General features: G+C 36.0%; 2 protein-coding genes and 2 long non-coding RNA genes across 4 annotated transcripts; 1 reads left to right on the forward strand and 3 right to left on the reverse strand.

Moving 5' to 3' along the window:
• Window positions 1-11,415: 11,415 nt before the first annotated feature.
• LOC127082647 (uncharacterized) lies at window positions 11,416-12,957 on the forward strand. The gene is made up of 2 exons (XR_007788195.1): window positions 11,416-11,883; window positions 12,515-12,957. It is a non-coding gene; the product is annotated as an uncharacterized LOC127082647 (long non-coding RNA).
• Window positions 12,958-13,734: 777 nt separating this feature from the next.
• LOC127082650 (uncharacterized) lies at window positions 13,735-15,254 on the reverse strand. Its single transcript, XR_007788196.1, has 7 exons — window positions 15,157-15,254; window positions 14,929-15,069; window positions 14,697-14,838; window positions 14,537-14,622; window positions 14,326-14,407; window positions 14,117-14,216; window positions 13,735-13,952 (listed from the first exon to the last, which is right to left on the reverse strand). It is a non-coding gene; the product is annotated as an uncharacterized LOC127082650 (long non-coding RNA).
• Window positions 15,255-15,811: 557 nt separating this feature from the next.
• On the reverse strand, window positions 15,812-18,271 carry LOC127079628 (zinc finger BED domain-containing protein RICESLEEPER 2-like). The gene is made up of 3 exons (XM_051020010.1): window positions 17,952-18,271; window positions 17,565-17,801; window positions 15,812-17,160 (listed from the first exon to the last, which is right to left on the reverse strand). Exons 2-3 carry the CDS (start codon window positions 17,635-17,637, stop codon window positions 15,812-15,814), a joined length of 1,422 nt encoding a protein of 473 aa, XP_050875967.1. The 5' UTR covers window positions 17,638-17,801; window positions 17,952-18,271.
• Window positions 18,272-27,246: 8,975 nt separating this feature from the next.
• Window positions 27,247-29,665, reverse strand: LOC127082656 (scarecrow-like protein 1). The gene is made up of 2 exons (XM_051022882.1): window positions 29,328-29,665; window positions 27,247-28,945 (listed from the first exon to the last, which is right to left on the reverse strand). Exon 2 carries the CDS (start codon window positions 28,929-28,931, stop codon window positions 27,375-27,377), a length of 1,557 nt encoding a protein of 518 aa, XP_050878839.1. The 5' UTR covers window positions 28,932-28,945; window positions 29,328-29,665; the 3' UTR covers window positions 27,247-27,374.
• Between the last annotated feature and the right edge of the window lie 42,424 nt (window positions 29,666-72,089).

Consider the following 72,089-nt stretch of genomic DNA (forward strand, 5'->3'; position numbering starts at 1 on the left):
CTTGTTGCTCCTTATGATGAAATGTTGCTCTGAAGTAGAAGACTTGACAATTATTTGATTTGAATTGTACTAAAGTTTATGAACAAAGGCAAGCACTTTGAATAGATAGGCTTACGCCCCGTACACAAATGTACTCTAGACAAGGGTAGGAGAAACTCCATCTCATAATTCTTTGTCACTTAAGGCTCATGGCACACAACTTGAATAAAGTTTGACAAGTGTTGACACACCTTTGTTGTGCTTGAACTAAAGTCCACTCTATCTGCAATATGAATGTCTTGTACTGACTTGAAGTCTTGAACTCTTGATCTTGAATCTTGATGTCTTGATGTCTTGAGGTCCAATACAACTTAAACACAAGGAACTTTTCCTATCAAGTGATCAAGGGTCTTTTGATCACTTGAACAGGCTTGGGGAATTGAGCACAGTGCAAAGGATTTGGTTGATCAAAGTAAAATTTGATCAACATAACCAATGAGAAAACGATTAGTTGAATTATGTACAACCTAATGAATGGATTAATCAGTCCAACTAAATCAACTAATTCTAAGAAAAACCCTAAACTAAGGGAGCAAGCAATGGTTATGGTAGCAAAAGATTACATGTTCAATGGTACTTAAAGTAAATAAGAAATGAATTAAATCATGGACAATTAAATGAAGATTTATCTCATGATTATGGTGAAAGGAACGACATACACAAGGCAAGCAACAAACCAATTGAAATGACATTTTCCATTTACAAGATAACCATAAATCAAATGGACAATTAAATGGAATTAAACCTATGGATCAAAAATCAATCTAAACATGGATTATGGATCAAATTAACCAAAGGCAATCAAAACGAATTATGAACTCAAATCACACTTTACCTTAACCTAAACATGTGGAGGAGATTGGCGATCCAAAACGCAGCGGAAATTAAAAATTTCTCCTTTAGTGATCCTTACGAATGGGCATGATCAGTGATAGAATAGTTACCTCTTGTGACGATTGAAACCTTTGATGCAGATCTACGGAGCGATCACGAACGTTGAACGATGACAACGCCTCTACTCAGTCCACACGAACGGATTCCTTCAATCTCAGTGCTAGCTGCTACGAATGAAGGCTTTGAGTGAGTGAGTGAGAGAGAGAGAGAGAGAGAGAGAGAGAGAGAGAGAGAGAGAGAGAGAGAGAGAGAGAGAGAGAGAGAGAGAGAGAAAGAGAGAGAGAGAGAGAGAGAGAGAGAAAACGAAAATGCAACCGCAATGAATGCTTCTGCACAAGGGTTCTATTTATAGAACCACTTGTGTGGGCTTCAAGTTAAAAAGCCCACTTAAGTGTATGTGACCCATATCTTATAATATGCCCAAAATCACTTAAGTGCGTGGTACATTACCATATTTCGTATTCTACTCAAGTACATCGTACCTTACGATGTTCTACAATTCACTTAAGTGCACCGTATCTTACGGTGTTCCTTAGTTACTCTATCTCTCACCAATCTGTCGTTCGTGTGTGACCCTGTAGGTTTTCGCGGCATTGGAAATTATATTAAATCACGTATTTAACATAATAAACAGTGAGCGGTATCTAGCAACACATCACTGCTACCTAAGACACAAAAATGTCATATGATCTGACAAATCCTTCTGTGATAATACTTATGCGTATAATTACCCTTTTGCCCTTATGTCTATATTGAACACAAGACATAGATCGCGTTATCCTTGTCCAGTTCAATATTGGGCCCATAGACATTTATCCTGTTATGCAGGATGGGCAAATTCCATCTAGGTCACTCATGTTCCTCAGCATGCTTCGTGGAATACTCATTAACTGTCTTTATGGTTATCCAGTTACAGACAGCGTTTGATCAACAATAAAGCACTCGACTCTACATCTAGGGTCCATAGTGGTTTCAGGTCGAAGGGTGTTATACACCATTATCACCATGAGAATAACTTATGACACTTTGTATAACATTCTATATAGTATTCTCATAGCGGGTCAATCCAATATAAACATTACTCTTAATATTCATACCTATGTTTAAGACTTGATAACTCCTTGTCCATGATCCATGAGATGTGATCATTAGTCTATATACATAATAATCTTAATGCTTTAATGTTATCCCACTTCACAATAAAGCTCGACTACAGATACTTTAAGAATAATGTCCTTATGTTTAATGTGATCTCATGATCAAGTCACACTTGATACATTAAACGGACTAGCTATTCTAGGGACTTTATTAAACAAACATAATAAAGAAAAAGCCTTTTATTATTAATAAATAATTCGATACAAGTACCAAAAGTATTGGCCTCTAGGGCTTACACCAACAATCTCCCACTAGCACTAGAGCCAATCAGGCATACCCCTAATGCCCATAGATATAGTATGGCCATCATGCTTCTGCTACGCAAGAGGCTTTGTCAGTGGGTCAGCAATATTGTCAAGTGTAGGTACTCTGTATATTTTCACGTCTCCTCTATCTATTATCTCTCAAATGAGGTGATAACGCCTAAGTATGTGTTTGGATCGTTGGTGAGATCTAGGCTCCTTAGCTTGTGCGATAGCACCATTGTTATCACAATAGAGACCAATGGGATCCACAATGCTAGGAACTATGCCAAGTTCACTAATGAACTTTTTGATCCAAACAAATTCCTTTGTTGCACTTGAGGCAGCAATATACTCGACCTCGGTTGTAGAATCAGCAACTGTATCTTGCTTTGAACTTTTCCAGCTCACAGCGCCACCGTTTAAGCAAAACACATAACCAGATTGCGATCTAAAGTCATCCTTATCTGTCTGGAAGCTAGCATCAGTGTATCCAATTACATCCAGCTCTTCTTGACCTCCATATATCAAGAATGAGTCCTTAGTCCTTCTCAAATACTTAAGGATTTTCTGATTCCTCATATATAGGCTGCTTCACCTATGTCCTTCATAGAAAAGCATTTCCTCAACCAAGACTTTACTTGTTGTAGGGTAGGGATATCGTTTCCAATATGTGGTATGTCATCTACATATAATACCAGGAAAAGGATCATGCTCCCACTAACCTTCTTATAGACACAAGGCTCATCTTCGTTCTTGATGAATCCATATTGTTTTACTGTTTCATCAAAACGAAGATTCCAACTTTTGGAAGCTTGCTTCAATCCATAGATTGATCTTTGTAACTTACATATCTTTTGGGATTCTTCTGGTATGTAAAATCCTTCAGGCTGTGTCATGTACACATCCTCAAGAAGATTCCCATTAAGGAAAGCAGTTTTGACATCCATCTGCCATATTTCATAATCATGATATGCAGCGATAGCAAGTAAAATCCGAACAGATTTAAGCATTGCAACTAGTGAAAAGGTTTCATCATAGTCAACCCCATGAATTTGTTTATATCCTTTTGCAACCAGTCTTGCCTTATAGGTATGTACCTTACCATCCATGTCAATCTTCTTTTTGAAGACCCACTTGCATCCTATAGGGTTAACTCCTACAGGAGGCTCTACCGAGGTCCAAACTTGGTTTGTGTACATGGAATCTATTTCAGATTTCATGGCTTCTAGCCACTTCTCAGACTCGGGACCAGTTATGGCCTCTTGGTAGGTCACAGGCTCATCTTGATCCATGAGTAATATATCACCTTGATCAGTTATGAGATATCCATATCTCTCAGGTAGGTGATGTATCCTACTTGACCTACGCTGGTCTTGTTCTGCTTGAGCAGGTTGCTCTTCCACAACTACTTGTGTTTCCTGCTCTAATTCCTCCATAGGTGTATCAATGCTTTGTGATTCTTGAATTTCTTCAAGCTCTACTTTTTTCCCACTGATTCCTTTGGAAATAAAATCCTTTTCTAGGAAAACTACAGTTCGAGCGACAAACACTTTGCCCTCAGAAGGATTGTCGAAGTAATACCCTCTTGTTTCTTTAGGATACCCCACAAATAAGCATTTGTCAGATTTGGGCTCAAGCTTAGTTGAAATTTGTCGTTTCACATAAACTTCACAACCCCAAATCTTCATGTAAGACATATGTGGTTTCTTACCATTCCATATTTCATATGGTGTCTTCTCAACCCTTTTGGATGTAACACGGTTAAATGTGTAAGTTGTTGTCTATAGTGCATGTCCCCAAAAGGAGTTTAGAAGATCGGCGTGACTCATCATGGATCGGACCATGTCTAACAGGGTTCGATTTCTTCTCTCAGATACACCATTTCATTGGGGTGTTCCAGGAGGAGTAAGTTGGGAAAGGATCCCACACTCTTTCAGATGGTCATCAAACTCTATGCTTAAATACTCACCACCTCGATCTGATCGAAGAGTTTTAATATTCTTACCCAGTTGGTTTTGTACTTCATTCTTGAATTCCTTGAACTTTTCAAAGGACTCTGATTTGTGTTTCATTAAATACACATAACCATATCTACTGAAATCATCAGTGAATGTGATGAAGTACTGAAAACCTCCTCTGGCTGGTATGTTCAGTGGTCCACATACATCAGTATGTATGAGGCCCAAAAGATCATTCGCTCTTTCACCTTTTCCTGTGAATGGCGACTTTGTCATCTTTCCAATTAAACAAGATCTGCATGTCTCATATGATTCATAATCAAAAGAGTCCAAGAGTCCATCTTTATGGAGTTTGGAAATGCGTTTCTCATTTATGTGGCCTAATCGACAATGCCAAAGGTAAGTTGGATTTAACTCGTTAGGTTTCATCCTTTTAGTATTAATCTTATAAATAGGCATTTCGAGATCAATGACATATAGTCCATTGCTCATTTGTGCAGTAGCATAGAATATATCATTCAAATATATTGAGCAACAATTGTTCTTTATTATAAATGAAAAACCAAACTTGTCCAAACAATAAATGGAAATAATATTCCTACTAATTGCAGGTGCATAATAACAGTTCTCTAACTGAATTATTAAACCACTAGGTAAAGTCAATACATAAGTTCCAACGGCTAAAGCAACAACCTTTGCTCCATTTCCAACTCGTAGGTCAACTTCACCTTTTGCCAAATCTCTACTCCTTTTTAGCCCCTACACATTTGTACAAATGTGAGAACCGCATCCAGTATCTAAAACCCATGATGTAGAAGTAGATAAATTTATTTCAATAACAAAAATACCTGAAGTTGAAGTCTCTACTCCATTCTCCGTATCTTCCAGGTACTTTGGGCAGTTTCTCTTCCAGTGTCCGATCTTACCGCAATGGAAGCAGGTGCCTGCATTTTCTATGCCTCCACTAAGCTTCAAAGCAGCAACAGTGGGTCTGGGTTTGCCAACTTCCTTGCCTTTCCCTTTATCACCCTGCTTGGTGAGTCTTTTGTTCTATCTATTTCCATTTCCGATCATCAGAATGGACTTCCCTTTTGACTTCAGATTCTGCTCAGCAGTTCTTAACATGGCTAGTAGTTCAGGAAGAGATTTGTCCATATCATTCATATTGAAATTTAGGACAAATTGACTGAATCTATCTGGCAATGATTGCAAGATCAAATCAGTCACAAGTTCCTCTCCGAGGGGAAAACCCAACCTTTCAAGGTTTTCCACATACCCAATCATCTTGAGCACATGGGGACCTACAGGGGCTCCCTCAGCTAACTTGCCTTGAAAAAGGTCTTTTGAAACTTCAAACCTTTCATGCCTTGTTTGCTCTTGATAGAGCATCTTCAGGTGTTCGATCATATCGAACGCTGACATGTTCTCATGTTGCTTTTGCAATTCTGAGTTCATGGTAGCTAGCATGAGATAAGCAGTTTCATTGGCATCATCGACATGCTTATTATAAGCATCTCTTTCTGCCTTAGGTGCAGAACTAGGAGGTTCCTCTTCAGGAACAGGTTTCTCCAAGACATACAACTTTTTATCATGTTTGAGGACAATCCTCAGGTTTCGGTGCCAATCCAGAAAATTTGTCCCAGACAATTTTTCCTTGTCAAGGATTGATCGCAAAATGTTGCTAGAGGTGTTTATTGTCATGGTAATCTACATGAAATTAATGAAAATATAAGTATCCATAACATATTTAATTAGGCCTTTAATTAAATATGCTCCCACTATTTTACTCAAAACAAATGACCCTCATCATTTGATTCGGAAAATCCCGTTGGAAGATTTTCTAGTGGGTCGAGATCCACATTTCACTTTGTTCTAAGTCCGCGTAGGCGGATTACACAAAACTAGGTTATTTAGGTAGGAACTCCTTCCAATTGTATCTAATACAACTCTTGAAAATTTCAGTTGGGTGAATAACTCCTTATTCCAATCCATCATATGGATCATTTCCAACTTTTGCTTCTAAACATATATAATCTTATTATAATTTGTTTAGTTAAGTTTGACCCATTGTTTTAGCAGTTGGATATTACAATTATCCCATCGCACCTTACTAATATAGAAGATGCACCTCGCGTAGGCGAAACCTACATTATCCGATACTAGTCTTGATGAGTGCTAAAACTTGGAAAGCATAAACTTAATATTTAATTTGAGGGAATTGCAATTGTTCTGATCTCACCAGCTTATTTATCATATAAATCGTCTCTCACATGCATCAACATATATTCACATGCATCAACATACATTCACATGCATCAACATACTTAATGAAACAGTTATGGCCCCTAGCGCAATTGTTCTCCAAAGCCAATGAGAGAACCTAAGCTAACCTAATAACGATCTAAGCTTCTCCAAGCAAGATCTTCAAGGTTGTCCTCCTTTGATATTGAATTCTTCTCTTTCTTCATAACATTACATTACATTACAGAAGAAACTCGTTTTACATACGAGGGATTGAGATGAGAAAAGAAGTTACATTAAGAGATTAAAAGGAGAGGCACGACACGCAGGTCGTATTTAAAAACCCAAAACAAAATAAAGGAAAACTAAGGCCATAACTGATCACCACAAGGCAATAATAATAAACACATTATTATTATTAATTTTAATTCTTTAATTAATTAAAACCAAATTAAATTTCGGCGGTCGATCACACTACGTAGAGTTAGCCGGGGGTCCGCTGCCTGGTCAGCGGACAGTGGTTCCGCTGACCGATCAGCGGACGGGGGTCAAGGGGGCAGCTCCCCTTGCGGGGTTGTAGGCGCAGCGCCCCTGTCCGAAATTTTAATGAATAATTCATTTGAAATCGGCGTCGTTTTGCATCAACACAACTCTTCCGCAGTCACAAAACAGAAACCCCGAGAATTCTGACTCTGTGAATGTGACGACCGTCACAAGTATGTTACGACCGTCACGTCCATCTTGTTACGACCGTCACAGGCCCATGACGAACGTCACACGGCCAAAATAACAGAAACGCCTAGAATTCTGGATTTGTGAATGTGACGACCGTCACAAAGCATGTTACGACCGTCACGTCCAGCTTGTAACGATCGTCACAGGTCCATGACGATCGTCACGCGGCCAGAAAACCAACGCTTTGAAACAGTCAACAGACGTGTTCCAACAAGCCCTCAATTCACAACTCCTCGACGGCACAACCCTTGCACCGTCACTAACCCTAATGGACCAATTTCAGACCGCTAAACACACCTCGATTGTTGATTCAGTATGATTGATCAATAGGTCATTGCTTCACCATACTAATGTCGGATTCCGAAGCAAATGACCATTGATCGCTCAAAGGAAAACAACCATTTAGTGTTTGAATGAACGAAACAGAAACAATATATCATATATACCGTACTTTGCATTAGAATTACTTATATCATATATAAGTTGATCGGTCTCAATTGCGTAACCTATGGACGATCGATGTATCGCTGCTTCACCATACTAATGTCGGTTCCGAAGCATAGTCAACATCAATCATCCAAATTATACACACATGATGCCAAATTTAATTACTCGTTTATTCTTTGATTCATTCTGTCTTTTAATCATATTAATACAGAAAATAAACAGCTATCTGATGCATGGTTTCGTAAGTGGCTCTGATACCACTGGAGGAGATTGGCGATCCAAAATGCAGTGGAAATTAAAAATTTCTCCTTTAGTGATCCTTACGAATGAGCATGATCAGTGATAGAATAGTTACCTCTTGTGACGATTGAAACCTTTGATGCAGATCTACGGAGCGATCACGAACGTTGAACGATGACAACGCCTCTACTCAGTCCACACGAACGAATTCCTTCAATCTCAGTGCTAGCTGCTACGAATGAAGGCTTTGAGTGTGTGTGTGTGTGTGTGTGTGTGTGTGTGTGTGTGAGAGAGAGAGAGAGAGAGAGAGAGAGAGAGAGAGAGAGAGAGAGAGAGAGAGAGAGAGAGAGAGAGAGAGAGAGAACGAAAATTGAAATTCTGGTATAGTCAGAGTTCAGATGTTCTACACGAAGTCATGACATCTGATCCAACAATGTTACTAATACAGCAAGACAGTTATAAGCATTAAAACCCAGTACTCATACACACTCAGTCACAGATGTCAAGACATCTGCTAATATACCACCATGGAAAGAAGAACATCCAGTTTTTATCCATCTAGTGCAAAGACACAGTAGAGATCAAATATAACACTTATGTTTATTGATCCTGCCCAGTTATCAGCATGATGTCTCAACATTAATTTGAACATCACCTGTTCCAACATTACAGAAGGATGAACTGTAACAGACCAACCAGTCTATCAGTAACAGCAGTCAATAATGAATGTCATAACATTCTGTTTTGCACCCAGACTGCAGGCTATGTGTCAAGTCTGTTATTCTCTTCATAAACAGACTAGAACCAGACTGAGTTATAACAGACAAAATAAAGTGTGCAGAAGGTAAAAACACCAGTAATTGTTAACCCAGTTCGGTACAACATTACCTACTCTGGGGGCATACCAAGCCAGGAAGAAGATCCACTATTAGCAGTATTAATTCAGAGTTAAACTCCCCCGTTTACAACTCTTCACTTAATCCCTACCCAATGCAATCTATACCTAGGCACTCCTAGATAGAAACCTCCAGTTTCCATTCCTATCATTACAAATACCATGTAATGCTTAGACAACTTGAACATGCTTCATAGCTTCGTTCAAGAACATAACAACTCTTGCCTACAGGCTTTGAGTTACAAATAATCTCATGCTTTCAAGCACTGAGAAACGCTTGGTAACCTTCCCACAGGTTGGGAGGTTTACCTCACACATACCCCTAATTTTTACATTGTTTGAGGCTTACAAAACCTAGGTTACAAACTGCTATTTATAACCTAACTACCCAACTGGATTTGGGCCTTCAGAAATCGCAGCAAATCTTTCCTTTGCTGTTACAGAGCTGGCAGAATTCTTCTGCTACAATCAAGGTCTTCAATCTTTTATTTCCTAAAAGATCTCCATATTTGGAAGCTGTATTTTCACCAAATATATTCACCAAATCTTCTGATTGAATCTTCAAGATCTTCACATAGGAGTTAGGATATTCACCAGATCTCCTAATTGATCACAAACCAAACCAGAATTAACTGATTCAATTATATACACATGTGAGATGTCACAGTCCCGATGTCGTGACATCTTACATGACATGTTGGTCCAGATGTTGAACTTCTTCAACCCAACATATTAAAACAACAGAGGTGATTACCTTATTTATTTTACAAAATTAATGCCAATCTTAAGGTACTAACAAAAATGCAACCGCAATGAATGCTTCTGCACAAGGGTTCTATTTATAGAACCACTTGTGTGGGCTTCAAGCTAAAAAACCCACTTAAGTGTATGTGGCCCATATCTTATAATATGCCCAAAATCACTTAAGCGCGTGGTACATTACCATATTTCGTGTTCTACTCAAGTACATCGTACCTTACGATGTTCTACAATTCACTTAAGTGCACCGTACCTTACGGTGTTCCTTAGTTACTCCATCTCTCATCAATCTGTCCTTTGTGTGTGACCCTGTAGGTTTTCGCGGCATTGACAATTATATTAAATCACGTATTTAACATAATAAACAGTGAGCCGTATCTAGCAAAACATCACTGCTACCCAAGACACGAAAATGTCATGTGATCTGACAAATCCTTCTGTGATAATACTTATGTGTATAATTACCCTTTTGCCCTTATGTCTATATTGAACACAAGGCATAAACCGTGTCATCCTTGTCCAATTCAATATTGGGCCCATAGACATTTATCCTGTTATGCAGGATGGGCAAATTCCATCTAGGTCACTCATGTCCCTCAGCATGCTTCGTGGAGTACCCATCAACTGTCTTTATGGTTATCCAGCTACGGACAACGTTTGATCAGCAATAAAGCACTCGACTCTACATCTAGGGTCCATAGTGGTTTCAGGTCGAAGGGTGGTATACACCATTATCACCACGAGAATAACTTATGACACTTTGCATAATATTCTATATAGTATTCTCATAACGGGTCAATCCAGTATAAATATTACTCTTAATATTCATACTTATGTTTAAGACTTGATAACTCCTTATCCATGATCCATGAGATGTGATCATCAGTCTATATACATAATAGTCTTAATGCTTTAATGTTATCCCACTTCACAATAAAGCTCGACTACAGATACTTTAAGAATAACGTCCTTATGTTTAATGTGATCTCATGATCAAGTCACACTTGATAACTCCTTATCCATGATCCATGGGATGTGATCATCAGTCTATATACATAATAGTCTTAATGCTTTAATGTTATCCCACTTCACAATAAAGCTCGACTACAGATACTTTAAGAATAATGTCCTTATGTTTAATGTGATCTCATGATCAAGTCATACTTGATACATTAAACGGACTAGCTATTCTAGGGACTTTATTAAACAAACATAATAAAGAAAAAGTCTTTTATTATTAATAAATAATTCGATACAAGTACCAAAAGTATTGGCCTCTAGGGCTTATACCAACAACATGTTCATGAAAATTAGCTAAATCACATAGAAATGGACCACACTCAATCAATTAGATTAATCAACAAAGTAGTGGTCATGATCAAATACTACATCAAATGAATTAAAAGCAATCTTACCAAAATTCCTAATGAATTTTAATAACCAAGTATAAAATATATCAAATTTCATGGTGAAAAAACATGTCAAGAAAAACTGGAAAAAATGGTGAAGATTAGTACAAAAGATCAAGCCAAAATCATGGAATATGTCAAATAAAATTGCACAAAATCCAGGGTGCAGAAGTGAAAATATGGGTGCAATCAGTGGACTGGCGCATGGTCCAAAAGTAAAAAAGCCCAATCAAATGTCCATACACTGCTTGGGGTGAACTAGTGAAAACATGGTGAAATCAGTACAAATGGCCTAAGCCCAAGCAATAAGGCCCACACGGAATTGCATTGCAAATGGATAAGGCCAAAACTGAGTGGCAGTGAGTCAACAGTGACATGGATATTGATGAATCAGATTAATGAATCTTAAAGAAAACAAGCACGTGGATCACATGGCAAAGAAACTAAGAACAAAGTACAAATCCGTTCCCCTTTCTTCTCTGAGTCCAGTCCTCCCTTCGTCGTGCCGGAGGCCTCTTCGACGGTGGAGCCACCACAAAACAACAATTAAAGAATACCACTCCACCCAGTTTTAGGCACTGAGTCTAAATCTACCAATGAAATTCCTTAATTCACTTGAGCTATGCAAATCAAAGGGAAACATGAAGAACCCTAACATTCTCAAAGATAAATTAAATGGCACATGCTCACAGATTCGAGCTCAAACATTAGGGCTATTGATGCTAAGAATTCACTTTACACATTGGTAACCACATCATGAAAAATAGAAGAGTAAGAAGATTTACCTCCGAAACGGACGTTTGTTCCGGCGAAGATTGCAACGGAGAAGACGGAGGACCAGCGGAAAATCACTTAAAAAACAGGTAATTCACGATCCTATCTTCTTCTTCGATATTCACTTTTTCTTCCAAACTTCTTATGTGAATCGAGATTGAACCGTGAGTGATGAAACAAAGTCTTAGCTCACTCTTATTGAAGCTTCGAGGTGAAGCTTCAATGGAGTTCTGAGATAGAGCTTTGAGTGAGAGTGAGAGAGAGAGTATTGAGATTGAGAGAATGCAAAGTGAAATTCTGGTAATGAACATGATCTCAAATGAGTGAAGGATAAATTGATTTATAGCACTTTATTTTCTGTTATGAGATGCAACCCAAATTGCATTGAAATTCACTTGAAATTAAAAGTCAGCTGCAAAATGAGAAATTCTATTTTGAGTTAGTTATGAGATTCAATTCAGTTAGTTGGTTAGGTTATGATTCTGTGTGGTTGTATTTGTGTGGTTGACCGTGGAGTTCAAAATTGCAGGGGGTTGTTAATAGTAGGTTTGTGAATCGTGAATTTGAATTGTTTGGCTTATTGGTTTTGCAGGTTAAACAATGAAATAAAACAGAAATAGGAAGGCCTCCTTAAATTATATGTGTTAATTGGTTTATTGATTCTTGAGTTGTTAATTGGAATTGGATTTTGAATGTTACTTGGGATTTGTTTTTTTGCAGGGCCATGGTCAATTGGATAAGTACAAGGCAATGTTAGGTTATGTGGACTGCTATGCATTTGGAATTGGCTTGGCTTGCGTTTGGAAATGGCTTGAAGAGTGGAAATTGGTGGATGCTATGTTTGAATCAAAGGAGGCTCATGAAACTTGAATTCTTGGAATGGATTTGCTTGGTCATGGGATGAGCTCAAGCCTGCTTCCTAGGGATGGATTTGTGCATGGGCTGACTTGGGATTCGAGCTTTGGAATGCATTGGACTGGTTTTGGAGTCTTGGAATGCTTGTAATTTCATTGTTGTACTCTTGTCATTAGAATTCAAATTGTATGAAACTTTGAATGAATGTATGGAATTGTGTTAAAGTATGTATTGGAATGTTATAATTGTAATGTGATTTCGAATGTATGGAATTATTATTGTATGAAATGTGAATATTGATGGTTAAATGTAATTTTGATTTAAAATGGTTTATGTTTGGAATTGGAAATTTGTATGAAATGGTTTTGAACTTGGCCTAATGACTTAGAATGAATGGAATTTTGGAAATGAATGTATGGATATTGGCTTAAAAATCAAAAAGGGTGTAGGTCCAATTGTTAGTCTGTCTGGTGGTCTAAACAAGAAATGGACCCGGTCTATGACCTGGTTCCTTGGTCCAAAAGGTGGTTAGTTTGTTGGTCTGGCCTAGAAATGGACCACAAAATGGACCAAGTCTCTAGGGTATGAACAAAAATAAGGGAAACATGCATTTGGTGATGAAACATGGTAAAATGAATAGAAACATGTCTTAGGGGGTCAAGGTAGGGGTGGACAAACGGTCGGGTCCGGTCGGTTTCGGGTCCAAAAACCCAAACCAAGATAAACCGTGGATGAAGAAAATAGACCCAATTTTGGTTAATTTAATATCGGTTAAATTCGGTTTTGGTTTGACGGTTTGACGGGTATCTCGGTTGGATTTATACGGGTTGTGCCTATTTAAAATTGCAGCCCAACTACAAGAAAGTTAACTTTTCTTTTAATATTTTAAAATAATTTATTTTCACATAAAATTGACTAGTCAGATTTTTCTATATCTATAACATCATTCATCACAAAGTCATTGAATATAGGATATCATTATATAAAATCAAATCCATATATCAAGCTCAAGGCTATTAATAAATATATTATCAATCACATGTCTAATTATCTTAACATTTAACATTATAACAACACTATTAATATAGACACAACACATCTAAAGTTATAATTACAATCATCCATAGTGAGTATCAAAGAAGTTTAAAACCATCCAACAAGCAACATGATCAATAATTCATCCAACAAGAAGGACAAATATTGTGATTGTAGTTCTTGAGATAAAGATATAGATAAACCATTATGCATTGTTGAATTGGCATATTTGTTGAATTGGGGTATGTTGAATCTGCATATGCTGAACCTAACAATTTAATACAATAAGGGAAACATGAATAACATTAACACTGATTGTTGCAAAGTACAACCAAAAATAAAGGAACAGCCAAAATATTGATGCAGTGGTTTTTGACATAACATTCTTTTAATTCTTATTTCAATTGATTGTTTAATAGAGGAAATAAATACCTTGATATCAACGGAACCTATTGTTTGTACACCAATTAAATCTATTGAGCATTCACTTTCCCATGGTTCAACTCAGCAATGCCTATTCTAGAGCTTGACCCTATAAAGAGGAAAGAGCATGGGAAAATTATAAGGTTCCATTCTTGATAAATCATCATTTAACAATTACATGAAAATTAAATGAAACAATATTTAATTATAACAAGTACCTCAATCACAACTACATGGAAATTTAATGTTGCTTGGAACCGTTACTTACTGTTATAGAGTTTTGTGGCTTTCAATTCACAACTACATGGAAATTAAATGAAACAATATTTTAAAACTACAGGAAAATGTATTAAATGAATTAAGTCAGTTTTGATAAATCATCTATTCACAACCACATGGACAAATCAATTTTGTTATAAAATAAAGTACCTCTTTGACAAATGAGCAGTCTCATAGTAAGCAAGCCAAACATTTGAAAACAAAATGCCAAATTCCAACAAGCAAAACATCTTAATCTGAAATGAATTTGAATAGATTATAAGTATAATGAATGTTAAATTAAAACTGATATATAGTAATTAAACATTACCTAATTTCATTGAAGCTTGAGTGAGTGCCAAGATTCATCACAGAAAATTTGACCTCCCAAAAAAGGCTTACAAAATATAATTATGTGTTGTGCCAAGATGTACAAGTCATATATGACTCCAAAATATCAAAATGATTTCAAACTGTGGAAAAATAAATAAAAGCAGAATTAGTATAATATAAATTAAGTATAAAAAAGTAGAAATAATTATGCAAAATAGTCATTATCTTACAAAATTAGAAGCATCATATTTCTCAATCACAACCTATTGGTTGTGTTTGAGTAGAACCTACAGCAGCACCAGTAGCACCTCCAACTGCTGCTCCAGCTCCAGCAGCCCCAATATTTGCGGTTATGAAGCATTGTTGAAATTCTGAAACAATAAAAATGAAAATGTTATAGTTAATGGAAACCAACAAAAATATATAAATAAATAAATATTGAGCAAGAATTTTGGTACCTGATATGATTTCCTCAGTTATCCCAAACTCTTCTATGTAATTGATGTCTTTGAAATATGTACGAGCTGGCTTCAACCAGTTCTGAGTACGTATCAGCCCTTCAGCCACTGCTGGACTCAAAGAGCTCCTATAACATTCTAAAACTCTCCCCCCGGTGCTAAATGCACTCTCCGAAGCTACGGTTGATACAGGGGTGGCCAAAATTTCTTTCACCATTGCTGCTAGGATTGGGTAACGAGGTTTATTTTGTTTCCACCAAGTTAGAATGGATGATTTGTCATTATCATTTGTACAAGGATCATTCAAGTACCTCTCAAGTTCATTTTTTTTATCAATGGTATCTTTATCCTTCAAATGTTGCTTAAATGCATCAGCCCTTAGAAAATGTGAAGAATTTCTAGGTTGAGCATCAACAACAGATTGATTATCTGATGGACCGGATGACCGAATGGTCACATTAGTTTGGTCATGGGCAGATTTGTACCAGGTGTACAATTTAAACAAATTATCCTTGACATTTTTGGCCATTTTCATAGATTTTTCGGTCCCTTCCCCGTGAACTTGATCAAAAGACCACTCAATATATCTAAACTTATAATGAGGGTCAAAAATCACTCCAAAATAAAGAAATTGATTGATGTTCTTTTCCTCTCCCTAATATTTATCGTACTTACGCTTCATCTCATGTCCTACTGAGGCTAAATCAGAGTTCAAGTTCATAGATGCTTCTTGAAGCTCACCAAAAACAGATGATAATTGGTGGTAAGCAGTGTGCAATGACACTTGTTGAGATGAAGAAAATACCTTGGTGGCTTCATAGAAAATTTTCAAAAATTTCACAAAGGCCCTAGCCTTTTCCCAATCAGTATAGCAAGGAGGACCATGACGTCCAAACCATTCCACATACCCTACATCTTCTCCTTCTAATTTTTCAAATGCTGTTTGGAACTTCTCAGCAGCATCCAACATCATGTATGTCGAGTTCCACCTCGTGGAAACATCGAGACATAGATGTTTCCTACAAGTAATCCTAGAAAATTCAACACACTCTTTGAATTTCAATGCCCTTTGTGGTGAAGATCTCACAAATCTCACAGCATTACGAATGCTTGACACAGATGAATCTTGTTCTTTCAATCCATCATTAACAATTAAATTCAAAATATGTGCGCAGCAGCGCATATGAAAAAAATCAGCTTCACCCATTAATCCATTCTTGATATGAACCCTTTTCTTTAAATATGCTACAGCTACATCGTTGGACGATGCGTTGTCAACAGTGATTGTAGACACATTTCTAAGACCCCATTCCCTCAATACATCCTCAAGTTTTCTACCAATGGTCTCCCCTTTGTGATTAGGAACTAAACTAAAGCTAATGATTCTTTTTTGGTAGTTCCAATCATTGTCAACAAAGTGAGCTGTAACTGTTATATAGCTAAGGTTTTGAATGGAAGTCCAACAATCTGTAGTAAGTGCTACCCTGCTGCAATCAGACCTAAAATAAGCTTTCAATCGCAACTTCTCATCTAGATACAACTGAAAACAATCCCTAGCAACTGTCCTCCTAGATGGGATAGTCAAAAGTGGTTCTAATTGATTACATAAGAATATAAAACCCTCACCATCAACTACTCTAAATGGGTGTTCATCAAGGATAACAAACAGAGTTATTGCCTTTCTACAAGCTTCTTTATCAAACTTTGGGCTAACAGAAATCAAGCCACCACTACCAAAAGCAAGGTTGGTTTGTTTCAGGTCATTTTCTAGGTAAGGATTTTTGTAACAAATTTTGGAGTGGGCGAGCATGTTAGACGTTCCGTGTGATTTAGGATCACATCTATATCGTTTATGGCAATGCTTACAGGCAGCAGTTCGTTCCACAACATCAGTTAATTCGATAAAATGGTCCCAACATGAAGATTTTTTCTTGGGACCATCCGCATTAGGCCTCCTTCTCTTTCTACTATGGTCAATAGGAGGGATAAGAGCCTCAGTTGCAGCTGCAAACGATTAATAAAGCATACAAAAATACACTTAGTAAAACAAAAACATTTACATAAAAAAGAACACTAGTTAATAAATTATTTATTTTTCACATACTGTATCTACTAATGAGCATGAAAGAAACACTAGTAATAAGTAGTATTAGATTATTAAAAGGAATACTAGTTATATATTTGTTTGTTCACATACTGTACAAACACAAAATCAGGTTAAAAGGAATACTAGTAGTTTTAAAATATTGTATTAGATTATTAAAAGGAATACTGTATTATATATTTGTTAATTCATATCAGGTTTTTCAAAACACAAAATAAAATTAACATTTGAAAACTTCTAATAGCCTAACCAATATTTCACATTCAAACAACATAGGCAAAAAATAGAGTTAATTAACACTTACTGTCTTGTTGTTCTTGCTCCATAATTTCCAACCCAACTGGTGGTACTTCTCTACTACTATCTCCTTGCTCCATCTTTCCAATTTCCAGTCCATATAATAAAACATGTCAAAACAAAATCCAACAAAATAATTAATACAAATAAATCAAGAATCAGAGAGATAACATTAGCTATTAAATCAAGAATCAAACAGAAAAGTAACATTACCTGATTAGAGTTTTTTAGAAGAATCAGAGATCTAACATGTCAAAACAAATAAATAATGTTAGTTTATAACTTTGAAACATTAAAACTCAAATATTCATATGAAAACTCATGAACAAAGTAAAACCCTAAATATATAGAAGAAACAAAAGACTGAAAAAATAGAAGAAGAAAACGAAAATACCTTAAAGAAGATGATGAAGAAGAGTTCAGTGAACAATATACACGGTTTAGAAGAAGGATCTATGCCATATTAAGGTTTTTGCAGCGGCGACGGTGGATTAGGGTTTGAGAAGATGAACAGTTCTTGAAGAGAAAGTGAGAGAGCGTGAGATGAGAAAAGTGAGGAAATGTGTGTTTTGCTGAGTCTGAATGGAAAAAGGCTAGGGCCTTTGTGAAATTGCCAGCATGTAAAATTGTGAATTAAACCGGTTCGGTTCGGTTTTAAATGGTTCATATATATAGGTCCGAACCGGTCCAATGCTACCCATATTAAACTGTTTGGACCAACCGATTAAACCGTTTAACCGACCCAGCCCAATCCCTTTTCATTTTTTTTTCCGGTTATGCCGGTTCCGGATCGGGCTTGGACCGTTTGTCCAGCCCTAGGTCAAGGGAGGGTCAATTGACTTTGGTCAACTGGTTGACCAAAAAGTCAACGTTCACCAAAAGTCAACTATAAAAGATCTGGCCAATTTTGTGCTTTTGTATGTACACGAACACCTTTGTAATGTAATGGACAATATGTGAATAAAAATGACACTTGAATTGATTGTAATGAACATGAATGAAATTGTCTAAAAAGACCGTGGACTGGATTAAATGGACTAGTGGACATGGCCATCCAATGAACCAAACATAAGCAACAAAACCTAACAAACTTGAATGTGTCATGAATGAGGACTTGATTGAACTTGAATTGACCAAAGACCAAAGATTAATGACCAAGGCAACACCATATGGATGGAAACAATGACCTTGATCCAGATGAAATCTTATGCACAAAGGCAAGTTTAAGAGTTGATGATGCATGACAAGATGTATGACAAGAACCTCCTCAAATGAGATAGGGTTTTAGTCAATTCCATGATCAAAAGTCAACCTCAAATGCACATAAGTACTAAGCATCCCTGATTAGGGTTTCATGATGCACAAACCCTAATCAAGGTCTTCAAACCAAGCATAAAGCTCCGTAATTAATATACCAACACATGAGCCCATAATTAGAGTTTAGATGATAAAATAAATGCCCAAAAGTCAATAGCAAAATCCCAAAGGAACAAAGCCAAGAATAAGGATCTTGCAGCATAGATGAATGCCAAGTTGTGATCTCCTTGAATCCATGTCCCAAAGATCAAGTCATTAGGGTTTCACCATAATTATTCCATATGAAGAGCCATGTCATATCTCTAGAGCTTGATCCATAGGAAATCCTAGCTTTGCAAGCCACAAGATTTGAATCTATGATGATTATTAGCAAGTCTTAACATAAATAAAATGATGCACATGAATGAGTACAGATGAGCCTCAAATCATAGGTTGTATAAAAAATGAAAAAGGGAGAGCAAATTTTGGGGTATGACATTAGCCAGTTAGTCACCGCTACAAAAATATCGTCACCACACATGCCCTAAAAGTTTCGATAATACGCCAGATTAAATCCATTCGGACCTGGCGACTTACTCAGGTGCATATGAATCCGTGTTTCATACAACTCTTCTTTGGTAATAGGTTCTAGCAGTTTGTCATTATCCTCACTTGATACTCGTTGATGTATGAGAGAGAGCACATGTTCATATACTCCTTATTTTTCTTCAAATAATTGGCTAAAGTATTCCTTTGCTACCTCACAAAGACCTGCATGTTCTTTCACTTCCACTTTTCATTAATCAACTTGTCAATCTTCTTGAATTTCCTTCTAGCCGTAGCATACATATGAAAGAATTTTGTATTTAGGCCACCCTCCCTAAGTCAATGCATTTTAGCATGTTGTTTCCAAATATTTTCCTCCTGAATAAGTGGCTTAGAATGTTTCTGTCGTGCCTCCAAGAAATGATCAACATTATCAGGTTCATTACGACTACTGTATCTTTCCATCTCTTCCATGCAATCTTTCACCTCCTCTTTAAATTTCATGTGTTTCCACCTACTCCATCTTTTAAGCTCCTCCGCATAACATATTATTCGGTCAGTAATATCTAGATCTCTTTTCAGTGTCCATCCTGAAGTCGTTACCTCATCAATGTCCTCTTCTTGCAGCCAACTATTTTCAAATTCGAATGAATATTTATAACAACATCTATGGATAGAATCTCTTTTAAAAATAAAAAAATAAACTTGTTATAAAACTAAATAAAAAAATATAGAGATCAAAGAGAGGAAGGGAAGATAGAAAGTAATATTATATTATTTTCTTCAAAAATACACTTTACATTGCAATGTGGATCTTATTTATAAGACCTAAGGGAGATGAAAAATCACAACTATTAATAGGGAATAGGAAGATGAAAAGAAGAATAAGGATGGACACACACTTTTGTCTTTATCCATAGCACTCCCCCTTAGATGTCGAGGATATCTCTCGTTAAAACCTTACTAAAAAAACCCAGTGGGAAAAAAATTTAGTGAAGGAAAAAAAGTACAATATCCTTTCATTTCTCCCCCTCAGCTGAACGATCATTTCTTCGATGAAGACCAATCTTTTGTACTAGTTAATTAAAAATTCTACTTGGGAGTGACTTTGTAAAAAGGTCTACAAGATTATCACATGAGTAGATTTGTTGGATGCTTATATCATCACTCTTTTGAATATCATGAGTAAAAAAAGAACTTTGGAGAATGTGTTTTGTCCGGTCTCCTTTAATGTAACCATCTTTCAATTTAGCAATGCATGCAGTATTATATTCATATATGGTCGTTGTATTTAATTTTTCATAAGATAAACCACAAATATTTTGTATGTGTTGAATTAAGGATCTCAACCAAACGCATTCTCGACTTGCCTCATGTAATGCAAAAAGTTCTGTATGATTAGATAATGTTGCTACTATGGTTTGTTTCACCGATCTCCATGAAATAGTTGTACCCCCACATGTAAACAATTAACATGTTTCTGATCTACCATTATGAGGATCTGACAAGTAACTTGCATATGCATAACCTGTTAATTTGAATATGGATACTTTGGTATAAAATAAACCCATTTCTATTGTACCTCTAAGGTAACAAAGTATATGTTTGACTATGTTCTAATGTCTTCGTGTAGGTGAAGAATTGTATCTTGCTAATAGATTGACAACAAATGATATATCAGGACGTGTATAATTAGCAAGGTACATTAGTGCTCCAATTGCACTGAGATATGGTACTTCAGGACCAAGCAATTCTTCATCCTTTTCTCGAGATCTGAAAGGATCCTTTTCCATATATAATGAGCTAACAACCACCGGAGTAGACAACAGGTGACATTTGTCCATATAGAAGCGTTTTAACACCTTTTTTATATAGCCTTCTTGATGTACAAATATTCATTTGTCCAAATGTTCAATTTGCAAACCTAGTCATAATTTTGTCTTTCCTAGGTCCTTCATTTCAAACTCTTTCTTTAAACAATTCATAGCTTTTGGAAGCTCTTCAGGAGTTCCAATAATATTTATGTCATCCATATAGACAACTATTATTGCAAATTTCTTTCGTGACCTTTTTATAAAAATACAAGGGCAAATTAAGTTATTTGTGTATCCCTCTCTAAGCAAATATTCACTGAGACAATTATACCACATTCGTCCCGATTGTTTCAGACCATAGAGAGACTTGTTCAATCTTATGGAGTAGCTTTCTCGAGATTCAGAGTTGTGTGCATCTGGTATATTGAACCCTTAAGGGAGTTTCATGTAAATTTCACTATCAAGTGAACCATACAGATAAGCTGTTACAACATCCATCATGTCCAAAATTAACCCTTCATGTGCTACAAGGCTTATTAGATATCGAAAAGTGCTTGCATCCATTACAGGTGAATATGTCTCATCAAAATCAATTACAGGTCTTTGCGAAAATGCTTGAGTGACAAGTCGAGCTTTGTATCTCACAATTTCATTTTTTTTTCATTTCTTTTTCATATGAAAACCCATTTGTATCCAACTGGCTTCACACCTTGAGGTGTTCGGACTACAGATCAAAAAACTTGTCTTTTGTAGAGCGAGTTTAATTCTGCTTCAACTGCATCTTTCTATTTTGGCCAGTCCTCACTTTGTCTACAAATTTTAATAGACATTGGTTTCTGATCCTCTTTGCCATTTATCTCATTTAGCGCTATATTGTATGCAAAAACATCATCAATGTCGACATAACTTATCGAGATCTCTTTATTTTCATGAGTTTCAGGTACCTGATCAATCTCTTCTAGAGATGGAATGTTTATTATGTCTGAAGTTTCTTTTAGATTTTCTATATCCTCACTTTGACCATCTTTATTCTTATCTCCCTTTCTTGTTCGAGGATTTTTATCTTTGAAACCGATTGGTCTGCCACGCTTCAGACGTGGTTGAGACTCATTTGATTGTCCAACAGGGATACCAATTTTTATTGGAGAATTTGTAACTAGTATATATGATTTAGTAACACCTTTTAGATCAGTGAATGCATTTGGTAATTGATTTGCTAAGTTTTACAACTGAATTATCTTTTGAACTTCTAGTTCACATTATTTTGTTTGAGGATCAAGATGAGATAATGATAATTCATTCCAACTGATCTCTTTTTCCAGCTTCTTATTCTCTCCTCCTAATGTTGGAAAATTTGATTCATCAAAATGGCAATCAACAAAACAAGCAGTGAATAAATCTCCTGTTGTTGGTTCAAGGTACTTTACAATAGATGGAGATTCATATCCAACATATATTCCCATTCTCCATTGAGGACCCATCTTATTGCGTCGTGGTAGAGAAATTGGAACATACACCGCACATCCAAAAATTCTTAGATGGGAAATATTAGGTTATTTACTCAAAAAAATAATTGTAAAAGGGAAGAGGTGTGGTAACTCGTTGACTTGATGCAAATCAATGTTGCAACATGCAAAATTGCATGTCCCCAGGCAAAAACTGGAAGTTTGCATCTCATAATAAGTGATTCTGCAAGTTCAAGATGTATTAGTGATGTTGCAATTAATTTTATTCGTTTAATAAATGATTCTGCAAGTTCATTTTGTATATGAACATGTGTTACTGGGTGTTCTATGCCAATTCCAATAGACATACAATACTCATTAAATGCTTGAGATGAAAATTCTGCAGCATTATCAAAACGTAGTTTCTTGACAAGATAATCGGGGAAATGAGCTCTTATTCAAATCAGTTGAGTTAGCAATCTCGCAACGCATGGTTGCGAGTTCACAACAAACAAACACGTGACCATCTAGTTGATGCATAAATTAAAACCATAAAATATCTAAATGGTCCACATGATGGGTGTATTGACTCATAAATATCACCATGTATACGCTCTAAAAAACTGATAGATTCATTTCCAATTTTTGTTGATGATGGTCGAATTATCAACTTCCCTTGCAAGAAATAGTTGCATGAGAACTTATTTGATTGGATAATTTCCCTACTCATTAATTGATGACCGCATGAATTTTCAATTATTTTTCGCATCATTATATAACCAGAATGACCCAACCGGTCATGCCAAATTAGAAATTTATCATTATTTGTAAATTTATGGTTTACAGTTGTATGTGTTTCAGTTGTACTAATATAAGTGTAGTATAAGCTAGATGATAAAGCCGATAGCTTTCCCATTACAAATTTTTTGTCCGGATTGTGTTTTGTAATACAAAGATATTCAATTCCTCCATCATCTCTTATTTCAATATGGTATCCATTTAGGCAGATATCTTTGAAACTTTATAAATTTCTATGAGACTTGGGGGAATATAATGCATTATCAATGTGAAATATTGTTTCTCCATGTAACAACATGTTGGCTCTTTTGGAGCCTTCAAATATTTTTAAAGTGCCAAATATAGTACTGGCATCAGTCTTTTGACTCACTAAATATAAAAATATCTTTTATTTTTTAGAATTGTGTGGATTGTTGCACTGCCAGCAAGACACATATCTTCATTGCTGGTGCTAGTGTCCATATTCATTCTAAAAGCAATAATAATTTTTAACAATAAATTATAAACACACTTTAAAAACACAAGTCATTTGAACAATAAATTAAGTAAATAAACAAGTAGAAAACACACTTTATCATTACTAGAAAATAAATTCAAAACATCCACAAACACTTATTTAATAACTAAAAAGGAGATTTCCATAAATTTTATTTCTTGACACTTCCATCTCCAATAAGGTGATCAATTTTTCCATCTAGATCAACAAATAATTCACCAATATCTAAATGGGTAACATCCATATTATCGTAATCTGGATCATCATCTTCATTAGCAAAGTGAGTCTCAATCCTTGCCCTTTTATTTTTCAGTAATTTTTGATAAAGATCAATAAGGTGTTTTGGAGTACGACAAGTGCGGGCCCAATAACCTTTTCCTCCACAACGGTAACAAGTATTTTCATTAGTTTTGCTACTCCGACCCTCTTTTTTATTCTTTTCAACATTTTTCCACTTCTGGTGGAAATATGTGTTCTTATGATTACCATTGCGACCACGATCAAAACCAAGACCATGAGCATAATTACTACCACGACCACAGTTTTTTCCATAGTGATCGTGCCTTGTCACATTCACTTCTGGGAATGAAGTTGTACCAGCAGGACGAGCCTCGTGATTTTTCATCAATAGTTCATTATTTTGCTCAGCCACAAGAAAATAAGATATTATGTCAGAATATTTATTAAATCTTTTTTCTTGATATTGTTGCTGCAGGAGCACATTAGATGCATAAAAGTGGAAAATATTTTTCTAACATATCTTCATCGGTTACTTTTTCTCCATATAGTGTCAGCTTAGAAGTTATTCTAAACATTGCAGAATTATAATCACTTACACTTTTAAAATCCTACAAACGTAAATGCATCAAATCACATCGAGCTTTTGATAGGATAATCGATTTTTGATGATCATGTCTATCTTTCAATTATTTTCACAGGACATGTGGGTCAGTTAGGGTAAGATATTCATTTTTAAAATCCTCATAAAGGTGACGAACGAAGGAATATCATTGCTTTTGCCTTTTGTTGATCAGATGATTTATTTCCTTCTTTAATAGTGTTGTCATGACCTTCTGCGTTTAAATGAATTTTAGTGTCTAGAGTCCATGTCAAATAGTTCTTTCCCGAAATATCAAGAGCCCCAAAATCCAATTTCATAAAATTTGACATACTTAACTTTACCAAAAAAAAAAAGATAAAATATTAAGTATTAAATATTATAATAAGATAATTATCATAAAGACAATATTAAATATTAATATTTAAAATAACACTTTTGTAAATTCTAATATTTAAAATAACACAATATCAAATTGGATTGTTATGTTAGTCCTAAAATTATCTACTTAAAAAATATCAAATTAGTGACAAAATACATCTTACATTTTTTTTAATTGTTATAAAATCTAAATTGCTAACTTGATCAAAATCATGAAATAATAATATTTCAAATAATTTTCAATCTCTTGACAAAATAATAAATATAAGGATTAATAAATTTCGGTATTTTAAAAATAACAACTAATAATTTAGAGTATTTACTTTAACAAAAAAAAAAATTCTCAACTTCCTTCCTTACGAAAAAAACAAAATTTTTCTTGCTTCATCCTAAATGAAAAATAGCAAATAGAAGTGTTATAAGTTCTTCAAGAACTATACAATGTTATTTTGTTATCCTTCAGAGATGTTATACTTTATAAGTCATTCAAGAATTATATAAATGATTTGTTTATAAATAATGATCTAAAAATTATAATCATCTTTCTGAGATGGGTTAAACTTATTTGTGTCATTCTTCTTGAATGACAATCTTTTGACAATTTTTAAAAATTACAAAAAATCATCAATAATAATATACTTTTTTGATGTTAAATAAATTATATCACATAATCAATTATTTTTTTTCTTCTTATTTTCATAATTCTAAACAAATGATGGTTCAAGATTAATTCGAGATGGAAGCGAAAGAATTATACCTTAGAGTTTCGTGTTAATAACATGTTATAAAACTAAATAAAATAATATAAAGATCAAAGATACGAAGAGAAAAGAGAAACTAATATTATATTATCTTCTTCAAAAATATAATTTATATTACAATATGAATCTTATTTATAGAACCTAAAGAGAAGAAAAATCATAACTATTAATAGAGAATACGAAGATGTAAAGAAAAATCAAGATGAATAATCATTTTTATCTTTATTCATAACAATTTTTTTATAAAATATTGAAAATAAATTAAATAATTTCTATAAAAAAATATCAAATACACTCTGAAAGCATTTGTTATCTTTCTCCACCTCCTCCTCTCCTATCTTTCAGATTAAATTGAAAAAAGTATCTCTTCTTTAAATTAACATTTTCAATCTATTTTAATAATTAATATTTGGACATAAAAACGATCCCTAGTCCCATTACACCTCAAAGGACTGTAATTTGTGACCACTCAACAAGAAAAAGGTGGCATAAAAATGATGGAATATATATATATATATATATATATATATATATATATATATATATATATATATATATATATATATATATATATATATATATATATATATATATATATATATATAAAATAGAAGTTTATCAATCTGCTTAGCTTTAGTTAGCCATGACAATTATATAATGCCACATTAAATTTTAATTAATTGTTAGCTTGTCACTGGGTTTGTATGTACTTAGCAACATGCTGATTCATGCCGTTTTGATCTTTCTTTATACCTTTTTAATTTTATCAGGTTACAAATAAAAAATTATTTCCCTACTATTACATTAAATAAAATGAATCACAAAGTCATACCTATCCCCATAAGTTCAAAGGAAAAATTATGTTTCTAGTAGTGAATGTTTGATTTAGTTTTTGGAAGTGGTAAAAATTATATTTTAGAAGTAAATTTGATTTTCGAATAATTTTAAAATATTTGATTTTCTAAAATAGAATTGATTTATTTAATTTAGATGAAAATTTCGGATTTATTAGACATGCAAATTTAGTTAATCATTTTCAACGGGCAGAACCAAAGTATCTTACCTATTATTTTATTTTGGTCCCTCCGTCTCATCCCTTTTTCTTTATAAGTTCGGGTCTAAATGTGAGGCACATGACTTTTAGCCACTTTTAATCTTTATCCGTATTTGCGGACAGAGACAAATTTTTCTGATCCACCCTCTCTACTTTGTCCGTTCTGCCCCGTTTTTTTCGTGCACCGACATGGCAGTTTTTCCAGCGGTATGTTTTATAACTTTTTTATGTTCCCTTGTCTTCCTAGTTAGGTTAAGCACTTGAATGAAATGAAAGTTCATTATTAGCTACACATTACAATACAAAGATCAGAATGAGTGTCCATAACTATTAAACAAGGAAGAAAAACACTACACCAAATACTAGAACAATCATGTTTATGTCTTGGTCATCTCCATGCAGAAGCCACAATCAAGTTTTTGTCTTCCCAACCAAAATGAAGTGCACCCTTTTCCTCCTTTATCTTGTACCTATCACAGTACACCTTAACTAGTTTTCGGATTTCGTCGCTCGCGTTTGTGCTCATCGGAGATGAACTAAACCCCGCCATTGTCATCCTAGCTCTCCATTTCCCCGCGACTTCATACCGTTCTATCCGATCCTCGCCTTCACACGCAACCGTATTAACAATGTCTCTAGCTAAGCATTGCCTCTCAACATTCATCCTATCTTGACTCTCTCTAGGAAGAGTAACATCAAGTGACTCAAAAACAGCAGAGTAGTAATTATAAGCTTCGACGAACCTCTGCAAGAAAGGCGCGGTATTGGTGTTTACGTCTTGCTCCACCACCGTTACAATCTTGGGATTCAAGCTCTTCACCAAGCGAAGAAGTTGGTCTCGTTCGTTTACCGTTGACACGCTCTCGTCAGGCATGTGATGAAGCTGGAATGCAAAGTTCACGACAAGAGCTTCTCCACGATGACAGTTGAGCATCGACGAGGTGACAATGGATGCCTTTGATGCGACTGCTCGAAATTCAAATGACAAACCAAGTGCTTCTGCTAGTTTTTTGAGCCTTTGTCCTATGATATTTAGTCCTCCAACAGATCGTTGCACGGATTCAGGATCATCGATCCCGGTTAATCGAACATGTGATGGCTTACGAGATCTCAAAGCAAGTGTTTGAATAAGGTTTATGTACTGACTTCCTTGATTGATGTCGAAATCTATGATATGAATCTTCATTTCATCTTTAACAGCTTCTGTAATCGCATTGTTTGCAGCAATAAACCCGAATTTAAAGCACGGACAAATCTCAAAGAGTATCTGCATCGCGGCTAATCGGTCCGAAGAAGGAGGTTCCTTGCATTTCAAGGCTCTATATATACTTTTACCCGATTCAGCGAGACGAGCTGCAAGTCCCTCCACCATATAGGCTGCAATTCTTTGAGAAGGCTCTCCTTGAATCGACACCATCTGTCGAAGATTGTTTATCATCGATGATGCTTCCTTGTCATTTCCTTCTGAAATTGCAGTAGCACATTCATATAGCAGTTGCTTGGGGTTCCTAGAGATTTTTCGTATTTCTTTAGCAATGCTACCAATGCTAGTAACGTTGGAATCTGAAGACGAATACTCCTTTGGCGAGTCATGTTCATCGAGAAGCAGCATATTCTGAACCGGATCATGATCCGCCCAATCGATTTCCAAGCATCGAGAGTTTTCATATTCCTCTTCCGCCTCAATGTCACTATCCTCAAGTAATGCTCTCTCCAATGCTTCTAGTTTCGATCTCATTACACGGTCCACTTCAACTGAATCCCCGCTTCGATTTTCCATCATCAAACAACTATCAAAGGGGTTATTAGCAACCACTGAAGCACCATCTGGATGAATTGAACTTGTAGAAATGTCGGAGCTAGACAGTTCTATGAGTTCTTCCGTTTGTGAGTCACGGAAGTACTTCTCGTAACTCTTGATCGAGTAAGTATCTGTCATATACATGCTTCTATGCTTATCTGAATAAAAACATGAGGACAAATGAGGGTAATATCAATTATGAAATTAAGCAGTCTCAATATGAGATTTATATAGTTTAATCATCATGAATCATCGGGGTAATAATCGATTATGATCTTCTGTCTGCAGTTATAGAACAAATAACAAATAAATCAAAATTGATCAATGTTTTTTCAGACAATCAATGGTTCGCTTGTTAGGTGGAAGAATATCCTAGCCACAATATCCATTATTGTCTGAAATTCCAACTCAAAAGATGAGTACATAGATCAAAGTGATAAAAACAAAACACCCTTTGAAAAATTAACAACTTGCTTAGAATTTTAACAAATCTCTATTACAATCACACGCATCATACTATATAAGTAACATGTATAGTACCTTTTATCAGAAGAATGGATTCAAGCAGTTAAAGATCAATAATCAAAGAAAGTGCATCATGATCTGCTGGAGAACAGATCAAAGATCATAGAAGTCCTTCTACCCTATGATTTTGTCGACAAGAGAGAGAGGGAGAGATAGAGAGATGAGGAAGAATGAACTTTTGAAGGAGAAGAAAGGTTAATTAGCATTGGATTTTTAGAAGAGGCATAAGCACTTGTTGATGTGTGTTTTTCTAGATTAAAAAATGGGGTGATAGAGAGTTGAAGTTGGTACTAAAGTAACAAGTAAGATCAAAGAAAATAGCCGAATACTACTAGCAAGTGGCTACTTTCAGAATCAATATATAATAAGCATAGCCAAGTAAAATGTATAGTTATTTAGATACTTGACTTTAAAACTCAATTATTGGGAATAATACTATAACAACACAGTTGATAGAAATTCAAAAATCTAGTTATATATAATTTTGATTTGTAATTTATATTATTAATAGAGTGATGCTCTCAATTTCGAATAAAGAAATATTTTTTTAAAAATCAATTATTTTAATTTTCAATATATTAAATAAACATTTTTTTTAAAGAAATTTACTTTTAAAATTTTCAAAAAAATTTCTTAAGACACTCATTAGCATTTCTCTTATTATTATTTTAGAAAGGAAAAAATATTATATAAATAATGAAAACAAAAAAGGACGGGGAAGATAAAACCTAACCCATCAAAAAGTAGCAAAATTTATAGCTGGACATGTCTAGCATATCCCTCATTTAAAAAAAAGAAGCACAAATAACAAGTGAATCACACTAAGTGTCATAATCAACAAAAACATGCATTGTATAATTTATCTACACATGCATTTTCCTTTTTGAAAATGTGAGATATCTTGAATCTAGATGAACTTATAGTTTGTAAAGTGTTGTTCTTTTGATTAACTACTTCCGATAAAACAAGGTGGATAGTACAAGATGCTAATTGTGAAGATGCATCATGTGGGACCAGATGTTCAAGTTTGAGGTGCAACATTTTGCCTCAGTCTGTTAGCTAGATTGCGTGAGTAAATCTAAGCATGATTGTGTCTGTTTATAAAAATATTTGTTCTATCCAATTTTCTCCTAAAGTGATTGACAGAAAGATTTGTTTGTAAGCAACTTGTTAAGCAATATGTTCAACACATATTATGTGACATCTTGGCGTACAAATTGTGTTCTAATTATCTTCAGATTTGTTTTGGTGTTAATTTTTTCAGAAGATATAGAAGTTTGCTTTTGGAAGAAGCTTGGTAATCCAAATCAACTTGAAAAATATTTTATTCAAATAAGAAAATTTGATTTGATTGAATTTGCTTTGAAGAAAAAAATTTATTTGAATATGCCTTGAAGGAAGATTTGTTTCAGATTTAATATGTAAAAGTATTGATTGAAGATTCATTCTAGGAAGAGATTTATTCTAAATCTTTTACTTGAGAAGTTGGAATTATATTTTATATCAAACAAAGATTTTATTTGAGTTGTTCAAGATTCAGAATTTTGTTACGTGGACAAATGTCATGCCAAATATTCTAGCATGTGTGCAACATCTGACATTTATCAACATGCTATGACTGTTGTTGTTTTGAGCAAAAATTCTGGTTGTGTTTCAATATGATTTGTTGCTATCTTTTAGCAGTGTTGTTGTTCCTTATAGATTTATTGCATTATGTAAAACAACATGGAATATGTTTTGGTGAAGAAAGGATACATGTGGGATCAGATGTTCCAGCATGTGTGCAACATCTTGTCCTTGTCTGCAGGCCAATATTGTTGTTGTTTTGAGCGTAATTTATGGTTGGGTTTCAATCTGATTTGTTGTTATCTTTTAGCAATGCATTAGTTATATTTGTTTGGAAGATTAAAAGATCAAATCAAACCAGTTAGAGATTTAAATTTGAATTCAAACAAATCAAATCTTTTATTGGAAGTTTTTTTTTAACATATCAAAACAAATCTTCTACATATCTGAGCATGGTCTCATATCTTATGCCCATTGGAGAAAAGCCCAGAAGATTGCATTGCTATTTAAGGAGACTCAGACCTAACATTTGAAGGGTGTGCAAATATTGAAGATCTTTGTCTTAGGGTTTCTATTTTGAGTCTTTTGTTTATGTTGTTGTTTATGCACCACTCTAGCGCTTACATTCATATCCAAAGACATAGAGTTTAGTTTGTTAGTTTAGTTGTAATTCAACATTCAATATTCTGATTATCGTACACTAGGGTTAGCAAAAAATATAGCTGGACATGTCCAACCTATCCCTCATTTTTTTTAAAAGCACAAATAACAAGTGAATCACACTAAGTGTCATAATCAACAAAAATCATGCATTGCATAATTGATCTGCACATGCATTTTTCTTTTTGAAAATGTGAGATATCTTGAATCTACATGAACTTATAGTTTGTAAAATATTGTTCTTTTGATTAGCTACTTCTGATAAAACAACGTGAATAGTACAAGATGCTAATTGTGAAGATGCATCATGTGGGGCCAGATGTTCAAGCTTGAGGTGCAACATATGGCCTTAGCCTGTTATCTGGATTGCATGAGTAAATCTAAGCATGATTGTGTTGGTTTCTAAGAATATTTGTTCAATCCAATTTTCTCCTAAACTGTTTGATAGAAAGATTTGGTTGTAAGCAATTTGTTAAGCAAGATGTTCAACACATATTGTGTGACATCTTGGCGTACAAATTGAGTTATGATTATCTTCAAATTTGTTTTGATGTTAATTTCTTCAGAAGATGCAGAAGTTTGCTTTTGGAAGAAGCTTGGTAATCCAAATCAATTTGAAAAATATTTTATTCAAATAAGAAGATTTGATTTGATTGAATTTGCTTTGAAGAAAAAGATTTATTTGAATATTGCCTTGAAGGAAGATTTGTTTCAGATTTAATATGTAAAGGTATTGATTGAAGATTCATTCCATGAAGAGATTTATTCTAAATCTTTTACTTGAGAAGTTGGAATTATGTTTTATATCAAGCAAAGATTTTATTTGAGTTGTTCAAGATTCAAAATTTTGTCACGTGGATAGATGTCATGCCAAATATTCTAGCATGTGTGCAACATCTGACATTTATCAGCAGGCCATGACTGTTGTTATTCTGAGCGAAAATTCTTGTTGTGTTTCAATATGATTTGTTGCTATCTTTTAGCAGTGTTGTTGTTCCTTATGAATTGGTTGCATTATGTAAAACAGCGTCGAGTGTACAATATGTTTTGGTGAAGAAAGGATACATGTGGAACCAGATGTTCCAGCATGTGTGCAACATCTGGTCCTTATTTGCAAGACAATATTGTTGTTGTTTTGAGTGTAAATTCTGGTTGGGTTTCAATCAGATTTGTTGCTATCTTTTAGTAATGCATTAATTATATTTGTTTGGAAGATTAAAAGATCAAATCAAATCAGTTAGAGATTTAACTTTGAATTCAAACAAATCAAATCTTTTATTGGAAGTTTTTTTTAAAACATATCAAAACAAATCTTCTACATATCTGAACGTGGTCTCATATCTTATGCCCATTGGAGAAAAGCTCAGAAGATTGCATTGTTATTTAAGGAGACTCAGACCTAACGTTTGAAGGGTGTGCAAATATTGAAGATCTTTGTGTTAGGGTTTCTAGTTTGAGTCTTTTGTTTGTGTTGTTGTTTGTGCACCACTCTAGCACCTACATTCATATCCAAAGACATAGAGTTTGGTTTGTTAGTTGAGTTGTAATTCGATATTCAATATTCTGATTATTATAGACAGGGTTAGTGATTAAGAGAAAATAAGAGGGGTCTCATATTTAAGGGGAGTTCTAAATAGAAATACACTGGTAGAATTAAGAAGAGAGACACTGAATAAAGGGGTTGTTAATCTAAGACACTTTGCACTAATTATATTGAGAGTAGATTTCCTTTCTTGGGTTGGAAGCCCCCTAGATCTAGGTGTTATTTGCACTGAATTGAGTTAACAATTCTCTTGTGTTCTTTATTTGCTTTATGATCTTTTATTTGTTTTATATTATTTGTCAATTCTGGTTTAAGATGTTGAACACATTGACTTAGGCATCTGGTCAAATATTTATCCCCTTAAGAATTACATTTCGATTGGCATATGAGCCCCTGATCTGTTTGGGTGAGCTTCAGGGAAGATATTTTATGTTCTAATGGACAACACTAAGGATGAAGGATCTGTCAATAAATCATTTGTCTTGGATGACACCAACTATGATTATTGGAAAGCTAAAATGATTTTTTTTCTCAAATCCATGGATAATAAAACATGGAAAGTTGTTGTAAAAGGTTGAAAACATCATGTGATTACCTCTTAAGATGGAACATCAACCTTAAAGCATGAAGCTGATTGGACAAATGCTGAAGATGGTGAAGCTCTTGGAAACACCAAGGCCTTGAATGTTATTTTCAATGGCGTGGACAAAAACATGTTTAGATTGATTAACATAAATAGTGAAGCCAAAAAAGCTTTGGAGATTCTCAAAACTACACATGAAGGGATATCCAAGGTTCCTATGTCAAGGTTGTAGCTCCTCACTACAAAGTTTAAGAATATGAGAATGGACGAAGATGAAACCATCTCTGACTTCAATATTAGACTATGTGACATTTCCAACACTTCTTTTGCCTTAGGAGAGAAGATGTATGAAGAAAAATTGGCCAGAAAAATCCTCAGATTTCTACCTAAGAAGTTTGATATGAAGGTCACAACTATTGAAGAACCCCAAAACTTAAGCAACATCAAAGTTTAAGAACTCATTGGTTCTTTACAAACCTATAGGATTAGGGATGACAATGGGCAGAGTTTGGGCAGGGTAGTATAGTACTCGTCCCCATATCTGTGGGTTTTAAAAAAATCCCAGTACTCGAGCTCACACCCGCGTGGACATCAATGTTTGTACTCGTACCCATACCCTATGGATATCTAAGTACCCATGCTCATACCCGTTTACCAGCGTTTCTAATAAAAAACAATATATCATTTATAATTTATTATGTCATTTTAAATTTTTAGCAACATTAAAAAAATTCAAGGATGATATTATTGAGTTAAGAAATAAACAAGCATTTATATTAAAATGCGTACAAGTTTAATAGTGATTCATTTAATAAAATTGACAAATTAACATGTATACATAATAATTAAAGTAAAAATATATAAATATATATTGTGCGGGTATGAGACGGGGTGGGTACTAAGGTAACCGTACATGTGCCCATACCCGCTTATTTCCGTGGATAATTTCCCGTACCCATGTCTGTACCCATTTTGCGGGTTTTTACCTTACCAATTATGAGTAATTTTTGCAGGTGCCCACTGGGGATGGGTCCAATTGCCATCCCTATCTGAGATAACTGTAAATGACAGGTTTGAAAAGAAGAACAAAAGTATATCTTTTGTTTCCATCATTGAAGAGGATGAAGATCAATGTGAAATTCTTTCAGATGTTATAGCTCTTGTTGGAAGGAAATTTAACAAAGCTTTGGGAAGGGTAGACAAAAAATAAAGGAAAAATGTACAAATAATCCTCCAAATAATAGAGCCAAAGGAAATTATGAAGATTGTGAAGATCAAGTAGATTATGATACTGGAGAAAATCTCAGGCTTGCTAAGATCTTTAGTAAAGTCATGAGAAAACTAGATAAGAGATCTAAATATCTTTAAGGCAATTAGCAACAAAATTTCAAGAGGTGTAAATTTCAGTGCAAAGGAAAAGATGGTGAAAACAAAATCTCAACTGGATACAATGTCTTAAATGTAAATATTTTGGACATATTCAAGCTGAATGCTCAACTTTTCCAAGGAAACTAAGAAAAATATGCAATATCACACATTTTGAGGAAGGTGAATCTGACTAAAAAAACAATGTTGTGACCTTCAAAGAGATGAAAGATGTTATACATACTGGCGAGACATCAAATTCAAAGAATATATGTGCTATTCCTATTCATAAAATAGAATGCACAATGTCAGATAACATGTCTCATTATCTGCCATACACGATTTCCAGGGCATTAATTTTGTCTCTTCCATTCGATTGTACTATTGTAAATTGTATAATAGACAACTTGTAGATGTTTGATTGCCTGCTTTTTGTGTTAAAACACTAACTGTACTCTGATGTCTTGACTGCTGTCATGACATGCTTTGTAGATGTTTGATTAGCTGCATTTTGTGTTAAAACACTCTGATGTCTTGACTGATGTCATGACATACTTGAGTAGTATGCTGCAGGTTTAGCTAATACAGGATTTACTGAATGTCAAACTAGATGTTATGACATTCATCTATGACAGCAAATACTGAACTATAGAATAGTGGGTTTTTCTGTTATAGCTCAGTATTGAGTTCAGTCTGTTTTTCAGGAGAGTAGCAGACCTGACACATAGCCTACTGTCTGAATGTCAAACTGAATGTTATGACATTCATCATTGACAGCATATACTGAATAATAGGCAGGTTGGTTTTTCTGCTACAGTTCAGTATGTATTTTAGTCTGTTTATCAAGGGAATAACAGACCTGGCATAAGGCCCATTGTCTAAATGTCAAACTGGATGTTATGACATTTATCTCTGACAGCTGATACTGAAGTATAGACTGGTTGGTCTTTTACAGTACAACATTTAGTACAGTCTGTTTTCAGGAAAATAACAGACCTAGCATATGGCCTATGTTCTGGATGTCAAACGGAATGTTGTGACATTCATTCCTGACAGCATATGCTAAAGTGTTGGATGGTTAGTTTTTCTGTTTCAGTATTTTTCTCAGGCTATTTTTCAGGAATCCAACAGCTGAGCTAAAATCCAAGAAACTAACAACTGAGCTACAATTAATGAACCTAACAAATAGCCTATTTGTTAGCACCCTAATATGTGGAAATTAGGTTAACTTACCTAACCTTAATTTTAGGAAATACAAGTACAAGGCCCAAGTGTTGCAATATAAAAGGATGACAATCCTTCTTTCAGAACTCAGGGGTTTTTAACGTGAAGCATTCATTGTTCCATCATACTTCACTGCTGTATTTTTATGTGTGTCGTGTATTAGGTGTATCTTGTGAGCCAAACAATTATCACCTAGATGATTGCATTGGACTAGGGTGTTCATTGAGTTGTAAGTGGTGTGTCACTCTAAGCTTTTAAGCGCGAATGCTGTGTTTCTTGATTAAAGCTGTTAAGCACAATCAAGAGTTGTTTGAAGTATAACTTCGTCATTAACTTTAATCCAATTAAAGTTTGTAATCACTGTGGTGATTGAGGGGGAGTGAGTAGGAACTCTGGTCTTAGTTTAAGATTGAAATTGCATTGGGTAGGTATTAAGTGATAGGATTAAACAGTTGGTTTAAGGTCTGAATTAATACTACTAATAGTGGATTTCCTCCCTGGCTTGGTAGCCCCCAGACGTAGGTGTGTTTGTCACTGAAATGGGTAAACAATTTCTTGTGTTATTTACTGCACTTACAATTTCCTACTGTATACATTCCTGTCTGCACAGAATCGGATGTCATAACATCCTGTGTGACATCGAGAGTCTGTTTACTAGAATTTTAATTGGCATCAGAGCAGGCACCCTACCTGTTAATTTCTGGGTGAGATCTAGGGACGTTACTTTCTAGTACCATGGACAAGGATGTAGGATACTCAAATAGACCACCCATGCTGGATGGTTCTAACTATGATGACTGGAAACCTCGTATGATAGCCTTCTTGAGGTCTCTAGATAGCAAGGTCTGGAGAGCTGTCAACAAAGGATGGGAACATCCAACGAAGACAGGTAAAGATGGAATCACTTTGCAAATTCCTGAAGAAGAGTGGGACAAGGAGCAAGAGGCACTAGCCCTTGGAAACTCTAAGGCCTTGAATGCACTGTTCAATGGAATAAATAAGAACATTTTCAGACTGGTGCATCATTATGAACTGGCTAAAGAAGTTTGGGATACTCTCAAAACAACTCATGAAGGTACCTCAAAGGTGAGGATGTCTAAACTTCAAATGCTGACCACCAAGTTTGAAAATCTGAGGATGAAAGAGGATGAGACTATTCATGACTTCCACATGAATATTCTTGAAATTGCCAACACTTCTGGTGGCTTAGGAGAGAAAATGGCTGAAGAAAAACTTGTAAGAAAGATTCTCAGATCATTGCCAAAGAGATTTGCCATGAAAGTTACCGCTATAGAAGAGGCTCAAGATATCTGCAATATGAAGGTTGATGAGCCTATTGGTTCTCTCCAAACTTTTGAAATGGGCTTGTGTGAGAATGTTGAAAAGAAGAACAAAAGCATAGCTTTTGTATCAAATACTGAAGAGGATTCAAAAGAAGGAAGCACTGGAGGTGATGAAAGTGTGAAAGAATTCTTTAACTTGAATTAATTTTTAATGATAGCAAATTGTGTGATCATCATCCAAATTGATTGTGCATTGCATTACATGATATATTTGTGTTCTTATTTTGTCCATCATCCCACTTTATTGTTGCATAAACATACATACAAATCTACATTGAAAATTCCCTTCAAATAACAATTCAAATGCATTTTATATCAGTATGTATCAATACATGAGCCTCTGCATCGATACATGTAGCATGTGATTAATCACAAAACAATTTTTGTTCAGTATGCATCGATGCATACGAGCCATGCATCAATACATGGAAGGGCAAAAACTCTATGCATCGATACACACGAATTCTGCATTGATACATGACCACTTGAGACAGCCTGTGCATCAATACATGCGCAATAGGCATCGATACATGACCACCTGAGACAGCCTGTGCATCAATACATAAGCATTAAGCATCGATACATATCAGTGTAAAAATCACATGCATCGATACACACGATTTATGCATCGATACATGAGTAATTAATTTCACCAAATATTCACACAACTTACAGTATGTATCGATACACACTCCTATGCATCAATACACAAAGTTGTTTTAAGTCATAACAGCAACTGTTTTTGCAGCAAATATAAGAACAGGTCTCAACAACAGATGAAAAGTGACGAATTCATTGAGGGAAAACAATTGAACACAGATCAAAAGCAGTGTTGGAGCAATTGTTTGTGAGCACATAGAAACCTGAAAGAGACTTCATCTTCTTCATCTTCTCAATCACTTCTCTTCAAGAACAATTACACATAACAATTCTTGTTCTTTGGATTAAAGAAGGATTGAGATAACGTTCAGTGGTACGATCAAGGATCTAGCTGTGGGTTGCAGTGGAACGATCGAGGATCTAGCTGAGTCGAAGATTGAAGGGGGTTTCTAGGAAAAACCTACTGGTTTGTCCTTCAAGAACTGGTGTGTTCTTGAGGGTTTGGGAGTCACATTTGCAGAACATATTCAGCCGCAGCGTTGCGTTTGGAGATCGGGGGATTTCGCAAGCAGGTCGTGGAACCGGTGAATTGTTTGCAACTTTGTGCAGGAAAATCTTGATCGAGCTCAGATCAAGTGAAGGTTTATACAAGAAGAGGTTCTTGGAGTTTAGAAATTCTGTCTTTGTATCAAAACCTTGTATCAACGGATTCGGCAATAATTGATAATCAAAGTTCTCAATTTCATTTGAAATTGAGAGGGAGACGTACCCACACGCGAGGACGACGTGGGGAACTTCCTTAACAAATCTCTGCGTATCGTACTCTTACCTTAATCTTCTTTACGTTTCAAAACTGTTTTGCAATTTCTGTTAGTGTGTGGTGATTGATCATTTTTTTGGACAACAGTGATAATAAAACCTTTAGTCATACACCATTGCTATTTATCATCAAACACACACACACCAACTGTTTGACAAAACGGTTAACTTGATTGTGTTCATTGGAAATAGAATTTGAGGATAAGCGCATTCAATCTGTTAAAATTCTGTGTGTATTATTTCTGTCATTCTCATTAAAATCCAGCAACTGCACTTGCGTGTCCGGCTTTCTAGTAGCAGTTCAGAATAGACGGAAGTCGATTCGGGACTGCTTTTTCCGCCGCTTTTGAAAACTCTAATTAAACGTTAAATCCGTTAAATTTTTTTGGTGATCTATTCACCCCCCCTCTCGATCACTAGCCACACCGTCTAACAAGTGGTATCAGAGCCTGGTTCGCTGGTGCTCTGTGGCTGCCTGTAACAGTATGGATTCTGAACCAAAGGGGGCGTATAATAGAGCGCCTATTTTCAACGGTGAAAATTATGGCTACTGGAAAGACCGCATGCGAGTTCATATAAATTCTGTGGATAGGTTAGTATGGGCTGCCATTGAAAATGGTCCGTTTCAAATTACAATGACTAATGCGGCTGGCGCCATAGTACCTAAACCAGAAGATGATTGGAATGAGAAAGATGAGAAAAAGTGGTCGTGTGATTGGAGAGCTCGAAACATGTTAATTTCAGCACTTGGTGTTGATGAGTATTATCGAGTATCCCATTGCACGACAACTAAAGAAATGTGGGACGCTTTAGAAGTTGCCCATGAGGGTACTACTGAAGTAAAACAGTCCCGCATTAACACACTCAATCAAGAGTTTGAGCTCTTTCGCATGAAACAAGGAGAATCCATCTCCGACATGCAAAAGAGATTCACCCATCTAACTAACCGACTGAATGCTCTTGGAAAACCTATTTCCAATGAAACTGCTACTAATAAAATTCTCAGGTGTCTTAGTAGGGAGTGGCAACCTAAAGTTACAGCAATCAAGAAAGCCAACGATCTTACAAGACTTACGATTACAACACTGTTTGGAAAGCTGGAAGAACATCAGCAAGCTTTGGAAAGTCTTGAAAAATATGAGAATAAAAGTAAGAAGGAAAAGGAGAAGAAAAGAGACAAAGAGGGAGAGAAGAAGCCAATAGCTCTTGTGGCCTCTAGCTCTAAGTCCTCACGAAAAGAGCAAAGCGACAATGATTCAAGTAGTGACAAAGACTCGGATGATGAAGAAATGGGACTGTTTGTAAGGAGATACAATAGATTCATTCGAAAGAATGGAGTCAAGCATTCCGACAAAAATCTCATGAGGTTTCGAAAACAATCTACAAATTCGAAGCAAGAAGAAAACAAGAAGAGTAGAGGAAGAGGATCATGCTTTAATTGTGGTAAATCCGGACACTTTAAAACGGACTGCCCTATGAAGTATAAGGACCAAAGAAAAGATTCACCAAAAGGGTACAGCAAACAAAGAAGAGCGTATATTGCATGGGAAAGTGATAGTGATTCATCAAGCACACAAAGCTCAAGTGATGGTGATGAAGCTGCAAATCTGTGCCTTATGGCTCACACTAAAAATCTGTCCTACCACAAGAAGAAAAACAATGACAAAAAGGTAAAACAAGTCTACTACAATAATTTCTCCTCTATGTCTTTTTCGGAATTAAAAATAGCTTTTGAAAAACTGCATAACGAAGCTGTAGATGCTTTTAAACGACTAGCTTCCGACAAACATATCTTCTCCTTTTTGGAAGGAAAAGTAAACAAAGCTGAAATTGATTTAGAAGCATTGAAAACTAGTATTGCAGAAAATTCAAAAACTATTGACATTGACGGATGTAGTAGAGTTAGGTATTGTGACGCTTGTTATGTTTGGCAAAAAGAGGTAAACACTCTTAAGGTCAAATTAGAGAAAGCGCTACAACCTAAAATTACTTATGCCGTTGACCCCAAGTTGTTTAAGAAGTCATTGAATCCTCCATATGCAAAATACTCTTTTATTCTAAAGGATTCAATGAACAAGAAACAACAAACACATCATCATGGTTTATGTCATTATTGTTGTCATGCTGGCCATACCATTGAGAAATGCAAATTTAGGAGATTTCTAGTCCCTAAAGGTATTTATCAATGGAAGCCAAAAGGCAACCATGTTAACACTTACCCTCTTGGACCCAATGAAAATTGGGGACCAACTTCTCTCTTTTGATGTTGTAGGATGAGTGCCTTGCCTTCGTAGATAGAAGATGGTTTCTTGACAGCGGCTGCTCAAGGCACATGACCGGTGACATATCGCTTTTTATAGACTTCAAGGCGAAGAAAAAGGGATATGTTACTTATGGAGACAACAACAAAGGAGCTATACTCGGCAAAGGTAGTGTAGGTAATCCCTCCACCACTACTATTTCAAATGTCCATTTAGTTGAGGGACTTAAACACAATTTGTTAAGCATAAGTCAACTATGCGACATGGGCTATAAAGTGTCGTTTACAAAAACTTGCTGCATAATTGAACATGTTGAACAAAACATTGTGTTTAAGGGTGTAAGAGTAAACAACATCTATATGCTTGACTTGTTTGATGTACCGTTAACAAATACTAAATGTCTAGTCACCTTGAATGATGATTCTTGGCTTTGGCATAGACGTTTAGCTCATGTTAACTTCGATTTGCTAAACAAGGTTGTATCTAAGGATCTAGTAGTCGGTCTACCAAAAATAAAATTTTCAAAAGACCACCTATGTGACGCGTGCCAAATGGGAAAGCAAACAAGGGTGTCTTTTAAATCTAAAAATGTAATTTCAACTTCACGACCCCTTGAGCTTCTCCATATGGACCTCTTTGGACCTTCTAGGACAAAGAGCCTAGGTGGAAATTACTATGGCTTTGTAATAGTTGATGACTACTCTAGATTCACTTGGACTATATTCCTTCATAGCAAAGATGAAACTTTTTCTGCTTTTAAAAATTTTGCAAATCTGTCCCAAAACAAAATGAATTCCAAAATAGTTACAATTCGTAGTGATCATGATGGTGAGTTTCAAAATTACCACTTTGAGAAGTTTTGTGACAAGTATGGCATTGAGCATAACTTTTCAGCTCCTCGCACTCCACAACAAAATGGTGTTGTGGAGCGTAAAAATCGTGTTTTAGAGGAGTTGGCAAGAACAATGCTTAATGAGGGTGGATTACCAAAATACTTTTGGGCCGATGCTGTTAGCACAGCCTGTTATGTTCTAAACAGAATCTCAATTCGCCCTATTTTAAACAAAACCCCTTATGAACTTTTGAAAGGAAGAAAACCAAACTTGTCACATCTTCACGTATTCGGTTGTAAATGTTTTGTTCTGAATAACGGTAAGGAAAACATTGGGAAGTTTGATGCAAAAGCGGATGAAGGTATTTTTCTTGGTTACTCAATGTCAAGTAAATCATATAGAGTGTATAATAAGCGTTTACTTACTGTTGAAGAGTCGGTTCATGTTTCTTTTGATGAGTCTTATCCGAAAAATGTCGGAAAAGGTATTTCTTTTGATGACGCAGGTGTATCTACAGAAGATATACTCAAGGAAGCTGTTGAGGAAACTGATCAGTCCAAAACAGCTGCCCATGAGAAGGAGGAAGATACAAGTCATGAAGAAATTGAGGAAGAAAAGACAGCTGAAGTGAATGATCTTCCAACAGCTTGGAGATCCTCAAAAGACCATCCCATTGACAACATTTTGGGAGACATTTCAAAGGGAGTAATGACCCGGTCTAAGATAAGTAACTTTTGTTCTCACTTCGCGTTTGTTTCACAAGTAGAACCTAAAAATGCCAAAGAAGCCTTGATTGATGAATTTTGGCTAATGGCCATGCAAGAAGAGCTTAATCAATTTAAAAGAAATGACGTTTGGGAACTTGTCCCTCGTCCGCGAGATCATCATATCATAGGCACTAAGTGGGTTTTTAGAAACAAACTTGATGAAAACGGAGTGATTACTAGGAACAAGGCACGCTTAGTAGCACAAGGATATAACCAAGAGGAGGGCATAGACTATGAGGAAACTTATGCTCCAGTTGCTCGCCTCGAAGCTATACGTCTTTTGCTTGCCTATGCGTGTTCTAAGGATTTTAAGCTTTACCAAATGGACGTAAAGAGTGCCTTTCTAAATGGTGTCATAAATGAAGAAGTATATGTTTCACAACCTCCCGGTTTTGAAAATGCTGAAAATCCAGATCATGTTTACAAATTAAAAAGAGCTTTGTATGGTCTTAAACAAGCCCCTCGGGTTTGGTATGAAAGGCTTAGCAAATTTCTAATTGATCATGGATATTCAAGAGGTAAAGTGGACAATACTCTCTTTATTAAACACAAAGGGAAGCACATTCTTTTAGTTCAAGTTTATGTCGACGATATCATATTTGGTTCAACTAACATACACTTGGTCGAAGAATTTTCTAAGGTTATGCAGGGTGAATTTGAGATGAGTCTAATGGGGGAGCTGAACTACTTCCTAGGACTGCAAATAAAGCAACTTGATGAGGGTACAGCAGTATGTCAAACAAAATACTGCAGAGAACTACTCAAGCGCTTTGGAATGAATGACTCAAAATCGATTGACACCCCAATGCCTACCAACGGAAATCTAGACAAGGATGAGCATGGTAAGTGTGTAGATGTCAAAAGGTTCAGAGGTATGATCGGATCTCTCTTGTATCTTTCTGCTTCTAGGCCTGACATCATGTTTAGTGTTTGTATGTGTGCACGCTATCAATCAAATCCTAAGGAATCGCACCTTAAAGCGGTAAAGCGCATATTTAGATACCTTCACAGAACACCTAAATATGGGCTTTGGTACTCCAAAGGAAGTGATTGTAGCTTAGTAGGGTACTCCGATTCTGATTTTGCTGGCTGCAAATCAGATAGGAAAAGCACAAGTGGCACATGTCATAGCAAAAAGCAAGTTTCTGTGGCTTTGTCAACTGCTGAGGCAGAATACGTTGCAGCCGGTAGTTGTTGCGCTCAGATTTTATGGCTGAAGCAGCAACTACAAGACTTCAACATTCAACTCAAACGTATTCCTATCAAATGTGACAACACTAGTGCCATAAACCTTACTAAAAACCCTGTTTTACACTCACGCACTAAACACATAGAGATAAGACATCATTTCCTTCATGATCATGTTGAAAAAGAAGACGTTGTCTTTGAGCACGTTGATTCCAAAAATCAGCTCGCTGATATTTTCACTAAACCATTGGCAACGGAACCTTTCTTCAACATTCGTCGCGAATTGGGAATTTTAGATCTTTCTCAATTGATGTCATAAACATGTTATCTCTTAATTATATTATGCCTCACCATGGTTAATAAGAGCTGTTTTAGATGTCAATTATCCATCACACGAGTTCTCCAACAGAGGTAATATCAATCCTTTCTACAATTTTCTTATTGCTAAGTGATTGTGTATGTTACATCAAATGTTCTTACTATAGTTGACACAAAATTTGATTGCATATACTCCTGTCCATATTGTGTGCACACTAATGAATTGACTTCTGAATCTCTGTTGAGCATAATCATCATGACAGTGCATAATGCATATTCATACTGCATTAAAATTCATTAAAAACAGGTTCAACATCAGTATGCATCGACACAAACGAAGCCTGCATCGATCCATATATTCAAAAATTCATTTTTTTTCAAAAACTGCTTCAGGATGCATCGATGCATCCTTCGCATGTATCGATACACAGGGCAATTGTAAACACTTGGCATCGACGCATCCATCGCATGTATCGATACACATGACAATTCTGAATACTAGGCATCGACGCATGACTATCTGCATCGATACATACTGATGCTATCTGAATTAAATGCATTTCTTTCTCTCTCATGCATCGACACATCAGCCAATCATATCACTTCCTATCTCATTACTTCATCTCATCTGCCCTCAAAAACCCAAAACCAGTAGCTAACCCTAATCCTCCTCATCCTCACTCTCTCTCATAAACTTGGTAAAACCCTAAATCTCACATCACCATGCCTCCACGCACTATTCCAGCCAGAGCCAAAGGGAAAGGAAGCAGCCGGTACTTCTCAGCAACCACCAGATGTTCCTTCAAACGCCTTAGACATTCTTCATCCTGCCATCACTGCTGAATTTGAGGAATCCTTCAAGACCAGGTTGGTAATGAAACCTCATATCTTTGATAAAACAGATGCTGTTCATCTGCACCTAAATGAAGTAGTTGAACTGTTACATGCACAAAGACTTGGGTCCTTTCTATCTACAAAAGATGACTATCATGAGGATTTCATCCGGGCCTTTTATGCTGGTTTACAAACTGGTAGAGGCTATATGTTCCGGTGTTCTATCGGTGTCAGAACATATACCTTTGAAGCGTCTGATTGGGAAACGGTATTTCAAATGCCGTCTCCGTCGATGGTTTTCAAGTGCTGGCATGACCTGCACTTTGATCCTGAATTTGACCTGAAGGACTTTACAACTTCTATCCTAAAGATTGATAGACCGTTGAGTGAGGACGAACACGTCACGTCAGGTATGATCAAGCAAACTCCGCGTATTCTTCACTGGCTTATCACACATATTCTGCGTCCAACAAACAGCGGACACTCTCGGTTGGACAGGCCCAGCATACATCTTCTCTACATTCTGCAAAATAAGGTTCTCCTAAATTGGGCGAACTACTTTGTTAAACGTCTATTTTTTGTGCGAGACACCTCCAAGAATGTGGCTCTAGGTTATGCATCTCAGATAATGAAAATTCTTAAGTATTGGAAAGTTGCAATACCCATTGTGCCCCTCCTATCTCCGTCGGCAGCTCAAGAGTTTGATTCTGCCACTCTATCGCATATGGGATATAGGTGGGACAAAGACCGCAAATGCTTCTATTTCTTCGAAAGAAAATCCAAAACCAGAATTTACAACTTTGACGTGCCTTCGGAACGCATCCATGTTGCTGAAGAACAGCCTGATGAAGAAATGCAGGATGCGCCTGAAACAGAAGTGCCTCAACCTGAGGCCAATACTGGTTGGGGTGAGTGGGTGCCACGAAGGTGGTCTCCCACCAACTACGTACCTGAACCTGCAGCCCCTCCATTCGCCGGTGGTACTTCAGCCTCAACACCAAATGCGGACATCACTCACATGCTTCAACAGATGGAAATCGTCAACAAAGAACGCCATGAAGAAGCACGGTACTGGCATGTTCAACAAACTGAATGGCACAACGAGCATCGGGACTGGCATGATGAGCACACACGGATGTATCACAATCAACACGCTTGGCACCAAGACTTGGTTAAATGGCATCAGGTTTTCTACAACGAAATGTCCGGCTTTATGGATGATTGCCGTGAAAATCCTGGGATTATGGACAGCTTTAGAAGCATTGAAGTTCAGAATCGATTTAGGCGATACTCCTTCATGGGCCAAAATCCAGACACAATGCCTCCTCCTCCGCCTCCGCCAAGCTACCGAGATCCTGACAGACATGATGAGGAGTCCTGTGGTGGCAACAATCCAAATTAACCAACCACCCTTCCATCTCACTGCATTTCATTTCATATTGCTCATGTTTTATTTTGTTGCACAATATATGGTTTAGCTTATGTAACTCTTAAACTCGTTCGCACACTTAAAATGCTTTTCAAATTCTGTTTACCTCTATTTGTTATTGCCCTTACTTTTTGAATGATTCTTTGTGAATGATTCTTTAACTTGCAGCTTCTTTCTTAGTGATTGATAGCCTATTATCAAATTTTGCCATGCCCTGCTACACTTTCTGCTTGATGACTATGTTTCTTCCTCTTTTTGATGTTGACAAAGGGGGAGAAAATGCAGATATGCACAAACTCAGGGGGAGTATCACACATCTTGCCAAGAATTTGCCATCATCAAAAAGGGGGAGTTTGTGAAAGAATTCTTTAACTTGAATTAATTTTTAATGATAGCAAATTGTGTGATCATCATCCAAATTGATTGTGCATTGCATTACATGATATATTTGTGTTCTTATTTTGTCCATCATCCCACTTTATTGTTGCATAAACATACATACAAATCTACATTGAAAATTCCCTTCAAATAACAATTCAAATGCATTTTATATCAGTATGTATCAATACATGAGCCTCTGCATCGATACATGTAGCATGTGATTAATCACAAAACAATTTCTGTTCAGTATGCATCGATGCATACGAGCCATGCATCAATACATGGAAGGGCAAAAACTCTATGCATCGATACACACGAATTCTGCATTGATACATGACCACTTGAGACAGCCTGTGCATCAATACATGCGCAATAGGCATCGATACATGACCACCTGAGACAGCCTGTGCATCAATACATAAGCATTAAGCATCGATACATATCAGTGTAAAAATCACATGCATCGATACACACGATTTATGCATCGATACATGAGTAATTAATTTCACCAAATATTCACACAACTTACAGTATGTATCGATACACACTCCTATGCATCAATACACAAAGTTGTTTTAAGTCATAACAGCAACTGTTTTTGCAGCAAATATAAGAACAGGTCTCAACAGCAGATGAAAAGTGACGAATTCATTGAGGGAAAACAATTGAACACAGATCAAAAGCAGTGTTGGAGCAATTGTTTGTGAGCACATAGAAACCTGAAAGAGACTTCATCTTCTTCATCTTCTCAATCACTTCTCTTCAAGAACAATTACACATAACAATTCTTGTTCTTTGGATTAAAGAAGGATTGAGATAACGTTCAGTGGTACGATCAAGGATCTAGCTGTGGGTTGCAGTGGAACGATCGAGGATCTAGCTGAGTCGAAGATTGAAGGGGGTTTCTAGGAAAAACCTACTGGTTTGTCCTTCAAGAACTAGTGTGTTCTTGAGGGTTTGGGAGTCACATTTGCATAACATATTCAGCCGCAGCGTTGCGTTTGGAGATCGGGGGATTTCGCAAGCAGGTCGTGGAACCGGTGAATTGTTTGTAACTTTGTGCAGGAAAATCTTGATCGAGCTCAGATCAAGTGAAGGTTTATACAAGAAGAGGTTCTTGGAGTTTAGAAATTCTGTCTTTGTATCAAAACCTTGTATCAACGGATTCGGCAATAATTGATAATCAAAGTTCTCAATTTCATTTGAAATTGAGAGGGAGACGTACCCACACGCGAGGACGACGTGGGGAACTTCCTTAACAAATCTCTGCGTATCGTACTCTTACCTTAATCTTCTTTATGTTTCAAAACTGTTTTGCAATTTCTGTTAGTGTGTGGTGATTGATCATTTTTTTGGACAGCAGTGATAATAAAACCTTTAGTCATACACCATTGCTGTTTATCATCAAACACACACACACACCAACTGTTTGACAAAACGGTTAACTTGATTGTGTTCATTGGAAATAGAATTTGAGGATAAGCGCATTCAATCTGTTAAAATTCTGTGTGTATTATTTCTGTCATTCTCATTAAAATCCAGCAACTGCACTTGCGTGTCCGGCTTTCTAGTAGCAGTTCAGAATAGACGGAAGTCGATTCGGGACTGCTTTTTCCGCCGCTTTTGAAAACTCTAATTAAACGTTAAATCCGTTAAATTTTTTTGGTGATCTATTCACCCCCCCTCTCGATCACTAGCCACACCGTCTAACAGAAAGCATATCAGAGGCCATAGCCATGCTTGGGAGACAGTTCAACAAGTTCATAAAGAAGATTGATAAAAAAGGTAGACCAAATGTCAAGAACATTTCGTCTGGCATCAAGAAAAAATCAACATCTGAAGAAAAGTTCAACCAAGGCAAGGGAATCCAGTGTCATGGATGTGAAGGTTTTGGGCACGTTAGAGCTGAATGTCCTACTTACCTCAAGATGTAAAAGAAGGGACTATCTGTCACCTGGTCTGAAGGAGACTCTGAGAGTGAATCAAAAGGAGAATCTGTTAAACATGTCACTGCACTAACAAGTGTTTGTGCCTCTGATGATGGCTCAAGTGGAGATGAACTGACTTTTGATGAACTTGCTGCTTCATATAAAGAGCTATGTGTCAAAAGTGCAGAAGTGTGTATACAAGGAGAAAAGCAGAAGAAACTCATCAAGGAGTTGGAGGATGAGAAAAAGAAGCATCTGACAGTCATAGATGGTCTAAATGGTGAGATAACCTTGTTGACCTCCAAGCTAGATCAAATGACAAAATCCATCAGAATGCTGAATAAAGGAACTGACACGTTGGAAGAGATTCTAAAGGTGGGACAGAAGTCAGGAACCATGTCTGGTTTAGGCTTTGTTAAGAAATCCTCAGCTGAACTCAAACGCTCAAAAGCTGAAGTTCAGAAACTCAAGCAGAAGTCACAACCAATGTCTCAACATCAGGGAACCAGGATGAGTAACCATCAGAAGAAGAAATTTCAGAGATGGAGATGTCACTACTGTGGTAGATTTGGTCATATAAAAGCCTTCTGCTACAGGTTGCATGGTTATCCTAACCAAACCCCTCATGTCAGACCTAAGCATAAGGCATCTAAGCATAATGCCCCCATCAAGAAACGACAATGGGTTGCTAGGTTAGCTCACACAGCTCTAAGGGCGTCTACCAGAGAAGACTGGTACTTTGATAGTGGCTGCCCAAGACATATGACTGGTATGGAGAATTTATTGTGGATATACAACCTCACACTACCAGCTATGTGACCTTTGGTGATGGTGCTAAAGGAAAAATCAAAGGTGTTGGTAAGCTGGACAGTTCTGGAGTTCCAGAACTGAATAATGTGCTGTTAGTAAAAGGACTAACTGCTAATCTCATCAGCATAAGCCAGCTGTGCGATCAAGGTTTCTATGTTAAGTTCACTAAGGAACTATGTGTTGTGATAAATGAAGATAATCAGGAAGTTATGAGAGGATCCAGATCCAAAGATAACTACTATCTATGGGAACCTAAAGTCTCAAACTACTCCTCAATTTGCTCCTCAGCCAAGGAAGAACAGGAGGTGAAGTTGTGGCATAGACGTCTTGGTCATCTTCATTTAAGGGGTATGAAAAAGATCATATCCAAGGAAGCAGTTAGAGGAATCCCAAAGCTGCTTATTAATGAAGGAAGAGTCTGTGGAGAATGCCAGGTTGGCAAGCAAACCAAGATGTCACATCCTAAGCTGGGACATCCTACAACATCCAAAACTCTGGAACTTTTGCACATGGACTTAATGGGACCTATGCAGGTTGAAAGTCTGGGTGGAAAGAGATATGCCTATGTGGTTGTTGATGACCATTCCAGATACACATGGATAAGCTTCATCAGAGAAAAGTCAGATGCATTTGATGTCTTCAAAGATCTGTGCATCAGACTTCAAAGGGAAAAGGATAGTTGTGTTGTCCGAATTAGGAGTAACCATGGGACAGAGTTTAAAAATTCCAAGTTTGATGAGTTCTGCTCATCTGAAGGGATAAGTCATGAGTTTTCCTCACCTATTACTCCTCATCAAAATGGGATAGTTGAAAGAAAAAACAGAACTATTCAAGAATCTGCCAGAGCTATGATTCATGCAAAGAAGCTTCCTATGCATTTTTGGGCTGAAGCTAAGAATACAGCTTGCTATGTTCACAATAGAGTTACCTTGAGAAAAGGAACCTCTTCCATTCTGTATGAAATATAGAAAGGAAGAAAACCCACTGTCAAGTACTTTCATATCTTTGGAAGCAAATGATACATTCTTACAGATCGTGAATAGAGAAGGAAAGTGGACCCCAAAATTGATGAGGGTATATTCCTAGGATACTCAACTAACAGCAGAGCCTACAGAGTGTTCAACTCCAGAACCAATGTCCTGATGGAATCCATAAATGTGATTGTGGATGATAAAGAGGAAGGAGCCAATGCCATAGAGGATGTTGGAACATTCCTTGAGACTTCAACAGACATACCAGTCAAGACTGAAGAGGTACATGAAACCCCTCCTGAATGTGAGGTAGATGCATCCAACAAGGTGCCTTCTATCAGAATTCAGAAAGACCACCCTAAGGATCTTATCATAGGGGATCCCAATAGTGGTGTGACTACCAGATCAAGGGAGAATAACTCAAATTCCTGTTTTGTATCCAAGGTTGAACCAAAAAATGTGAAAGAAGCCCTGACTGATGAATATTGGATCAATGCCATGCAATATGAACTGGAGCAGTTTAAAAGGAATGAAGTTTGGGAGTTAGTTCCACGACCTGAAGGGACTAACATCATTGGTACCAAGTGGATCTACAAGAACAAGTCTGATGAGAAAGGAGTAATCACTAGAAATAAAGCAAGACTAGTGGCACAAGGATATACTCAAGTTGAAGGGGTTGATTTTGATGAGACTTTTGCACCAGTTGCAAGGCTTGAATCAATAAGATTGCTGTTAGGTGTTGCCTGCATTCTGAAGTTCAAATTGTTCCAAATGGATGTGAAGAGTGCCTTTTTAAATGGCTACTTGAATGAAGAAGTCTATGTGGAACAACCTAAAGGGTTCTGTGATCCTAACCTGCCAAAACATGTGTACAAGTTGAGGAAAGCTTTGTATGGGTTGAAGCAAGCTCCTAGAGCTTGGTATGAAAGGTTGACTGAGTTTCTGACCTCTAATGGGTACAGAAAAGGAGGGATAGATAAGACCTTGTTTGTGAAGGATAAAGATGGCAAAATCATGATTGCCCAAATTTATGTGGATGATATTGTCTTTGGTGGAATGTCAGAGCAAATGGTGAAACATTTTGTTCACCAGATGCAATCTGAGTTTGAAATGAGTCTGGTTGGGGAATTGACTTATTTTCTTGGACTGCAAGTTAACCAAATGGAGGATTCTATGTTTCTCTCCCAAAGCAAATATGCCAAGAACATAGTTAAGAAGTTTGGTATGGATAATGCTAGTCACAAAAGAACTCCCGCACCTACTCATTTAAAATTAACCAAAGATGAAGGAGGTCCCAGTGTTGATCAAAGCTTGTATAGAAGCATGATAGGTAGTCTACTATATCTAACTGCCAGTAGACCTGATATTGCCTATGCATTTGGTGTGTGTGCTAGATACCAAGCAGAACCCAAAGTGAGTCACTTAAATCAAGTCAAGAGAATTCTCAAGTATGTCAATGGGACTTGTGACTATGGTATGCTATACTCTCATGGCTCTGAGCCGGTCTTATCTGGGTATTGTGATGCTGATTGGGCTGGGAGTGCTAATGATAGAAAAAACACATTAGGAGGATGTTTCTTTTTGGGAAACAATTTCATATCATGGTTCAGCAAGAAACAGAACTGTGTATCACTGTCCACTGCAGAGGCTGAGTACATAGCAGCTGGAAGCAGTTGTTCCCAACTGGTATGGATGAAACAGATAATGACTGAGTATAATGTCTCACAGAATGTCATGACATTGTTCTGTGACAATCTCAGTGCCATCAATATTTCAAAGAATCCCATCCAACACAGCAGAACCAAACATATTGACATTAGACATCACTTCATCAGAGACCTGGTGGAAGACAAAGTGATTACCTTGGAACATGTAGCTACTGAACTACAACTTGCTGACATATTCACAAAGGCTTTGGATGCTACTCAGTTTGAAAATTTAAGGGGCAAATTGGGAATATGCCTTTCTGAGGATTTATAGCAACCAAGGATGTTAGTAATGTATTGTTTAATATTTCTAACTATTAAACAATTGAAAGTGTGCTCTGATTGGTCAACAGATCATAGCTATTTCACTTGCAGCAAGTGTGTTAACAAGATGTTAAGGGGATATCCTAACATGATACAGCCTATGTACCTGCTGGAGGTCAAGAACGTGTTCATGCAGGAGTGGTTCAAGATGTCAGACTCAAAGTCATGGCATCTGATATGGGTGTACCTGCTGTGAAGCAAGAGTGTGTCTCTACTTGATCAAAGTTGTGAAGCAAGATCAAGTGGGTGGTGTCTTGATCAAAGCTGTAAAGCAAGATCAAGAGGGGGTATTCTTGATTGCAACTGTGAAGTAAAATCAAGATTGTGTCTCTGACAATTATGTGTAATTTTATTGTGTTTTGGTCTTTATTATTAAGTGTTGCTTTGGCAACATTTTTGACAAAAAGGGAGAGTAACACATGTGCCCCAAGACAACAGATTTGCTATGCTTGAACAGATATTAAAGATCCTCTAATCTAGAGGTTGTGCTGCAGCTTGATGTTCACCTTCTATGTGTGATGAGTGTGAGTGTGTTACTTGTGTGTACTGCTGTTTGAAGTTTTTCTTTAACTTCTGTGTGTGCTGCTGGTTGAAGTTTTTATTTAACTTCTATGTGTGCTGAGTGTGGTGTTATTCTGAGTGTATTAGCTATGTTAATTTCTCTGCTAGGATGTGTGTTTTCCGCTGCTGTGAACTCCGTTGTGATGCCAAGTTGTTTTAGCCAAAAATTTGCCAAAGGGGGAGTTTGTACATGTTTGATTGGCTGCATTTTGTGTTAAAACACTAACTGTACTCTGATGTCTTGACTGATGTCATGACATGCTTTGTAGATGTTTGATTGGCTGCATTTTATGTTAAAACACTCTGATGTCTTGACTGATGTCATGACATACTTGAGTAGTATGCTGCAGGTTTAGCTAATACAGGATTTACTGAATGTCAAACTAGATGTTATGACATTCATCCATTACAACAAATACTGAACTATAGAATAATGGGTTTTTCTGTTATAACTCAGTATTGAGTTCAGTATGTTTTTCAGGAGAGTAGCATACCTGACACATAGCCTACTGTCTGAATGTCAAACTGAATGTTATGACATTCATCATTGACAACATATACTGAATAATAGGCAGGTTGGTTTTTCTTCTACAGTTCAGTATGTATTTCAGTCTGTTTATCAAGGGAATAACAGACCTGGCATAAGGCCCATTGTCCAAATGTCAAATTGGATGTTATGACATTTATCTCTGACAGCTAATACTGAAGTATAGACTGGTTGGTCTTTTACAGTACAACATTTAGTACAGTATGTTTTACGGAAAATAACAGACCTAGCATGTGGCCTATGTTCTGGATGTCAAACGGAATGTTGTGACATTCATTCCTGACAGCATAAGCTAAAGTGTAGGATGGTTAGTTTTTCTGTTTCAGTATTTTTCTCAGGCTATTTTTCAGGAATCCAACAGCTGAGCTAAAATCCAGGAAACTAACAACTGAGCTACAATTAATGAACCTAACAAATAGCCTATTTGTTAGCACCCTAATATGTGGAAATTAGGTTAACTTGCTTAACCTTAATTTTAGGAAATACAAGTACAAGGCCCAAGTGCTGCAATATAAAAGGATGGCAATCCTTCTTTCAGAACTCAGGGGTTTTTAGCGTGAAGCATTCATTGTTCCATCATACTTCACTGCTGTATTTTTATGTGTGTCGTGTATTAGGTGTATCTTGTGAGCCAAGCAATTATCACCTAGATGATTGTATTGGACTAGGGTGTTTATTGAGTTGTAAGTGGTGTATCACTCTAAGCTTTTAAGCGTGAGTGCTGTGTTTCTTGATTAAAGCTGTTAAGCACAATCAAGAGTTGTTTGAAGTATAACTTCGTCATTAACTTTAATCCAATTAAAGGTTGTAATCACTGTGGTGATTGAGGGGGAGTGAGTAGGAACTCTGGTCTTAGTTTAAGGTTGAAATTGCATTGGGTAGGTATTAAGTGATAGGATTAAACAGTTGGTTTAAGGTCTGAATTAATACAACTAATAGTGGATTTCCTCCCTGGCTTGGTAGCCCCCAGACGTAGGTGTCTTTGTCACCGAACTGGGTAAACAATTTCTTGTGTTATTTACTACACTTACAATTTCTTGCTGTATACATTCCTGTCTGCACAGAATCGAATGTCATAACATCCTGTGTGACATCGATAGTCTGTTTACTAGAATTTCACAACTACATCACCAACATATGTATTCCCAGGGGAATGAGAAGTCTAGAAGGCATTATCAATAAGTTTGGCGTGGAAAGCCTAATATTCTTGTTCATATTGCTTGTACCTCCCACAAGAATGCTTAAGAACATGTTCCTGACATCATGGATGACAATTTAGATTCACAAACTAAGCTATGACACAAAAAGTATGAGAGTATAAAGAACTTCTTTTGTATGTATGATCTCAAAATTGAAGAAGGTAAAATTTATGACGTGTGTCAAGTTGGGATGCAAACCAAGATGTCATACAAGATGTCTCAATATATTACTCATATATTTGAATTACCACTTATGGGCTTTATAAGACTCATGCAAGGTGTTATCATTGAAGGGAAAGATGATGGCCAGGCTGGAGGTCCTCCCAACTTTGAAAAACCAACGTTGGTTCAGAAGGAAAAGCTAAAGAAGATTAGTGATTATGGCATAATGCATCATATTGGGATTCCTCTTAGTGTGTTGAATTTCATTTATAAGATGTATGTCAGGAAACATGTCCCAAACAATTTTCCCCATAATATTCAACATTTTGACAAGTCTGATCTGGATGTTGGTAAAAAAAATTCTTGATGTACCACTCATGTATGAGCTTGTAAGAAACCATCCTTTCATTCAAAATAACGTTGTTGATGAGACCCGGGAAAATCAAGTTGTTGATAAAGATGTGTCAGACACCATGTTCGACATGTGGGAGACAAAGTCTCAAATTCTTAAGGAGAATGATGATGTGACCTATGAGAATAGTTATGTGAGTGATGATGATCATGTTCATGAAGATGCTGAGGTTGATACTATTGTAGCTCATGTTGGTGTTGTTGAGAATAATAATGAGATAAAAAAAATTGCATCAACAGGAAAGAAGGATTATGTAGTAGAATATGTGAAGAAAGATGTTGAGACATTGTATGAAGTTATGGTAAGCAGTGATGGGAGCATATTTATGGGGTGTTCCATTAATAATAGGGTATATACAATGTTTAACAATACACAAAGTCTATAATTGGATTCATAAACATTTTTTTACTGCTTTTCAAATTGATGTGGAAGACGTGGAAGATGATGTAGAGGACATTCTGCATAACATGGTGGTACACGCACTCAGGAAAAACAAGAAAATAGTCGGTGGAAATAAGATTCCAACAAGTGTTACTATGACTCTCTTGTTACAATAACATGCATCATACTATATAACTAACATGTATAATACCTTTTATTAGAAGGACAATAATCAAAGAAAGTGCATGATGATCGGTTGGAAGAAAGATAAAAAATCATAGAAGTCCTTCTACCCTGTGATTTCATAGACAAGAGAGAGATAGAGAGATGAGGAAGAATGAACCTTGGAAGGATAAGAATGGTTAATTAGAATTTTATTTTTAGGAGAGGCAAAAGCACTTCTTGATGTTGCGTGTTTTTGTATATTAAAAAATGGTTGGATAGAGAATTGAAGTTGGTAATAAAGTAACAAGTAAGATCAAAGGCAATAGCCAAATGCTAACAATTGGGTATTTTAGGAATCAATATATAATAAGAATAATCAAGTAAATGTATAGAAATTAAGATAATTGACTTTAAAACTCAATTATTGAGAAGAATACTATAACAAGACAGTTGATAGAAATTCAAAAATCTAGTTATATATATAATTTAGATTTATAATTTATATTATAATGAGAATAATGATAAGGATTCTAAATAAAAAAATATTTTAAAAATTCAATTATTTTAATTTTCAATATACACACATGTATATTTAAAAGAATCAAGTTTTTAAAGAGTTCTCCTAAGACACTCGTTAGCATTTTTCTTATCATTATCATCATTATTTATAATAATAATAATAATAATAATAATAATAATAATAATAATAATAATAATAATAAAGACAAATTATTGAATAAAAAAGGAAAACAAAAAAGGATGGGTGAAATAAAACCTAACCCGTCAAAAAGTAACAAAAACCATAGTTGTATATGTCCAACTTATCCCTAAAATAATTTTTAAAAGCAAAAATAATAAGTGAATCCCACTGAGTGTCATAATCAACAAAAAAATAAGCGTTGCCTAATTTATCTGCACTTGCATTTTCCTCTTTAAAAATGTGAGATATCTTGAATTTAAAGGAACTTATAGTTGGTAAAATATTCTTCCATTTAACTACAAGGTGCCAAAGGATTATTTTCACATTATAAAATGCATGAATTACCGACATTGAGTTAGTTTCGAGCCAAATATTTCTCCAACTCTTCTTGTTAGCATATTCGAGTTCTTCAATTCACTTGAAATCAGGTGCAAACTCCAATCTTAGGTGAGAAAGCTTCCAGAAGTATTCCTAAATTATCCCTAAATATATCACCACAAGTTGATATTATAGGGTTTCCTCTTGAAGCTCCATCTGTGTTGCACTTAATCCAGTTATGACTAAGAAAATACCAATTAATTTGTATGATTTTAGATGTAAGAGAAGGTCGACATTTGATGTCAAATCATTTAATAGTTGTAAGCCCGTGAATTAAAGAGTACTTGTGTCACTTGAAAGAAACAGATGTCATATAGACCAATTGTTTAATATGAAGAATGTGTCGATCAAAGTTAATTTTACCATTTGGAAACCTGATATCGTTTCTTGTATCCCAAGTTTTCTAAGAAAATATTATGATGATAGTCTTGATCAGATTCTTAATTTGAGAGCTCCAACTTCTACCAGTAAGTTTTAAATAAGCTTTTGTAACTAATTGTATCACTGTTGATGTCAAACAATCGCGCCACCTAATGTCTCAAAAGTTGGTGTACCTATATCTAATAAATAAGTGGTATGCAATTTTAAAGCATAATTATAGAGAAAGCACATTGAAACCATATGCATTCTCTTTGAATCGGGTTGTCTTATATTGTAGTAACATTATGTATTAGTTTCCAAGTCACTAATGACTTAGTAGGTGGTATGTAGGGATGTCAAATGAATTTTGTCGAAGAAGGATCAATGTGATCCCTCTTGATACAATCATATACATCTTTAAAAGATGGATCACAATTTGCAGATCCTCTCCAAATGAGTTTATCAGCAATAGTACTATCAAATGACAAGTTAATCTTCAAATTTTCTTCAATAATTTGAGATGCCAAAATGGCAAGACATAAGGAATATTCTGATTGATGTCTTAGATAAACGAATTGATCTTAAAAATTTGCACAAATTAATTATCCACTAGCCATACTAGGTGTAAATCTTAATTTTGTATACCAACCAATTGGTAGTTCATAAATCATTGTTCTTCTCATTACCAACCTGACATCTATTATGTTCCTTGTAACACCCCGATAAAAATAAGATAATTATTTAATTTAAGTTAATATTATATTTATTAATTTAATTAAATAATTGGAATTATTGGAATATTATTATTATTATTATTATTATTGGAATAATAATTATTGGAAAATATATATAAGTTGGAAATAAGGAAAAAAGAGTTCCATTTTGGTAAAAAGAGTTTTCACGTGAAAGCAGAGAAGCGGCTGAAAAGAGGAAAAGGGCAAAGAGGCAGAGCAAGAGGAAGAAGGTTGGAGAAGAGAAGAGCTTGAGGCTAAAGGATTGCCGGATTAACTCAGGTAAGGGGGGTTTATCGTCGTTTAATGGGTATTATGGGTTAACATGTAATGGGTAGTGATAAGCCGTTGATTTGACCCTAATTGGATTATGAATGTTGAAAAATTGTGATGAATAGATGATGTGAAAACTGTAATTGAATCTGTATTTGTATGAGTTGTGATTTCCCGAACGTATAGCTTTTTACGGAATCGGAATCGGAGGTCCGGAAGTCCTCCAACGGCGGAAAATGCGGAGAATTCTGCATTCTGCTCCGTGTTAGCGCAGGAACAGCTTTCTGTCTTGCGTTAACCGGTTAACCCAGGGTGTTAACCGGTTAACACTGTTAGGAATTGTGAGGTATTGCTGTTTTGCTTGCGTTAACCGGTTAACCCAGGGCGTTAACCGGTTAACACTGTTGTGGGTTGTGAAAATATTGATGTTCTGTCTGCGTTAACCGGTTAACCCAGGGCGTTAACCGGTTAACACTGTTGAATTTTGCCAGAAAGCGTGTTCTGTGTTGCGTTAACCGGTTAACCCAGGGCGTTAACCGGTTAACACTGTTGGAAAAGTGAAAAATTAATATTTTAATATTGTGAACATAATTGGTGATTGGCCTATATCGGTGTGTGATATAGTAGGGATTATTTCTCGTTGTTTTGAGTAGGATAGGTATTAGTAGAGTGTGCTAATACTGTGACTGAATTATTTGGCATGACATGATATAATTATGTGATAAATATGCTGATGATGTGTGAAAATATGCATAATGTTGTGAATGTATATATTATGTATGTAATTGTGGATGGACTGTTTTATGGCTTAGAGTGTGAGCATATGTCCATTGTGGATTGTTGTTGATGTTGCATGCTAGGTGATTTGGCATAGCATAATGTGGCCTTTATGGTGGTAGCTAATTCCCATGGTGAGGAATTAGTGATGTTAGTCATTTTGGACTGTTGTTGATGTTGCATGCTAGGTGATTAGCGTGCATAGCATGGCCCTTGGGGTGGTAGCTAATTCCCATGGTGAGGAATTAGTGATGTGAGTCACTAGGTCTCAAATGAGTGGGACTAGTGAGCTTGGTAGCCGTACCTGGATTTGGTCGGTGAAGTTGAACTATATGTTCACGAATAGTCGGTAACGCATGCATGGAGTCTCATTGCATAGTGTATGTATGGCGTATAATATGAATGGATGTATTCCAATATTATAAGTGTGTTTTGTGTTGGTGTTGAGCATGAATTGAGATTATACGTGTGCTTTATGTTGGTGTTGAGTATGATGTTTGAGTTGATGTGCCGTTACTGAATGTGTGCTATGATTAGGGTGATGAAATGTGTTAAATTACTTAACATTGCATGATATTTTATAATGCTTATTATATCGATTGAGGAACTCACCCTTACAACTATTTTTCAGGTAACGAGCAGTGATTGGGTAGGAGCTAGTGCTTGAAGTCTAGTGTAGTTCCTTAGTGGGTCATGCTCTGGTAGATGTAACATCGGGATGGGATGTTTTAAATGTTTTATTGTTGGTTGTGAACCAGTTTACATGTAATATGCTACATGTTTTGCATGATTGATTTAAGCTCTATCCGCTGCGTATTGTGCAAATGCTTTATGTTTTGAATTAATAAAAGAGCATGACAGTTATCATGGTGAATGGTGTGAAGTAATTGTGTGACACCCTTAATTGCATATTTACTCTGATTGATATATGTTGTTATTTAAATTAAATATTTGGGGTATTTTAGAAGGGTGTTACATTAGTGGTATCAGAGCATAGTCGGTCGAGTCGAGTCGTAATTATTCTGTTTTCCCTATTCGGGATAGGTGTTGTGTAACCCTATCAGTACTTATTGTTTTAGCTTGATTGGGTTTTCAGAATAGAGATGGCTGGAAGAGGTAGAGACGATGCTGCGATTGCTGAGGCTCTGGGTATGCTAGCTGGAGTACTTGGAGGAAATCCGAATGCTGTGGGAATGGGAGCTGCTCGTCAACTGAGTGAGTTCCAGAAGAACAATCCTCCAATGTTCAAGGGAGCATACGATCCAGATGGCGCTCAGAAGTGGTTGAAGGAGATTGAGAGGATCTTCCGAGTGACTGAGTGTGCCGAGAACCAGAAGGTCAGGTTCGGTACGCATATGCTGTCAGAAGAAGCAGATGATTGGTGGGTTGCTACCCGCACTGAGTTGGAATCTGCTGGGAATACTGAGATCACTTGGGCTGTGTTCAGAGAGAGATTCCTGAGGAAGTACTTTCCAGAGGATGTCAGAGGAAAGAAAGAGATAGAGTTCTTGGAATTGAAGCAGGGCAACCTGTCTGTTACGGAGTATGCTGCTAAGTTCACAGAGCTGACGAAGTATTACACTCCCTATGATGAGGCTACTGGGGAATTCTCAAAATGTGTGAAGTTTGAGAACGGGTTACGTCCCGAGATCAAGCAGGCTATTGGGTATCAGCGGATTAGAGTGTTTTCTGATTTGGTTGACTGTTGCAGAATTTTTGAACAGGATACCAAAACCAGAGCGGAGAGCTATCAACAGAGGGTTGATAGGAAAGGCAAGAATCAGAATGATCGTGGGAAGCCGTATGCAGTTGGCAAAGGTTTCCAGAGACAGAATGGGATGAGGAGACCTAGTGGGGGAGACTCCAGTGCCCCTGCTAAGTGTTACAGATGTGGTCAAGCTGGACATCGTTTCCATGAGTGTACCAGTGCTGAGAAGAAGTGTTTCAAGTGTGGCAAAGGTGGTCACTTGGCTGCAGAGTGCCGGTTGAAGACTATGACTTGTTTCAACTGTGGAGAGGTGGGTCATATTAGCCCACAGTGTCCTAAGCCGAAGAAAGAGAACCAGTCGGGAGGCAAGGTCTTCGCTTTATCGGGTTCTGAGACTTTTGTAGATGATCGTTTGATCCAAGGTACGTGTTATATTAATGGCTTTCCTCTTGTTGCTATTATTGACACCGGTGCTACTCATTCCTTTATATCTTTGGATTGTGCTGTGAAACTTAAGTTAGAGATATCTGAGATGCATGGAAGTATGGTGATTGATACTCCTGCGAAGGGTTCAGTGACTACTACTTCAGTTTGTTTAAATTGTCCTTTGAGTATTTTTGGTAGAGACTTTGGAATAGACCTAGTGTGTCTTCCACTAGTGCAGATTGATGTTATCCTGGGTATGAACTGGTTGGTGTTTAACCGAGTTCATATCAACTGTTTTGATAAGACTGTGATCTTTCCTGAGATTGAGGAAGGAAAGAGTTTGTTTCTATCAGCAAGGCAGGTGAATGAGGCAGTAGTAGATGGGGCAGAGTTGTTTATGCTGTTAGCGACTTTGGAGGCTAAAGATAAACTGGTGATTTGCGATCTAGCTGTGGTGTGTGATTTTCCTGATGTGTTTCCTGAAGAAGTGAATGAATTACCGCCAGAGCGTGAAGTTGAGTTCTCGATTGATTTGGTACCTGGTACTAGGCCGATGTCGATGGCTCCGTACCGTATGTCTGCTGTTGAGTTAACTGAATTGAAGAGTCAGTTGGAAGATCTGTTGGATAAGAAATTTATTCGTCCGAGTGTGTCACCGTGGGGTGCACCAGTGTTATTGGTTAAGAAGAAAGAAGGTACTATGAGGTTGTGTGTGGACTACAGGCAACTGAATAAAGTGACGATCAAGAATCGGTATCCTTTGCCAAGGATTGATGATTTGATGGATCAGTTGGTTGGTGCGAGTGTGTTCAGTAAAATAGATTTGAGATCTGGGTATCATCAGATACGTGTGAAAACTGAGGATATTCAGAAGACTGCTTTTAGAACAAGGTATGGACATTATGAGTATTCTGTAATGCCTTTTGGTGTGACTAATGCGCCTGGAGTATTTATGGAGTATATGAATAGGATTTTTCATCCGTACCTAGATCAGTTTGTTGTGGTGTTTATTGATGATATTTTGGTGTATTCGAAATCTGAAGAAGAGCATGCTGAGCATTTGAGGGTGGTTTTAGGAGTTCTACGAGAAAAGAAGTTATTTGCTAAACTGTCCAAGTGTGAATTTTGGTTAGAAGAGGTTAGTTTTCTTGGTCATGTGATTTCAAGAGATGGTGTTGCTGTTGATCCTTCTAAGATTGAAGCTGTATCTAAGTGGGAAGCTCCGAAGTCAGTTTCTGAGATAAGGAGTTTTCTTGGACTTGCAGGTTATTATAGGAAATTCATTGAGGGATTTTCTAAGTTGGCATTACCGTTGACGATGTTGACTAGAAAGGGGCAAGCTTTTGTTTGGGACTCAAAATGTGAAGAAGGTTTCCAAGAGTTAAAGAGAAGGTTGACTACTGCTCCTATTCTGATATTACCGAGTCCATCGGAATCATTTGAGGTTTACTGTGATGCTTCATTGTTGGGTTTGGGTGGTGTGTTGATGCAGAATAAGCAGGTTATAGCTTATGCTTCGAGACAACTGAGGGTTCATGAGAGGAACTATCCGACACACGATTTAGAGTTGGCAGCCGTGGTATTTGTTCTGAAGTTATGGAGGCATTACTTGTACGGGTCAAGATTTGAGGTTTTCAGTGACCATAAAAGTTTAAAGTATTTGTTTGATCAGAAAGAGCTGAATATGAGACAGAGGAGATGGTTAGAGTTTCTGAAGGATTATGACTTTGGTTTGAATTATCATCCGGGTAAAGCAAACGTAGTGGCTGATGCATTGAGTCGGAAATCATTGCATATGTCTATGTTAATGGTTAAGGAATTGGATTTAATTGAGCAGTTTAGAGACTTGAGTTTGGTGTGTGAGAGTACTCACAATAGTGTTAAATTGGGAATGTTGAAGTTAACGAGTGGTATTCTGGATGAGATCAGAGAGGGTCAGAAATCCGATGTACTTTTGGTTGATAAGTTGACTCTAGTGAATCAAGGTCAAGGTGGCGAATTCAGAGTGGATGAGAATGGTGTTTTGAAATTTGGTAATCGGGTGTGTATTCCGGATGTTACCGAACTTAAGAAGAGTATTCTTGAGGAAGGACATCGTAGTGGCCTGAGTATTCATCCTGGGGCTACGAAGATGTATCATGATTTGAAGAAGTTATTTTGGTGGCCGGGAATGAAAAGAGAAATTGCGAGTTTTGTTTATTCTTGTTTGACTTGTCAGAAGTCAAAGATTGAGCATCAGAAGCCGTCTGGGCTAATGCAACCGTTGGCTATTCCAGAGTGGAAGTGGGATAGTATCAGTATGGATTTTGTTTCTGGTTTACCGAGAACAATTAAGAATTTTGAAGCCATTTGGGTGATTGTTGATAGATTGACGAAATCGGCTCATTTCATTCCGATCAGAATGGATTATCCGTTAGAGAGATTAGCCGAGTTGTATATTGAGAAGATTGTAAGTTTGCATGGTATTCCGTCGAGTATTGTTTCGGACAGAGATCCTAGATTTACATCGAAGTTTTGGGAAGGTTTGCAGAAGGCTTTGGGAACTAAGCTGAGATTGAGTTCTGCATATCATCCGCAGACTGATGGTCAGACTGAGAGGACGATTCAGTCACTGGAGGATCTTTTGAGGGCTTGTGTTTTGGAAAAGGGAGGTGCTTGGGATTGTTATTTGCCTTTGATTGAGTTTACCTACAACAATAGTTTTCATTCGAGCATTGGTATGGCACCGTTTGAAGCTTTGTATGGTAGGAGATGTCGGACGCCTTTATGTTGGTATGAGTCCGGTGAGAGTGCTGTGGTTGGACCGGAGATTGTTCAACAAACTACGGAAAAGATTAAGATGATTCAGGAGAAGATGAGCATTGCTCAGAGTCGTCAGAAGAGTTATCACGACAAGAGGAGGAAGTCACTTGAGTTTCAAGAGGGAGATCATGTGTTTCTTCGTGTTACTCCGATAACTGGGGTTGGTCGAGCTTTGAAGTCGAAGAAGTTGACACCTCGATTTATTGGTCCTTATCAGATTTTGGAGAGGATAGGGGAGGTAGCCTATCGTATCGCTTTACCGCCGTCACTTGCGAATTTGCATGAGGTTTTTCATGTGTCTCAGTTGAGGAGGTACATTCCTGATCCGTCGCATGTTGTCCAAGTAGATGATGTACAGGTGAGAGATAACCTGACTGTTGAAACATCACCTATGAGGATCGAGGATCGAGAGTTGAAGCAGTTGCGGGGTAAAGAGATTGCTTTGGTAAAGGTAGCTTGGGGAGGACCAGCAGGTGGCAATGTGACTTGGGAACTTGAGAATCAGATGAAGGAGTCTTATCCGGAGTTATTCGCTTGAGGTATGTTTCGAGGACGAAAACTCTTTTAGTGGGGGAGAGTTGTAACACCCCGATAAAAATAAGATAATTATTTAATTTAAGTTAATATTATATTTATTAATTTAATTAAATAATTGGAATTATTGGAATATTATTATTATTATTATTATTATTGGAATAATAATTATTGGAAAATATATATAAGTTGGAAATAAGGAAAAAAGAGTTCCATTTTGGTAAAAAGAGTTTTCACGTGAAAGCAGAGAAGCGGCTGAAAAGAGGAAAAGGGCAAAGAGGCAGAGCAAGAGGAAGAAGGTTGGAGAAGAGAAGAGCTTAAGGCTAAAGGATTGCCGGATTAACTCAGGTAAGGGGGGTTTATCGTCGTTTAATGGGTATTATGGGTTAACATGTAATGGGTAGTGATAAGCCGTTGATTTGACCCTAATTGGATTATGAATGTTGAAAAATTGTGATGAATAGATGATGTGAAAACTGTAATTGAATCTGTATTTGTATGAGTTGTGATTTCCCGAACGTATAGCTTTTTACGGAATCGGAATCGGAGGTCCGGAAGTCCTCCAACGGCGGAAAATGCGGAGAATTCTGCATTCTGCTCCGTGTTAGCGCAGGAACAGCTTTCTGTCTTGCGTTAACCGGTTAACCCAGGGTGTTAACCGGTTAACACTGTTAGGAATTATGAGGTATTGCTGTTTTGCTTGCGTTAACCGGTTAACCCAGGGCGTTAACCGGTTAACACTGTTGTGGGTTGTGAAAATATTGCTGTTCTGTCTGCGTTAACCAGTTAACCCAGGGCGTTAACCGGTTAACACTGTTGAATTTTGCCAGAAAGCGTGTTCTGTGCTGCGTTAACCGGTTAACCCAGGGCGTTAACCGGTTAACACTGTTGGAAAAGTGAAAAATTAATATTTTAATGTTGTGAACATAATTGGTGATTGGCCTATATCGGTGTGTGATATAGTAGGGATTATTTCTCGTTGTTTTGAGTAGGATAGGTATTAGTAGAGTGTGCTAATACTGTGACTGAATTATTTGGCATGACATGATATAATTATGTGATAAATATGCTGATGATGTGTGAAAATATGCATAATGTTGTGAATGTATATATTATGTATGTAATTGTGGATGGACTGTTTTATGGCTTAGAGTGTGAGCATATGTCCATTGTGGATTGTTGTTGATGTTGCATGCTAGGTGATTTGGCATAGCATAATGTGGCCTTTATGGTGGTAGCTAATTCCCATGGTGAGGAATTAGTGATGTTAGTCATTTTGGACTGTTGTTGATGTTGCATGCTAGGTGATTAGCGTGCATAGCATGGCCCTTGGGGTGGTAGCTAATTCCCATGGTGAGGAATTAGTGATGTGAGTCACTAGGTCTCAAATGAGTGGGACTAGTGAGCTTGGTAGCCGTACCTGGATTTGGTCGGTGAAGTTGAACTATATGTTCACGAATAGTCGGTACCACATGCATGGAGTCTCATTGCATAGTGTATGTATGGCGTATAATATGAATGGATGTATTCCAATATTATAAGTGTGTTTTGTGTTGGTGTTGAGCATGAATTGAGATTATACGTGTGCTTTATGTTGGTGTTGAGTATGATGTTTGAGTTGATGTGCCGTTACTGAATGTGTGCTATGATTAGGGTGATGAAATGTGTTAAATTACTTAACATTGCATGATATTTTATAATGCTTATTATATCGATTGAGGAACTCACCCTTACAACTATTTTTCAGGTAACGAGCAGTGATTGGGTAGGAGCTAGTGCTTGAAGTCTAGTGTAGTTCCTTAGTGGGTCATGCTTTGGTAGATGTAACATCGGGATGGGATGTTTTAAATGTTTTATTGTTGGTTGTGAACCAGTTTACATGTAATATGCTACATGTTTTGCATGATTGATTTAAGCTCTATCCGCTGCGTATTGTGCAAATGCTTTATGTTTTGAATTAATAAAAGAGCATGACAGTTATCATGGTGAATGGTGTGAAGTAATTGTGTGACACCCTTAATTGCATATTTACTCTGATTGATATATGTTGTTATTTAAATTAAATATTTGGGGTATTTTAGAAGGGTGTTACATTCCTCCATAAAGGAAAATGAATGCTTAATTCCATACCATATTGATGAAGAAACCTGATGCATGATTGTTTTTTTATGCTTGAGTGTCTACTAATAAGCGTAAAAGATCATTGATTATTGATAGCCAACAACTTCCAACAATGAGATAAACAATCAACATTGTTTATTGTATTAATATCTCTTAGACCAAGACCTCCTTCAGACAAAGATGAGCAAATGATCTTTCAAAATATATTAATCAGTTTTCTACCTTCTATATTACATGTCCAAATAAATTTTCTCATGCAAGAATTTAGTTTGTTAAGAATACTGATTGGGAATTCATAAATTTTGAGACTATACAGAAACATACCTTGTATGAATGGTTGAACCAATTAAATCCTACCTATCATATAAAGAAGGTGACCCTTCCAAGTATCTAGCTTGACCAATACTATATCTACTATGATCTAAAGATGATGAGTTCTTGGCTTACCTTTGAATATAGAAACTCCAAAATAGTTAAATGGTATTTGTCACACACTGAATCCAAGCATATCTGCAGTGTGGCTCATCCTAGATCTAGAAGTACCTTCACCATAAAGCTTATATTTAGTTGGACTGATGCGTTGACCAGAATGTTAACCATATTCTGGAAGGGGATGATTAATGATTTGAGTATTTTTCTTGATAGCTTTGAGAAATATCACAAGATCATATGTAAAAAAACTGTGACTATGAATGATTATCTTACCAACTAGTATGCATGTCAACTTACTATGAACCACGAACATAAATAATTGTCTACTAAATGCTAAACAATGTAGAAGAGTTAGGGAGTCAGACGATTTCCTTACTATTGATTTAACTAATGTTTTAAATTAAAATGTTAACCGACAAAAAAAAAACCCTAATATAGAGAAAAGCAAGACAAATTTAAAGTTAAAGCATTAGTATAATTTTAATTTATTTAAAATCATAATGTATTTAGTTTTATTTAATTAAATGATGTAACTACATTTGATTAGCCTATTCATGTTTTTAGACCTTTTAAGTATATATGATCATTTTTCATATAAAATACTCTAGTAAGGAACATATTTAACAACTTTTAAATGAATTGAATATTTCATGTAATGAGGCTTCTCTCCCCCGTTGGGTTGAAATCCTAATTGATTATAATCAATAGCATTTTTACTATTGTGGTGAATCTTTCTTAGTTTATCAATTATTCATGATTTCTCAATTTTATATTTGTTTAATTTCTTTTTTTTAGTTCCAACTTTTGTTTCCTCCATTTTCTTGAATGATAACAATATGAATTAAACTTAGAATTTTGATTTGAAAATCATTGGATAAATTTTAAGATTTTATTTAAAAGTTTAGAGAAAAAAGGAGGGGAGAATTTTTAGAAGAGATGGTAGAAAGAAATCTTTAACTTTTTTATAAGAGTTTTAAAAGAAGATGACTAGACAAAGAAACTGATAAATTGATAATTTTTTTAAAGAAAGTTTTTATATAGAATAATAAATAAATATTTGTTAATAATATATTTTTAATATTTAAATTATTATGATTATATAAATTTAATTTAAAGAATTTATATAACTCTAAATTTTTTTAAAATTTTCAATTAATACAATTTTTTAAATTCACACAATTAAGAGTATTTTGTGTTACCTAGAAAAACGAATCATCCAAAATCCTCCATCTCATATCACTCAATTTTTTCAATTCAATTATTCTATTTTTTTAACGCAACTCTCTCTTCCCAACCAAAATCTTCAACAAAATCTAAAGAAATAAAACTTGATCTTTTCACACTTTATTTTTCAATAATTTCTCTACGAGTCTCTTAATTTTCGAGCATTTACTTTTTAAAGTCTTTAGTTTCTAGCACCTTTTTAAATTTCACGTCAATTTAAGTTTCTTGTCAATTTAGTATACGTCCAATTATTTTTATTTTTATTTAATTTCGATTTTTTTTTTCCTTTTCAAATTCATTCTCAAAATCACACCGTTATTTCCAAATCAAAACTTTGTAAGAAGGCCACTCTCATGCGCATAAAATATTCATATTATTTATTAAGCTTTTGAATATCTATTACATATCTATTTAGAGTTTTAGTTTTTGAAATTATTAATTTATAAATATAATAATTTGTTTATATTAATACATAAATATAAATAAATAAATATTATTGTAAAAAATTGAACATAGATTATTAAATTACACTCATTTAACTAATATATACTCCTTCCGTTTTTTATTATAAGTCGTTTTTTACTTTTCATACATATTAAAAAATATAATAATTATTGTTATTTCCTTTGAATTTTTGGTGTTGCTGCAAAACTAAGAACAAATGGAGTTGAAACAGAGAAATTAATTTGCACGATAAACTTCAAAAGCGTGTAGTTTTACACTAAGCTTAAGGAACAATTCACCCCACCAATCTTTCTATGTTGGATGCAAGAGGAGTTACCGGCGAATTTCCCGCAGGATATTTTGGAATCCTTAAAGAGAATTGCACAATCTCTCTAAGCATATCTGTTGATAATATTTTACAGAAGAATGTTTCTTTCAATTGCTCTCATGCATTAGAGAAGAGAAAGATGATTTAGAATGAGAAATTAATTGAGATTGGTTTTTTTGTGTGTTTTTCCACCGTGACCATAACCTGTAATTTATATTGAAAATCACGTCTGTTATGAAACAGTAGCAACTCTTAGAAAAGGCATGGCACTATTTCAATTGCAACTTAGTAACAACATTTCGCATAAGAATAGCAAATATTTGTTTATACGTTGCAACTACTCCTAAAAAAAAGGAAACCAATTAAATGGCACTTTAGACCAATAATAATTACTATAGACCATGCAATTGAAATATGAAAACTTTGAATATAATATTTATATTTATATTATTAATTCAAATAATATAATCATACAATTAAATATTATTTTGGAAATTTTCTCACAATCCCCCACCATTTTCAAAATAACTAAATCTCATAATTCTGGAAAAATCATGGTTTCAGATATTGGTATCTCACGATTTGAACCAATACTTAGTAAGATATGGGTTTCACTCATCCCGAATAGACATTGGTAGACAAGCTTTGAACCAACTACTCATTAGAACAAGTGTGCAAAACTTACACATGAAATCTCTATACTATCAAAGAATTGTAAATATGACACATTTGATAAGACCCTATGTCATGTATCATTTTCATGAGAATTTAATAGTGAAGCCCTTGAACTCTATGAAGCAGCCTACTTCATTCTCGTATAGGTAGACTATATCAGAAAAGCTCCCATAATAAGCATTCCAGCAAACATATGCTATATATCTATTAAGAGAATAATCTCATCCTATCACTTTTATTTTTATGGTCTGAGTACTTTTTGCCCATTGGGATGTTTCTATTGTTAAGTACTTCAATCACTCTAATAATATACTTTCATCATTGAACTCAAGACTTGATTTTAATCAAGTGTGAGTTGAGTTTCCACTATTGGTGATCAATAAGATATGGGCTTGAGACCCATCCCCAATGATGTCTTCAACACCATGTCTTTTGTCAGACCTTTCGTCAAAGGATCTGCAAGATTATTATTAGTTCTTACGTATATTATGGAGATTACTCCATTTGAAATTAAATCTTTCACATAGCTATGTCTTATACCAATATGTCTAGATTTTCCATTATATACTTGGCTATATGCTTTAGATAGTGTGGATTGACTATCACAATATATGGATACAGGTGCTATTGGCTTTGGCCAAATAGGTATCTCATACAACAAGTTTCTTAGCCATTCAGCCTCTTTACTACCTGCAGCCATAACAATAAATTCTGCAACCATGGTGGAGTCGGCAATGCAAGTCTTTTTCTTTGAACCCCAAGAAACCGCACCTCCACCAAGATTGAAGATCCATCCACTAGTGGATGCATGATCTTCTATATATGTTACCCAACTGGCATCTGTATACCCTTCTAAAACCGAAGGATATCCACTATATGTTAAAGTGTAGTTAATCGTCCCTTTCAAGTATTTTAATACTCTATTAATAGCATGCCAATGATCTTTACTTGGATTACTTGTATACCGACTTAACCTGCCAACAACATATGCTATATCAGGTCTAGTACATGTCATAACATACATCAAGCATCCAATTACCTTTGAATATTCAAGTTGTGCCACTGGACACCCTTTATGTGGTTGCAAATTAACATTTTGATCAAATGGGGTAGAAACGGATTTGCAATCCAAATGATCAAATTTCTTAAGCACCTTTTCAATATAGTGAGATTGGGATAAGCCAATATGTTCACCATCTCTTATGATTTTAATCCCTAAAATCACATCTGCTTCACCTAAGTCTTTCATATCAAAAAATTTGGATAAGAAAGCTTTAGTCTTTTCTACCTCTTTTAATTTAGTACCAAAGATTAACATATCATCCACATATAAACAAATCATAACTCCTTTTTCATTGTTGAATTTACTATAAATACATTTGTCAGATTCATTTATTTTGTATCCATTGGCCAACATAACTTGGTCAAATTTTTGATGCCATTGTTTGGGCGCTTGTTTTAACCCATATAAAGACTTAGTTAATTTACACACTTTATGTTCTTGGCCTTTGATAACAAACCCTTCAGGTTGTTTCATATACACCTCTTCATCCAATTCTCCATTTAGGAAAGCAGTTTTAACATCCATTTGATGAATGACAAATTTATAGATGGAAGTGAGTGTCATAAGCACTCTAATTGATGCAATTCTTGCAACAGGTGCATAAGTATCAAAATAATCAATTCCTTCTTTTTGTGTAAATCCTTTAGCGACAAGTCTAGCTTTGAATTTTTCAATGGTACCATCAACTTTCATTTTTCTTTTAAAGATCCATTTACAACCTATGGGTTTTGACCCTGGTGGGAGATCTACTAATTTCCAGGTTTTATTACCCATAATCGAGTCCATTTCCTCTTGATGGCTTCTTTCCAAAAGGCTGAATCTTGAGATTTTATTGCCTCTTTAAATGTTTCTGGATCACTCTCTAGGTTATAGCAAATTGGTCCATAACGATTTATAGAATCATTATTTCCTTCTACAAGG

Source organism: Lathyrus oleraceus, chromosome 5 (assembly GCF_024323335.1).
Source record: "Lathyrus oleraceus cultivar Zhongwan6 chromosome 5, CAAS_Psat_ZW6_1.0, whole genome shotgun sequence".
NCBI classification, from domain to species: domain Eukaryota; kingdom Viridiplantae; phylum Streptophyta; class Magnoliopsida; order Fabales; family Fabaceae; genus Lathyrus; species Lathyrus oleraceus.

Coding starts and splice junctions, on each gene's coding strand:
- LOC127079628 (XM_051020010.1), bottom strand. CDS start 17,637: ATGGAGCAAGGAGATAGTAGTAGAGAAGTACCACCAGTTGGGTTGGAA. Junction 17,161..17,564: donor GGAGCAAGAACAACAAGACA/GTAAGTGTTAAT, acceptor AATCGTTTGCAG/CTGCAACTGAGGCTCTTATC.
- LOC127082656 (XM_051022882.1), bottom strand. CDS start 28,931: ATGTATATGACAGATACTTACTCGATCAAGAGTTACGAGAAGTACTTC.